We start from the raw sequence: 72,089 nt of genomic DNA on the forward strand, positions 1-72,089 counted from the left end.
TCGTCCAAATGCTTAACACTGAGTAAGTATGTATTTAACACTTTTCCAATGCGTAAAATTTCAATCACTCTCTTCCTTATTACACACTGGTGAAAATCGTACAAGTTTGTGACAGTCTTATGAAGTTCACAATTTTTATCTGACGGTGTGTACGAACTGGCTTTTCCTTTCTCACTGGCGGATAGTTCTTATTTTATCACACGCACGGTTCTCTTTGATATACTATTCAACGGCAGAGATAAAATCCGGGATCTGTACTATCAGACAAATTAAATAGTGACTCTATTCTCTTTTTCAAAAAATAATGTTAAACTGACAAAACACATGTTTTTCTGGGCAAACTTTGACAGATTTAGGAAAACTTTATTCGACTTTTTTCTTCAGTTTTTTATGCGCTATCACCGATATTTTTCGGATAGTTTATATCGTTTACACCCGGAATACACAGCGGCGAAATTCTGCCTAGGCAAACTAGGCAGTTGCCTAAACAAAGTATGCAGCTGCCTAGAGTCCCAACTTTGGAGGGGGCCCTGGCCAGAGAAAATAATTATATACTGTTGTATACACACACACACACACACACACACACACACACACACACGAGGAAGCAGCACACGGAAAATAATGTCAATTTTTCCGTACAAAATAGACAATAATTAAACACAGTTAATGTTTTGAAAAATTCAAGTGGCAACACTGTGCTTAGCCTATATTGTTTTACATCGCACCTGAATATGTAAAAGAGTATAGTTGCTACTTGTCTATGCCATATCTAAGTCTGCTAGTCTATTTTCTAAAGTCAAAGTACGTTAAATAAATAAGAAATAAAAGTAAAGTTTCTTTTTTGCTAAGTTACACAAAAAGTGGGTCCGACGCTGTTAATTGCCTACGGGCGCTGGATACCTATGTCAGGGTCTGTATTTAAATTAATTACTAAAAGAATATGCTATATTTTATAAATATGATATGCAAAAAAGTAATGAAATATAAATTATTTGAATGACTCTATTGTTACGTCATTAATGATGGCTGGGAACTGAAAAAAAAAGGGCATGCGATTATGTCGCTGACTTGCCAAGCAACATTTTAGGCCAGACGAGAATATATGATGATGATGATGATGATGATGATGATGATGATGATGATGATGATGATGATGATGATGATGATATAACAGAGTATGAGACAAGGGAAGCGGACAGACACAGCTGAGAGAAAATATTGTCCAAACAGGGAGGACAGAGATTCAGCAACATTATACCATTATTTCTCAATTAATTACTGTATTCAATATTCTGCAGCAGAATATTCCTATAACTACTGTAAACAGTTCGTGTCATTCTCAACGTGCATCAGTGGCATTGCACACGAGTTGCTTATCAACTTATTTGCTGTCTTAACTCCTGATGGCGCAACTGTTTAAACTGCGATTCAGCGTCTCATGAATCTGAGTTCCTAACGTTTTATTTTAAGCTTTCTCATATTTATGTCTAATTTTGTGACAACATCTGATATCTAATTTTGAACCTGAGACCAGTGTTGCCAACACGGTCGTTTTCCGACTGATTCTGGTAGGTTCATTCATTTATTCATAGTTTTCTGCTAAATAACGGTTCCTTCACTACAAGTCCAGCATTCTCCATTCTTCCCTATTTTCCACATTCCTCTTCCTCTCCGCTCCGCTTATGATCCCTGGACCGTAATATTGCGTATTATCTGATATTTTCTTCTGATCCGAAGTTTTCCCCGTTCACCATTGTTTCCAGTGCATTCCATTCTGTAGCAGGCAGATTCTTCTTGACCAGTGACACAACCAATTTCTTTTATTTTATCATTACCAGTCTCAACATTATTCTCTCTAGGAGAGCTTAATTTCTTATTTTAAATATCCATCTTACACGCTCCATTCTTCTCCATAGCCATATTTCAAATGCTTCTAATTGTTCCTTATCGCTTCGTCGTAATGTCCATGTCTCTGCCCGATACAAGGTCACACTCCATACAAAGCACTTCACTAGCCTCTCCCTTAGTTCTTTTTCTACAAGTACGCAGAAAATGCTCCTCGTCGTATTGAAACTTCCCTTTATCATTGCTATCCTCCTTTTGATTCTTGGCAGCAGCTCATGTTACTACTTATAGTTCACTCCAAGTAGCCTATTTCAAGTTTTCCACTTGTTGCACTGCCTGGTGTCAAATTCTCATGTTTATCTTTAGATTTATTTCAATTCCTTAAAGTCGAACAAAATCTTGTGAGCCGAGAGCCGAAATTGCTGCAGATTTTGATACTCTGTATCTGTCTCCATAAGCAGCGGAATAATTAACTGGCTACGTTATTGAACTAGTAAAATGACACACTGTTTAAAAAGGAAAGTATCGAATTTTAAATCTGCGAAGAATAAGACATTATTCATTCTTGAAAAATCAAAGTTGCATGAAACTGTTATTTGTGACGAAATAACAGGCTACATAAATGTTTCGTCATAGGCGCTCTGCATCAGCAATATTAAATTGTTAAAATAAACGTTTGTCTCACAAGTACTATTAAAGCCTACAATAATAGTAGTAGCAATAATAGTGAAAAGCATGGTTCATCAAACTTTGTATCGACGTCTTAAAACTGCACAGGATTTCTAGATTAAGACGTGAATGATCCTAAAATACCAGTTTCTCGAAATGTAGTGAATTTTATTGGGAATATACGTTAATTCAAGCTTAAAATAGGTTTCTGCACCATTATTATATTATACAATATGGCTTTACGTAAAGAGTGGTATTGAAGAAAATAAATGTTTGCTTTATATGCTTAAAGTGATGTGTGAATATTAAAAAAAAACTGCTACTGTATAGTTTTTCTATAGTGGATATTAATAATAATTTAATGAATCTTTTACACAAAATTTGAAGTTACATAATTTACAATTAGCTCACTTCCGAGAAAGCCATAACTTGTGCTCGGGATTATTGCCATTTTTGGAAACATAAAAGTAAAATTATATATATATATATACATAAATCATATAAAAATAATATACAAATATTAAACAGCGTGCATCAAAAATTAATATGATTAATTATAATATAAACATGCAGGAAATATTCTTAAGGATCCATGTTTTCTTACATAAATGTTTGCAAATTTAATTCGTACACTTCTCTTTAATAATAATAATAATAATAATAATAATAATAATAATAATAATAATAATAATAATAATAATAATAATAATAATAATATATTCGTAATTCTTATTCATGTCCAAACCTTTGAAATCTGTATAATTATATTAACTTTAGGCATATGGGCATAACATTAAAAAAATTAATTTGTCACAAAAATCAGCGTTATGTAATTAAATAGAAACTATTTCTGCTTGCAAATTTTCCACCAATTAACGGATTATAAGTCCTAATTTGCCAGAACCTATCTGACAGAGTTGGCAACACTGTCTCAAGATAAATTGTCAAGTCATAATGGAACTATCATCTCTTCATTTGTAGAATCACATCTTGACGTAGGATCAACAAGGATGAGGCCCTGCATTATGTTAGAATGACAGATCACATTATCCGTCGACGACAAAACATGAGGTGACAAAACATTTCGCTGATCCCACTTATCAAAATCGGAATGATTGTAACACACCTGTTTAATGAACTGGCCGCTGCCTACCACAAAGCAACAGAATATAGCTTTGAATCCAGAAAGGAACTTTGTTTTCATCTTTTCTTCTTTTCGTCTTTCTTAATTTGTACCATGCTTTTAAATATTAATTACTGTTAACCGTAAATGTTACCATATCATCAATATCAGCCCACTATGATTCAGCAAGTGTGTACTGGTATAGAGGTGCTGTACACTGATAGATGAAGCAGTAAGAAGAGGCCAAATAATGCAGTAGTTTTATAAATTTAGCAAAATGTTTCTTATGCAGCCTACAAAACATATCAAGAAATAAATAAATCATATCGATACAAAAGTTTTACTCCTAATTCTTTTCCTCATAAATTTTAATTGCTAGTTTTGTGATATTTAAGTGAAATATTTCTAAATGTTTAATAAAGATCCTGTTATATTTTTATGAAGTCGCCGTCACTTTATGCGCACCTGCGAAATCTGTGAACATGACCGAACTCCTTGTTATGATTCCGGTGATCAGCACGAACATTTTATTTCAGCTCATAATGGTGAACCCAGGTTTCGTCTCCTGTAACGATGCTTGACAGAAAAAATATACCACTTGTTTGCATAACGCTCCAGAAGCACCGAACTATTGTCCTTCCGAGCCACTTTCTGCTCGTCTTTCTGCGTTAATTTCGCTAGATAAACTCAGGAAGCTATTTCCTGTAACCAAACTCCTTTATGGTAACAGTCAAAGTTGGTTTTCCGATGCTTACTGCATTACACAGTTCACGTGTTATAATATGGCGGTCTTCTTTGATGAGTGCGTCGATCCTACCCTTGTTGCATTCTGTCACTGCCGTTGCTGACTAGTCACTTGTCAACGATGTTCGTGTCTCTGCTCTTGAAGTCTCTCACCCAGCGTCTAATTTATTTATTTATTTATTTATTTATTTATTTATTTATTTATTTATTTATTTATTATTTTGCTAATAATTGTAACATAAAATATAAAATATACAGAGAAACTTTAGCTCGCCCCTGAAAGAGTAGTACTCGTGCTCAGGGGCGGATTCCTGAATTGAAATTAATAATTATACAATACAATTATTATAATTAATAATTATACAATACAATTTTCAACTATAGTATATAAATTTAAATTGACAATTTTTCAATTTTTATAAAATCCATACATAACTTTTTAAATTTAATACTAGAACTATTCGAATTGACAAGATTAGGATATTTAAATATAAATTTGTTATATATTCTTGGGCCCAAATTACTACTATGATTAAATACTGTAACAATGTTGCATTTTGGTTCAAACAATCTTAAAGAATTCATACCTTTTGTTTCATAACCATGAGAATACAATTCAAAATTATTTCGATTTTTATGTATGAATTTTATTAATACAATGTAATAAATTTGTCTTACGTTATGTACATTAAAGTCTAGAAACAAATTTTGAGATGGAAAATCAATACGTTTAATTGTACTGATATATGAGGAGTTCACAACCAGAGTGGACCAAGTCCATCTGGAATAGTTCTGAGATATTGAGTCTTAAAGTTCCTGGCTCACTCTTAGCAACGTTCACCTTCCATAGGAAATGCTGCCCTCTATGGAGTAACAAATGAGTTATGGACTTTGTTTGCTATGGCTATGAATAGATCTAAGTTTTCTTCATCCGAGATTGTATTAATCTATAAATTGATCACTGGTGGACTTGGTCCACTCTGGTTGTGAGCCCCTCATATACAGTACCGTCACGATACACAGACAACTATGGATATCAATTTACTAATTTTCACAGTGAGAAATTCTATCACAGTACTTTGTTTTACATGGATATCGTAAATATCCGCTATTTAGAAAAGCTACTGTTTCGTTTTTAGGTGACGTATCACATTGTCGCTCCGTATAGTCCGTATAGTGTAACTAGAGACATCTTGTGAACACTAAGTGGAATTAGCAACATTGTGGGTCGCAAGAAAAGAAAGAGGCAAACCAAACCACAAATATGCTGAATTAACAATTGAAATTACTCAACTCTGGAAGATAATTAAATTGCAGATCTTACGAACAGCGACAGTAGCAACAGCTGTAATTTCAAGCATTCTTCATGATACTTCCAAACGTTTTGAAATAAGAAAGAATAAAATATTATAATAATGTACAAAGCTACTATGCTATTAACTATTTATTTATTTACTTAAATTCAAATATACAGAATAAAGAAATATAATTACAAAAACAAACAAAGAGAAATACATATAAAATAATACAAGCAATATAAAAAGAAGATACAGTAGTATTAACAAAATTTGAGACCGAATGAGCAGCGCTCGTGCTCGGTCGCAGTTCAGATGTATGCATGTAAGATCAAATTTATATGGATCTTTGAATCATGTAATGTGTGTTACTCTATCTACAACATGGGAAATTTAATGGCAATTGTAGCTGTGTCTTAGTTCGCTCTGTCAATGAAGCTCTGCATAATTCAGAGTAAATCTGACTTCTTCTGAACACTGCTAGCTGAATGTCTCGGTGGTGCTCCGATAACAAAGATAGCGGTACACACGATACGTCCGCATCCTACCCTGTTGTATCGCAGCCTGCTGACTTGAGGAACGAGGCATAATGAGGAGCGCGACCATTAATTGCTTCCTCTAATCTGTTTGTGTAGAGTAACAGGTTGCAGATCGATGCTTAGAAATCCAGACTCTATCTCTTAGCCTCCATCCCTTTCTCTCCATTCCTCTCGGACAGACACAGAAAGACAAAGACAAAAAATGTGAAATTGCTACACTGAGGATTTGCACGAAAACCTAATGTATTTACTGATACGTCACATTTTATAAGTAAGCTTATTGATATGTGAAGGGTTCAGAGCCATAGCGGGCCAAGCGCCATTTATTAAAAACGGAGAAAGCAATATCATAATTTAATGAAGATTATGTATCATTTAATTTTAATGTGTGTACTTTATCTTACTTGTTATATGTTTCGTTAAATTATAGTAATCACTTAATTTTAACTCTTCTTTTTTCCGTTTTTAATAAATGGCTCTTGGCCCACTATGGCTCTGAACCCTTAATATATTTGTGTTTCGAATGAAGAATAATCGAATGACACCAATTTTATTTGACATATTGTGCATATTTCAACAGTTTTGGTTTACATATGATAAAATATGAAATAACGAGTAAAATTAGACGAGGAACACTAAAACCGTACGCGGTAATGCGACCTTTCAAAGGAGTATGGGGCTGAGGAAAATTAATTATGTGAAATCCAAGCCTGGTGGCCACTCGTCTCATTCCGAGTTTCGCCGTTCTAGTGAAGGAAGTTCGAGAATTATGAATGGGAAAGCTGAAAAAGACCTAGCGTAATAGCTACCACATAAGGGGGAAGAGAAGCATGACAGAACAGTAGAAGAACAGGGGCGCCGATACATGTAAAAAGCCTGCACATTCAAAGGGACTGCCAGAGTCCTCGCAAGAGGAAAGTACCAAACCCTTTCACTGTGCGAGTAACACGAGAAAACTTGCCCATGTACCGAGAATCAAGACTGTTTATTCGAAGGCTTCATTTTGGAAAAATGTCAAAAGTCTTGTAGGGAGGAGATATAGTTTCGTGCCCATTTCATTTAGGGTTCATCCAGATATTTGTCTTAGCATCTTAAGAAACTCACGGAAAATCCACAGGCAGAATGAATAGTATCAATTTAGAAGATTAGCCAATTAGTTATTTGGTGAGTCTATTGACATACGGCCTGATGGACCCTGAAGACATTATTTGGGAAGGGTGAGTGTTATAGTTAGTATAACAGACGGAGTTGAATTTCACCATGAGGCAGAACGTTTGAGTGTGTCTGACATAAGAAGAGCTTTGGATGGGTCTTGATCCTTGGTCAGGAAATTGGTGCTTTCCGCTTCAAGGTCGCTCCCAACGTTTATTCCGGGCCGCTAGAACAATTTTGGTGAAAAATCCTTATTTTAATTCAATACTGTACCGATAATGCATAGAATTGCCTATTTTGCTACTTTTTTATGTTTTCCACACATTTTTACAATGAAACTTTAAGACCTTCCTTGAAGTGAGAGCGATGATTGTCACAATTACGTTCAAGGAATTCGGGATGACAAAACACTCCAATACGTTTGGTTGTTTATGGGCTTGGTTTGAGCCAGGCCCCAATAAGATGAAAAGAAATACCTCAATAAACTTCTGAAATAAACGACTACTGGTAACCGGTTCTTGAGTTCCAGAGAATACCCATAGAGAGCAGAGCGCTGGCTCGCCTGGTCTGCAGGAGAGCCTGGAATTCCTAGTACAGTAGTACATTATCTAGCTCCTGCCTAAGATCATTGAAAAACTAGGCTCCAGGGATCTACCTTTCCTTCCTTTTCGGTAGTTGCAAATATAGAGAAAAGAGTGAAAGTAGGATGGAGAAAGTATACCAGGAGTCATTACAGTGTTCCGGAAGAAAAATTAGTTGTCGAAGTCATTTGCAGAAAACGACATCTGTGTTCAAAGAACTCGGGGCTAATTATTGGTAATCTTACAAGGGTCTTTCTTTAAGATTGTGTCAGTTATATCCTGTGATTTGAACGTTCATATTCAGCATACAGGCTTATATTAACTGAAAAAGGGCATTTCATCACAAATGAATACCTTGTGGTTTATTTTCGTTTAAAACTGTGGCAAATGGAAAAATCAGTTGCATTGCAATTACCAAGAAAATTACTTGCATATGTAAGCAATAATAGTCATTTAAGTTTTAGGAATGACACCATATTTTATTACCAACTTTTACATACGTATATAAGTGTATTCAGTGAATCTTCAATTGTTTGTTTTAAAAATAATTTGTGTATAATTGCACTTTATATTTTGGGATAGTCATTCATACCCATTTGTTGCAATCACTTCTCGTTCCTTTTAATAATCTTACAGCTACATAAAATGCAGTAACTTTAATTCTCAACCATTCTTCTTATCTCAAATTATTCTTGCTTATAATGATATCACTTTATATTCACTACTATTGATTTCTTGTATGGTGTTTTATGTTTCCTTTTTGTCAATTATAACATTTTGAGTGGAAGAGGTGGTCTGATGGCCATAACTCAGCCAAGATAAAATATAATAAATAGATAAATAGACAAACAATCAATAAATAAATCATACATGAAATAAAATAAATAAATAACTGAGTAAATATATAAATAGAAATATTATCGAAGTCTCGCAGTCGTACAGAGATAACTACAGTCAGGAAAGGAAACTTGCGTAGCAAACAAACTTTAATTTTAGTGACAGCTGTGTCATCCAGATTATACTTATTTATAAGTGTGTCAGACTTTAACTTCCATTCAAGACAAATCTTAATTGAGGAATCTTGGAACAGCTTGAACTTTAAGTGCTGTAAATTTAGGATAACCTCGCAGTTTAAAAACTAATTTTTATTTGGACGCATTTTAAATTCGCTGGCATTAAAAAGTCTTTGAAAATGAGGAGCACTCCTAATGCACGCATTGATAAGGTTGTATGATATAACTGTTTAATTTGTGTTTATGTGAAGTAGTAGCTTTAGTTTTCGGCGCAATATCCGAACTGATACGATCTTAAATGACTTCCAAACAAAAACTAATACCTTTATAGATGTAGGAGTGACGTCGGAGGTGACACTGTAGTAACTACTCATGCTGACATTCTCAATATTGCAGATGTGTTAAATACCATTCACAGTCTGTGAGCCAACTGATAGCGTCAAGTCACGTTAACAACAATTTGTAAAATTCAGGTATTTTATCTGCTCAGTTTTCAAATTACCGTACTTAAAACTTGCTATTTGCTTCTCTATAATTATTAACACAATTTAAATTTTATTCAATGCAATGAATTAAAATCTAAAGTCCTATTTCCGATATATTCATTTCACTAAGAGATTTGATTGCATTTTAGTGAAATCCTGGAGAAATAATTAAATTTTCTTTGAGTTAAACATAATTTTATTCATTCATTCATTCATTCATTCATATTTGTGTGCTGAACAACAGCCAGAGGCCAATTATAGTTCAACACAATACACAAACAGAAGATACGAAGGTGCAAGATAAAATAAAATAATATCTTAAATCAAGAAAAACATACATAAATAAAATTGAGAACAAGGACTGTAAATACTAATAAACGAAACTATACTGTAAAGGGATCTAAATTGTTCCCATGCAAATTGGCATATTTTATGCATATACAGACTGGAGAAAGAGATTTTGAATTTCTGTTGTAATTTTTTTTTTCTTTTTTTTTTTTTGAAATCTTAAACTTTTTGTAGGAATAGGAAGACTGATATTGTTTATGATAAGACTCACAATCAATATCACTCTTTATAAATTTGCAAAAAAAATAGTAATCAAGATTTTGACATCTAAAATAAAGGCTACAACAGTTAAAATATTTACAGGTAATCTCATAATTGAAGTCAGAGGAACTGGGTACAAATCGAAAAGCACATAAGGAAATACATTTTCTTTGAATGTTTTCCAATTTCATCGAATCAGTTGAAGTAATGGAATTCCAGGCTACAGATGCACATTGAAGTTTAGAGCGAACCAAATTAAAGTATAGAATTAATAGAGATGCAGGAGTAAAAAAAGAATAAGTTATAGACCTGATTAAACCAAGCATTCTTATTGAATGATTATAAATATACTGAACATGATCATGAAAATATAATTTAGAGTTAAGGTTTACACCAAGATCTTTAATAGAATTTTTCCTAATAATACAGATGTTATTAGGAGAATAATTAAATTTTTTGGATGTAGTTTTTCGTGAGTACGAAATGACAAAAGTTTTTGTTTCATTAATTTTAATTCCATTATCGTCAGACCAAAGTTCAATAGAATTAATATAATTTTGAAGAGTTTGGCAATTGGCCGGACTATTTATTGTGCGAAAGATTTTGAGATCGTCAGCAAATAACAGGTAGTTTGAACTTATTCTTTTACATACTTCAACTATAAATAATAATAATAATAATAATAATAATAATAATAATAATAATAATAATAATAATAATAATTTAATATAATGCAGGAAAAATTCGTGTTCTCTTTCGTTTTAAATTCTTTAAATATACCTTGGACATAGTTAACTAAAATTTAACTAAATTCATCACAGCTCAATTTCACCATGAATTAATATTATGTATCTGCCGTCTTAGACGGCTTATCAAATACTAAGTGTAAATTTATTCAAGAAATTAGCATAACTTGCAGGATGATATTAAACGGATAAACGTTTTCGGCAGTGATTTACCATCTTCAGATCATTGAGATGTGAATGTTACAATGTATGAACACTTTACAAGATTAGTGTACGAACAATGTCAAAGTTAAAATCAGTTAAGATACAGAATAGTCAAAATATATAACATAATTTGTGCTAATTACTAAATTATTTAAAATCTATACTAATAATAAATCTGTAGCCAAACTTTTCTGGTAATTTTCGATTTTCCAAAATTAATTGGTCCTAACATATATAATTAACCACCCTGAAACCGAAAATCGCATTTTTTAAATTTTTGTTTGTATGTCTGTCTGTATGTTTGTTACCTTTACACGCGATAATGGCTGAACCGATTTATATGAAAATTGGAATATAAATTAAGTTCGTTGTAACTTAGATTTTAGGCTATATGGCATTCAAAATACTTTATTTAAAAGTGGGGTCATAAGGGGGCCTGACTTAAATCGAAATATCTCGCTTATTATTGATTTTTGTGAAAAATGTTACATAACAAACGTTTCTTTAAAAATGATTTCCGATAAGTTTTATTCTTTACAAAATTTCGATAGGACTGATATTTAATGAGATAAATGAGTTTTAAAATTAAAATAATGCCATCTAAGACGGTGCAATGAAATAACAAATGACTTCGTTTATAAGGGGCCTTGGACAACAACAATCGAAAAAGGGGCCTTGGACAGCAAAAATCGAAAGCTATTAAACTTAGCCTACAGACAATGTTTCTGTGTTTGTATGAAGTAATATCGGAAGCTAAATTAACCGATTTGTACAATTAATTATTATTTCGCCATTGGAAAGTGTAGTTTCTCTAGATGGACATACTGCTATAATGTTATTACAGTAACTTCTTAGTAAATCGAGGACAGGTAAGATTAAAATAGCTTCCTGTGCACAGAAAATTTGATAGGCTTTTTTGTACATTCGTTTTCTGTATTTCTTAAAATAATATTTATGTACACACTCATTTTAATCTCAGAGAATTAACGAACAACGAGAGTGTATTGATTTAGTATGCAGTAATAGTACGTTAGCTTAGCAATCCATTATTTTATAATTCAAATTTTAACTATGCTCAATCGAATCGTGTTAAAATACATAAAATATACTATATATGCAATAAATGCAATGCAAAAAAAATTAGGTAATGAGCCAAGCAGATTATGTTGCGCTGTTGTAAAAGTTGTTGCTTCTGAGATTCAAGAGCCCCCACAACAAATTAAAAACTTTCTTATCGGAGTAAATCCGTTATCAACGCACTTTTTATATAATATAATATAATATAATATAATATAATATAATATAATATAATATAATATAATATAATATAATATAATAATAAATATATAGCCGAAAATTTTCTGGTAATTTTCGTTTTTTTTTTTTTTTAAATAATTGGTGTTAACATGTACAATTATTCATCCTGAGACCGAAAATCGCTTTTTTGACATTGTTGTTTGTATGTCTGTCTGTCTGGATGTTTGTTACCTTTTCACGCGATAATGGCTGTACGAATTTCGATGAAAATTGAAATATAAATTAAGTTCCTTGTAATTTAGATTTTAGGCTATATGGCATTCAAAATACTTCATTTAACGGGGCCTGAATTAAATCGAAATATCTCGCTTATTATTGCTTTCTTGTGAAAAATGTTACATAACAAAAGTTTCTTTAAAAATTATTTCCGATAAGTTTTATTCTATGCAAAATTTGGTAGGTCTGACAGACTTTTAAAATAACAATACAATACGTTTTCACCGCCGCCTCAGATTGTAGCGTTGTTGTTCCTGCAGTAATTCCCATGTGCAAAATATAAACTTTTTGAGTAGGAAGAAAAAACACATTTATTCATTCCATGGCAATGGTACATAGGAGATCGTGAATTCTTACATTTTCGAAAGAAAGAAATATAATTACATATCACTGTTTATGCTGTATCACTATTTAAGTTATTTGAAGGTTTCAGAACCATAGTGGGCCAAGCGCCATTTACTGAAGACCTAGAAAACAAGGATTAAAATTATTACCATAATTCAATGGAACCATATAGCAAGTAATATAAAATTTACACATTAAAACTAAATGATATGTCAATCTTCATTAAACTATAGTTGCGTGTAATAACAAATAAGAAACATGTTAAAGGAATTGTTATTGCACCAAATGAGTGCTCTCTGGACCAAAATGATCGCAATTTAATTATTTAAATACAATTTCAATTAAGTAACATATTAAACGATTTATCCTTCTAACAAACATGAATGTTCCCTGGATCAAACCTATTTTAATTATGTAATTACTTTATATTTATTTAACAGGTGCAGCGGAGCGCACGGGTACGGCTAGTATAACAATAAAACTTCGAAGAAAATTAACGTGTGGTATCACAATTCGTATTGTTTTAGCTGCTTTCGTGGTACTATTTTTTTTATTCTTGTGATTAAAGTTAGTGACAAATTCTTCCATAAGGAAGATCGTTGCATGTTATGTGTTTCAACCAGGTCTTATGTAAATATTATGTTGGAAGCTGCGTGGTTATGTTGTGAAGTGTAGAGTCCGGCCGCTGCACTTCTGAAGTACAGCAGTTAACTGTGGTTTTAATTTTGAAATGAAACCAATTCTCTGTACTGACAAATTATTTATCATTATAATTTCAACCAATTCATTGACATCACATAGATATGTGAATCGTTTCCACTATCAATTATACTGTGTCTGGACATTACACCTCACAAAATGAAGAAATAATTATGACGTAATTAGGGAGAATTCTCCACGTTGTTGAATTTATTACGGGGAATATTTTAAATCCGAAAAATCCATATTTCTTCAGTCATACTGACAGGAACAATCACGGATAGCATAAACATTTTCACGTAACCACAGTGTTTTGACGAATCACCCGTTATGTTTTATAATTGCTAGACAAATTTCAGAGTACCCCTTTTAAAAGAAGTTATAATGTATGAATTAAAAATAAGTAAATAAGTTAACGAATTAAATGAATGAATGAATGAATGAATGAATGAATGAATGAATGAATGAACGAATGAATGAATGAATAACTGAGTGAATCAATGCATTAATAAATAAAGGAAATAAGCAAAGGAAATAAGTAATTAAATAAATAACAAATAAATAAACAAGTAAACTAACAAACGAACAAATAACATAATATATGAGTGGAAAGTAAGTAAATGATAAGAAATAAGTAAGTAATTGATAGGAAAAAAAATGTATAATAAATAAATAAGTACAGTAAATATATGAATAAATGCTCCCACGGTGGTCTCGCGGCCAGAACGCTGGACTTATAATCCTGTGGACCCGGGTTTGATGTCAGGTGTACTCGCGATTTATAACTTGTGTTTTGCAATCCCGTGGTTCAGGCAACACAGTGTTTTTCTCCGGGAATCCCTGGTTCCTCAGTAGCATCCCAACAAATCTCCATAATCATCACATCGCGGGTGTAGTGTAGACCAGCCTCCTATAGCGCACCCCTGGCAACAACGATATCGGTAAATTAGCCTATACACCTGGCATCATATGGGTGAATGACGCAATTCAAATACCAGTCATCAATACACACACACACACACACACACACACACACACACACACACACACACACACACACACAGAGTGATTCAAGAGGATTTACTGTCCTTTACGGAGCTTATTTCCGAAGACATTTTGAGCAAAACTGTCGTATAAACATGGGCCCTATTCTCAATATTTACAGAGTTACGTTTCGTTATTGGAACGGATTGTTGTGAACGCGTGATCTTGGTCAGCGTGCAGTCGGCAGCCAGCGCGAGCGCTACGGAAATCAAAGATAGCCGTATGCAGTTACGTAGAGCGACAAGTGCCGTTCACAAGCGTGTACTCAAGTGTACTGAAGCGGACGGCGACATTTTTTAAAATGTGTTGTAAACTCTCCAAGACTGTAAATTAGGATGCAAAATTGAACTGCAAATAATTAAGTCGGTGGAAGTGGTGTGATTTGTAATAATTGTTGTGATAAGTGCGTAAGAATAATGTAATTTACCAGTTAAAAATAGAAAAAGATGTCTGTACGAAGCAACTAAGGAATTCACAGCATATTTTTAGCTTCATAATACTTGCCAATTAAAGGAATGATACTACTGAATGGTTCATTCTCTATTTGTACTATTATTTTACCTTGAAACTAAAGAAAAAACGTATTTTACAAACAACTTTAAATTAGTGTAATTCTGAAAATATTGAGAATAGGAACTCTGTTTATATGACTTTTTTGCTCAAAAAAAAAAAAATATTATATATGAAGAAATAAGTAACTAGGCCTAAGTAATTAAACAAAGACATAATTAAATAAATAAAAGTAAATAAAGAAGTACATGCAATATACTCTATATTTCAGGAACGCAATGAACTCCACGGGTCAACCAATGGAAGGGGCCATCGAGCTCTTCTTCAGCTGGGTCGACTACAGCTTGTTCATTCTCATGCTTGTCCTGTCCACCATGATCGGTATCTACTTCGGATTTTGGGGCAAAAAGTCGGACACTCCGGAGGAGTATCTACTGGGAGGGAAGTCCATGGCCACATTACCTGTAGCTGTCTCACTTGTAGCCAGGTATGTTTTCGTCCACAGTTGCTATAAATTTATTCGCCAGTTTCTACGCAAAACTAATCGCATAGGAATAAACTCACAAGATAAATGCGTGGAACACTAGGTACAGATGAAATAACATTTTCAAATAAATACATATAATTTCCTAAATGTTAAATTGTATACACAATTAAAAGAAACAGTTTAAATAAAGGAGTTTAAATTAAATTCAAGTGTTGACTACAATCATGTTCAAGAAAAACAAAATCCTTCGTCTACACAGTAGACATAATTATACGGTAAATACGGTAGATTTTCTGCGATTTATCACAACACTAAATGGTCCCCAGAAAGCTGTAGATTGACTTCAGAAATTATTAGTCCTAAAACAACATTTCGACGTAGATAGTGGAAATGTATTCTTCTGATACGATTGACAAACCTCCTGACATTTGTTTCAGATAAACGTAAATATGGAAAAATGGACGATCTTGAGGGAAGACAATTTGTAGTAGATAAGACATATACAATTTTTAAATTAATGTCGTAACATTACAAATATTGACAAGTATTCGGAAAATTTAATAAGTAGTAGTTTATACAAAGTTTCGTAATATCTATCTACTATAAGAACTTATTAACATATTTACTCTCACGTTTTATACAGTTATTGAATTAATACAGACGAAATGAGGCCCATTACTTCACGGAGATGCTAATTACATTGAGTATGCTAATTACATACTTACGGTGACAGTTACTAATTTTAAGACGTGATCACTGTCTACTGAAATATGAACTAGTCATTAAGAGGTTTATATTTTAAACTGTTAAATTCTATTTTAAATACACCGTATCCCGCTTAGAGGGATCGAGAAATAAATGCTCACCACTTAAAATGAGATAAAAATATCGTTGTGATTTACATCTGACAAGACAGAGAAACTGTCCAAGTTTATGTAACAGAGTTTGAAAACAGCTGCATGCGTAATTTTCGTTTGTTTATGCGTAACATTCGTTCGTTCGTTGCTAGGGCACTAAAACAAGCCTGGAGTCATTTTGTAGGAGAACACGCAATGGTAAACATGTGGACACCACAACAGAAAGTTCAGTGCGTGCTATGGCTAGCAGAAAAAATCTGTTACGTGAATACAACGTCGTGTTCGTCATACATGGAATGTAGATCCACCTAGGCATAAAGCAATAATTCTCAAGTGGGATACAACACTCCGAGAAACAGGATCTTTTCTATCGCAAACTGGGAAACAAGCGAAACTGTGTGTAACTGAGGAGACAAACGAACGTGTGCGAACGGCATTCGCTAGGAGTACACAGATTGGATTGACGAGGAACTCAGTCATTGGACTGTTCTTCTTCGTAGAGTCTACAGTCACAGGAAATGTATATCTGGACATGCTGCAGAACTTCGTTGTTGACGAACTTTCCCCAGGATCGGTTTTTCAGTAGGATGGGACACCACCCAATTATCATCAATGTGTGCGTGAGTTCTTGGATGAAAAATTCCCCGATAGGTGAATCGGAAGACGAGGACCCTTTGTCTTGCCACCCAAATCACCCGATCTGACTCCCTTGGACTTTTTTTCTGGGGCTTTGTGAATGATACTGTGCAACAAAGAAGTAGAACTAACAACACTTTGGATGAACTGAGGCAACGCATCACAAATGCAGCTGCGCACACATCCAGTTACATTGAGCATTTTCTGAAACTCGGAGAGTTTTTATATCAAGTTATGTAAAAAGATATGTTGATAAACAATTATTTACGCTTGAAATTATCACTTATTTCTCGACCCCTCTAAGCGGGACACGGTGTATATAAGAGTAATTAACTTCAGAGTCGAACATGTCATAATTTACCACAATAATATTAATATCATCATCATCATCATCATCATCATCGTCATTGCCTTGATTATAAATAACTGAAGATTTATTCCTTTCGCCTGTTTTGTCAGTACCTATGGGTAGATTTTCAACCGAAATAAGTAGATATTCAAAAAGAGCAGAACAGCTTGATAACAGTGAGAAAGTAGTTATAACAATAAGAGCAATAAAATTGTAATCCGCAAATAGAAACAGCGAAATTTTTAGGTTATTCTTTATTTTACGGACTTTCAATATTTAGAATTTCTTCAGTCATACCTATGTCATAATGACAATAGAACATTTACAAAATAAAATTTTACTATGTTACGTAAAGTCTATGTATTCATAGAAAAGAAGGTCCTTACTCATTTCTTTCAATTATTTCTCGAGGAATTTTTTTTTCAACGCATCATCGAATATTGCTACTGAAATATCCCTAGGGAAGGAAATTTAGAAATTCGGAATGGTATTAAAAATCGTTCACTTTTATTTAAATTTCTTAATTTCCATAAATATATCATCATCATCATCATCATCAACAACATCAACGTCGTTTCTTCATGAAGCAGCCGACGAATTTATTACAATTTTATGTTCTGAAACAATACCATCTTTCTCAATATGGGCCGTCTTACGTTCTTTTTGTTTTCTGAATTAATTTAAACGGTTAGATTGGAAATGTTGACGCGTTCAATCTCGAGGAGTACTATAAGACTACTTTATCTTTTCTGTAATTATTAATAGTTAGAATTATGAAGTAAATATGCATTTAGATATTTCGATAAGTCTATATAAAATAAATCAATCACATATACTAATTATACTAACCAGAATTTACAGATTTTATCACCAGCAAAATTTTACTATCAAAAGAAGAAAATAATTATTGAAGGAAAATTAAGTTTGCAACTGTGGTAGCCTATAATTTTCTCCGCTTCCTTAATTTTTATTGTAAATTAATTACTTCGTTGGAACTGTTTTAAAATTCCATATTTTTGCGAAAAAAATAGCACAAAACCAGATTTTAAAATTCCTATGACTTCATTAAACAGGATTACAATACTACAGAAAACGCATTTCAACATAATTCTTATACCGGTGTGATCTCTGTGTATTCCAGCCTCATTTCCGGCATTACAGTGATGGGAGACCCAGCCGAAACCTATACATACGGAACTCTGTACTGGTTTGGTTCTGTTGTCATGCCAATCGGTGCAATATTGAATAACTACCTCTATCTGCCAATCTTCTACGAACTGCAGCTCACATCTGTCTATGAGGTATTGTAAAAATCATAATTTTTATTAATTAGTAGAGTTCTGCGTCTGGTTACCTAAAGTCTCCATGCAACTCGCAACAGTGCAGGTATGTACAGAGTATAACTCGGCGGCATCCAACGCTAGTTAGTTCAGGTCTGCTGTTCAATGAACATAAGAAAACAAAACAAAGCTAGGCGATTGTAAATAAGTGACAGTATCACAGTGACAGGTATGCTGTTGGGTTTGTTCCCGAGGAATAGTCCGTAATTTTTTTGTGACGTGGAAATGGAAATATAAATTAGGCAAAGATAATCAGGATGAAATTGTCCAAAACATAATTAAATACTCAGTTGCCATCTTAAAAAATCATCTATATGGTAAACATTCCACATAATTGTTAAAATTATATATTTATGGTTGAAAATCTCTATTTTTATCTTAAATTTTCATCTGTATATTTTTTTCACGTGCTCATTCACATACAAGCATTATTGTAAATTGTGTTATTCAGTGTCTATAGGCAAGTCTTGGAAGATCAGATAATAAAATAATAAAATAATAAGAATTTGGTAGAGAGTATCTCATTAAGAAAGAAGAAAATTTATTTTATCAGAAAGAAGGAAACATATGCTTTCATTTGAAACAATTAAAATATTTACAGTCATTGGATGTAATTTGTAGAGGTTCGTGGAACACGAACTCTTTGCTTTAAATTCGTTCTGAAATGTATATTTTTTATATTTGTTAATTCCAAACTTTAATTAGATCTAAAATATCTAGATGCGTTTTACTTAATGTAAAATTCATGAATAGGCAAATTCCGGGCGCCAGGTAGCCATGGCGACAGAAAACTGTAGGCTATATGTCGCCTGAAGTTTTTGAGTTTAAAATTTTTTAAGATTTCGATTTCTTCTATGTTACTACGACTAATGCATCATGTTTAACGAAAGCGGTTGTAGGAAGAAATTCGAATGTGATTTTTAAATTCATATTGTTACATTTGTTATGCGTCTCAAGATATTGTTCTAGATAGCTTCAGAGTGTTTCTGAGAGCGTGTGTTTGCATTCTATAGGTATTTAATAGTGCTTAATATATTTTAGTGTCCCGCGCCGTGGCGTCGTGGTCTAAGGCATCCTGCCTGGGACTCGCGTTACGGAATGCGCGCTGGTTCGAGTCCTCATGGGAGAAGAAATCCGGTTACTCAAACCAGCTATAACGGCTGGGGGCTCATCGTGCTAACCACACGATACCTCCATTCTGGTTGGATGATCGTCCACCTATGCTTCGGCATGTGGCCATGAGGCCAGGAGCCAGCTGGTCGGTCTTGTCCCTTGTAAAAATCTCCTTTTATTGTTATAAGCTGCCTTTAAATATATACAGTACTTCGTTATTGTTGTTATTAAATCACAGTGATATCCCTGTTATTCACCGACTTACACACACAGGTAAATACACAATACCGGTGCATGCTGTAAGATTACTTGATTCACTAAAGCGTGAACTGTTGATTTTCAATTTGCTCTGTGTATTACTCGACCAAGGAATTAGTAAATAACTTACAAATATAAACAGCGACTTACATTTTCTATCGAGGCGACAGAAGCTATAGCTAGATGGCTGTATTCTCTTTCGATGGGACGTTTCCATAATGGCTGACTACTCTTGGTGTTTCAGTAGGTTATTTTATGACGCTTTATCAACATCTTAGGTTATTTATCGTCTGAATGAGATGAACGTGATAATGCCAGTGAAATGAGTCCGGGGTCCAGCACCGAAAGTTACCCAGCATTTGCTCATACTTGGTTGAGGGAAAACCCCGGAAAAAACTCCAACCTAGTAACTTGCCTCGACCGGGAATCGAACCCGGACCACCTAGTGTCGTAGTCATACGCGCTAACCGTTACTCTACAGGTGAGGACTCTCTTCGTGTTAAATAAGAAATAAACTTTGTCAGGATCACAAACGCTGAACAAATGAGCGTTCATTTTCAACGAAGCGAAGGGGAAAATAAGTTTTCTAAGCTATATTCGAAATTTCGTGATACATTTTAAATTGTTTTATCATGTTTTGCAGTGTTTCTCGCATATTAAGGCATAAGTAAAAGTTATAATTTCCTAAAAAATAAAATCTTTAATTTTCGCATGTTAAACAAACTGTATGTGATACGAGAAAATATTAAAGCAGATTTCAATTCAACATATTAATGCAGACCTGTTCAACCCTGTGCCGCAAAACAAAATTTTAATTTCGCAGGTCCTGTTATTATTATTATTATTATTATTATTATTATTATTATTATTATTATTATTATTATTTATTCTGCAATGCCCATTTAAAATATTTCCTTACAATTTTTATTCTAATTCCAATGACAAGCCATAATTTTCAATTCTAGTCCTGATTAGTTATCGACGGCACTAATTCTGTAATATCCTACGTTTTATTTCAGTATTTACAACTACGATTCAACCGGAGTGTCAGGGTAATGGCATCGATGCTGTGTACGGTGGGGTTGTTGCTTTACATGCCTATCGTTATGTATGTTCCCGCCCTCGCTCTCAGTCAAGGTAAGTACAGTATCAACTTTACGCAATAGATGCTACCTGATTCAGAACATAACTAATATAATCACCATTAAGTTTTTTTACAGTGAAGAAATTAATGAGAAGTAATTTTATTTACATCGACTCTCTTTTCCACCCCAACTGACTTACATACTGCTACCTTTGTACATGAATAGATTTCATTTTTTTTTTCCTTCACCAAGTCTAAATCTCCTTTTCCGTCTTGACCTGAAACCTGAGCTGGAATAATATACACGTCCGGTCGCAAAGACATGCGTCAAGAGATGAAACAAATAAGACAAGGTGTCTGAGACGTGCAGCAAAATAAGGAAAATCACACAAACTATTTCTATTTCTAACAACCATCCATGCTGACCACAGACATGTCGATGTCGACAGAGTTAGAACTAAGACATTCAAGAGAATATTCCTTTTTCTCAAACAAGGTTTCAGACTTTAGTTATTAGTATTTCGCAGATGATCAGATAACAACAATAAGAGCGAAGAAGCAGTGATTATATTTTACCACGGCACTGGAATAAGGAACATGTAGATAAGTCTTAGCACAAGGTGTCTAAGGATACAAATTTGAAGTTTTTTTCTGTAATGTAGTAAAGTAAAATCGTGCGATCAGTACCCTATTAGCAGGCTTCGTGTTAGATAGACCCATATCTTTTTTTGCATGTATCACTACTTGCAATGTCAAGCGGTGTTGTCATATTTTCATTGTAAAGAAAAAAAAATGTTATGTTTTATTTAACGACGCTCGCAACTGCAGAGGTTATATCAGCGTCGCCGGATGTGCCGGAATTTTGTCCCGCAGGAGTTCTTTTACATGCCAGTAAATCTACTAACATGAGCCTGTCGCATTTAAGCACACTTAAATGCCATCGACCTGGCCCGGGATCGAACCCGCAACCTTGGGCATAGAAGGCCAGCGCCATACCAACTCGCCAACCAGGTCGACCGTTGCAAAGATAATCCCTAGTTACAACTATTATTTTAGACCGCTTCAGTAGATTGATTGCTACCACAACCATCCTCTGAAATTAATTTTAAGGTAGAAGATGACTTTTAATTAAAATTATTAACCTATTTTGTCGTCATCAACCGGCTCAAGATACGACAATGCTATGGGCTGCAATATATTCCACGTGAACATTGATATCGGCAAGTCAATTACAAATTCTAACGCATAATTGGTAGATATAGGTTACCGCTGCTTGTGATTGGATCGGTATCTGAGAAGGCTTCATTAGTAACAAGCTCTTATCTCATCTCTTCAAAGGAAAGCGTCGTCTCTGAGTATTAACTGAACGATCCGACTACAACCACTCGCCTTAACGTAATTAATAGTCGATCATAAACATTTATAGCATGTCGATAGCATCTTTCTCAATTGTAACGATATCAATCGAAGAAGGTCTTGTTAGACAACTGGATACATTCCATAATATGACCTAAATTTCGCCGGATGACATACTGAAAACGTGAATCCACTTGTTTTTGTCTTTTGAGTCACATGCAAAAGATTTTATCTTCACTCGAGGATGATATAGCCTCATCTAACAAACAAAGAGGGGAAGATTATTCTTCTTGTTTGAACTAATGTTGCAAACACAGTGTACCTTCAATGTGCGGATATCTATCCGAGACAAGAAAGATATCTTTCTCTCGTGTCATAACCCAGCCTTCCGAACACTTTTGTATGCCTTACGCTGAATAGATACCAATACTCATTTTAAACATGACAATTTATTTGTTTCCAGTAACTGGTCTCAGTATACACATCATCACTCCTATCATCTCCGTCGTCTGTATATTCTACACAATGATGGTGAGTACCTTACACACAGTAATCTCTTTCAAGTCTATTTACAAATCCAACTCTTTCAAGTCTATTTACAAATCCAATTAATAATAATATTATTGCTATTATATTAGTGTTATTATTATTATTATTATTATTATTATTATTATTATTATTATATAATTTAATGTTACTAAATTATTTTACTGTCCATCCCAATGGACAAGAGCCAGAAATTGCAGATCAAGAGGCATATCTTCAAGAGTTGTATTGCACCTGTACTTCTGTATGGGACGCAATCCTGGTCGCTCACCAAGAAACAAACATTAAAATTAGGAAGATGTCAAAGAAGAATGGAAAGGAAAATACTCAGAATAAGCCTGAAGGACAAAGTCAGAAACGAAGAAATACGGCGAAGAAGCGGCATAGAGGACGTGGTCACAGTAGCTAATAGGATGAAATGGCATTGGGGAAACACGTGGTAAGAATGCAACCTACCAGATGGGCACACACTGCGACACTGTGGCATCCAAGAATTGGCTGGAGAAACCGTGGACGACCGAGAACCAGATGGGGGGATGAGTTCAAGTTGCAGCTAGAAGGACTGTGGACCAGAATAGGACGCCAAAGAACACGGCGGAAGGACGCAGTCAATCAATTTTGAGCGGCAGCAACAACCAGTGCTAATTTAATTGTGGACAATAAAACTAGTAATGTAAATATAGACCAACAGGTTGGCTCTTCTGATGGTCAAGATTCGAGCCACCCCTGCTTAAGCAGGAGACTTTGCCCCACTGGGGATTTACGGCTTTTATTATTATTATTATTATTATTATTATTATTATTATTATTATTGCTATTATTATTAATATTATTGCTATTGTTATTATTATTATTATTATTATTATTATTATTATTATTATTATTATTAACATACATTCGTTACAATTAGTAAAAAAAAATAAATTTCAATAGTGGCTTAGCGACTACATAATCAGAATATGAGAAGTAATTAGTACACTTACATTTTTCCAAAATACAGTTTACACAGTAGGCATAACAATTTCTACGATATTATCATAGCAACCATTAACATTTACTTGGAAGAACTAGATATTTTTGCCCGTTTCGAACTGTGTTAAGGATTTTAATTAAACGTAATAAAAATGTGTGTTCTGATTAAAAGTAAAGCTTAATTAATATTCATGTAGACTACACCATTTCCTCATGAAGTGGCTGGCAGATATTGAATAAACAAAATGCCAACCATTAGGAGAAATCATTGTAAGTCTACTTATAAACAGAGAGATGCCATGCCCGGTATCACTTCCTAAGTGTGAAGAGTACAGATATTTCGATAAGAACCAACAAAATTTTGTGTCTATCGTAATACTGTATTTACTCGAAACTGATGCGTCGTCGAATCTAATGCGCATCTCAACTTTTAAGGACTACAAATACAAAAGAATATTTAAAAATAAATAAATAAATGTTTATTGGCGGATGTAATGCGCAGAAGCAAAGCAGGTTCAACTTTTAATTTTACTGCATACAACAATGGGTCACTAGAGACAGGGCACCAATCTTTCTTCCCTTTCTGTATGAGTTTAAAAACCTCTTCGTCTACCTCAGAATGTTTTCTTTTTCGCGAGCCGTTGAACTCCTTCCTAGTCGCTTTAGAAGCAAATATCGTCATTCTATGTTGACGCCATAAGCGAATACTACGCCGAATTCTCTTGCGGCCTACCTGTTTTTATAGTTTTCAGTAAAAAGTATAATGTGGTAAATAGTATGGTACACTTACTTACAAATGGCTTTTAAGGAACTCGGAGTTTCATTGCCGCCCACACATAAGCCCGCCATCGGTCCATATCCTGAGCAAGATTAATCCAGTCTCTACCATCGTATCCCACCTCCCTCAAATCCATTTTTATATTATCCTGCCATCTACCTCTCGGCATCTCCAAAGGTCTTTTTTCCTCCGGGCTCCCAATTAAGACTACTACAAAACAAACATTATTTCATCAAACATGTAGCTTCAACCGCTACGTTACCATGTTAATGACAGTGGAAAATCAGAACGACAACTTGGTATTCATACGAAATGGTATTTAAACGGATAATGATACATAGCACTTCACACTATACTTCGTTCCATAATGCCTGACAGGTGACGTAAATATTGCCGGCAGAGAGAGAGAGAGAGAAGGATAATATTGGTATTGAACCAATGGCAGAGGTCTCATTCCACGCTTATCTTGAAGATGGGTGGTCTAAAGCAGGGGTCGTCAGCACAGAGCACGCTAGGACTAGCCTCTCTTACCCGCGGAAAACGCAGTGCACTATAGTGCTCTCGTAGCTGCTAGCGGGTTTGCTCTCTATCTCTCCCTGTTGCACGACGGTGCGCAAGGGACGGCACCGCGTACCCATTGCACATTTCAGCGAGTGCTGACGACCACTGGCCTAAAGCATTCTACCCTCGCCCAAATTCAAGCAATGCGTGGAATGAGACCTCTGCAATTGGTTGAATAGAAATTATTATACGTCTCTCCTCCTCTGCCAGCAATGTTTACGTCGTCTTTCAGATTTTATGGAACGTAGTACAGATGCTGAAATAAAATTATACACGAGCTTATTCATAGCACAATCTTTTGCATCATGAAGATGTGTGCATTTTCTCATCCACAAATGTATTCAAAAGGAGTTCCTAGATTTTGTGACTTGAGAGTGACAGTACCCTTCATGTGAGCGCACAACCAAATGTCAACTGGTGTCAGTCGGGCGAACGCGACGGTCGTGAAACAGGTCCGTTATGTCCAATCCATCAGCAGAGATACGCTTCCCCTATTGTTCCAGATTACTGTCTCTCATAGTTGCATTAGAAGCGTGTAATGCGTCTCCTATGGGTCTAATGATGTTTGACAACAATTTCAGTTCTCACTACGACCGTCAAGCTATGTTGTCATATCTCGATGACGAAAGTGGTTCGACTATAGACTTGTTTTGCAGTGTAGAATACCCTTGATCTTTAATGTACATAATTACAGATCACACAGTATAACTATCACTGAACCAGACATTTCATATACACAAGTTATTATAAGGAAACAACAGATAAGTTTTCCAGAAAAAAAAAAAACTCACGAAATTCCAGCATTCTGGGATTGCCAATGGCAGCGAAATCCCAAAATTCCCCCATATGTTAGGATCACTAAATTCGCAATGTCAATGAATTTGAGAAACGAGGGGGGGAGGGAAGTTTCTTATTCCATTTTCGCTCGTTCTTTCGAATCCAGTGAAAGTTTTCCACTTTTGCTAATGTCTACGTATAGACCTATACGTATATATTTATATCTTAAATGGATTTTTAATGTTTGAAACGATAATAACTATCATTAATGTTGCATACTTAATTTCCCCTACGTTTGAAAATTCACGAGTTGACAATACTGAGTACTTTCCCTCCCTCTGTCTCTTCATGTGGTTAAGCCATCACTATTACCAGAGTGGAGCGTGAAGTGTGATCTTTTGCCAGAAAATTTATAAGAGAAATTTGGTGTTGTATTGTAATCAGTGTAAATTCGAGCCAATGTAAGAGCTTTTGTTATCTTCACGTAAAAAATTGGTTCGGTAAGGTTTTCATGATGCTGTGAAAATGATAAATTATGCAGATTCATTTATTTTCTTTGGCAGTATAATATTAGTATTCTTACTAATGTTTAAGACTTATTTTCTAAATGATGAAGTAAACCTGTTTCAAACGATTTAGAAACGAAGACATTGTAACAATTAAATATTTATTTCATATTTCCATATTGTACCAAAATAAATATCATATTATGGCAAATTTCCGGCAAATTTCTCTTCATATTGTGCCGGTCTCTAATGATGATAATTACAAATTAACTTTCCAAAAATAGGTCATATTCACAAATGCCATTTAACACAAATTCATGAGGTATTATCTATCTTTGTATAGCCTAGGTCTATGTGTGGTTCTACATTGAAAGTATACAAATCTTTCGTTTTCAATTTCCAGGGCGGTATCAAGGCTGTGGTGTGGACGGACTTCCTGCAAGGGGTGATCATGGTGGTGGCCAGCATAGTCGTCATCACCCTGGGGCTCATTCACGTCGGTGGATTCGGAATAGTCTGGCAGAGGAGTCTCGAGGGAGAACGAATAAAAGTCTTCGAGTATGTATTTTGATGATCGTTACTGACTGAAAACATTAAGTTTTTGGCGATATATCAAGGAATTCAATGTCCGGACTACGGGAATATTATTCTCAAATTTTAATTAACTTAAGAATTATTTTGCCTTTCTTCGACTTTCACGTTAATGTTTTATAGCTATCTCTTGTACAATATTATTTATCTAAGAAAGAAGCAGGTTCTCAAAAAAAAATACATTTATACTATTTTATTCATATAGGAAAACACACAGGTTCAGGAAAAATATATAGGCCTACATAATTACAGTATTAATAACAACGCCTTATATATATATATATATATATATATATATATATATATATTCTTTTTTTGACAACAGCAGGTTAAACTAAACATGTCCATGACACTCTTTCTATTGTTTAATTTGACAAAACTCTTTGATTTTTCAGGATGAACCCATCGCCATACGAGAGAATGAATTTCTGGAGCATTGTAATTGGGGGTATAAGTGGCGCACTTTCGGCCCTCTCTGTGAACCAGGCTATGGTGCAGAGATTCCTCTCTCTTCCATCATTTAGTAAAGCGCAAAAGTACGTTTAGCTACTACGATGAATTTCAGTTATTCACAGAAAACAATAATAATAGGGTTAATCGCCTGAAAACAAATATTCTACGATAACTTCTCCTTGAATACTGCGGACCAGTGGTTGCGTGCAAAAATAACTGTCAAAATAAACCATAAAATACTTAGTAAGGAATTAATAGGCCTTATATGTTCCTAGCATAAGCAGTCCTGATACGTTATACCTTACACTAAATTGAGGTGTGCTGGTGTAGTATAAGCCAAAATATGACTACAGATTACCCATAAAAAGGACTACCAAGGACCATAAATGCTCAATTTAATTATGACTGGTTGCTGTCCGCAGTTCCATCCTTACTCATGTGTAAGGAAACATTTTAACTGAAGTTAAATTCAACTCCTCGAATTTTAAATCAATTACTCTATATGCTGTGTTCTAAGTTATCAGTCATGACAGTAAATTGTCTCTGTTAGGTCTAAGTGAACTCAGTACGATACCCCACATGCGTAAAAAAACACTGCGTATGACACAAGCATAGGCCTACCAAAATAGCCACAGGCTTTGTGGAAACAAGTATAGAGAGAGTTCAATTAAGAAGTGTTCCAACCTCGAAGTAGATGATTAAAATCAATATTGATATGACAGGTGATCATGGACTTTAATCATATACACGTAGGTACGTGAATTTTGTCAGATGACACGAAGAATTCATAGCCGTCTGATGAAAAATTTGAAACCATCAGATTATTTTTCTGAAAGATAGGTATTTATGGAGATTAATTATTGTATATAATTTGTGTTTTTAATACTGGTGTCATCGGAGAATGTTGGAGATTAATTGTACTCTTGGCGGAGATTAATGGAAATTTTGAAAAAGTATTATTTCAGTATGAATATTACTTTCCAAATAATTAACATTAAGGGGAGAGGATGGCATTTTTAAAACTTTGTACCTATTTGATGTAAAATATTAATTTTTTGTATGTAGAGAGCTCATAGCTGTGAAAACACAACCAAATAAAAATATTTTGGAAAAAAAATATTTGGGGGCCCAAATTTGAAAAAAAATACCCAATGCAGGATTGTACTAAAACCGATATATGTTATGTTTTATTTAACGACGCTCGCAACTGCAAAACCGATATATCTAAACCGTTTTTAAAGATAGATTCAAATTGTTTTTTGCATTGTATTTGAAAAAGTATGTTATACAAACTGTCTGTAACAGAATTTTGATATTAGTCCCTACGTTTGTAAAGTAAACAATTAAAATTAATTTAATAACAATTTTCTGATTTCCTTACTTGCAAACAAACAGACGTATTTTTTAAATGAAATCAATTAACAACATTCTGTTACAGAGAAAAGTTTCCTAATAGTCTAAAGAATGTGTGTTCTAAATTTCATGCATGTATCTGTAACAATTCAGAAACTATATCCATTTTTGTCTGGCAATGTAGCAAAACAAATGAAGTTACTAGAAACCGAAAAAAGCTGGCGTGTGATTAAAAATTCATAGCGCAAGAAGTTTAAAAATGATGTCTCAACATCCGATAAGGGCACAAATACCCACAAAATGTTATGCAATGCATTCCACACATATCAAAGGGTATTTTACAGAAAAAAAAAATGTTTTTGACAATTTAATTAACCGAAACAACAATACAAGTGGGCGAGTGATTTAAAAATCCATAACGCAGGAAGTTTAAAAATGGCGACTCATCCGATAAGGGCACAAATGCCCACAAAATGTTATGCTATGCATTTCACACATATCACACAGTATTTTAAAGATTTTTTTTTTAAATTTACTAATTTTTCACCAAAAATACCATCCTCTCCCTTTAAGGTTCGTTGGATTCTGGTAAAGGTGCGGTATGGCCAATAGACAATATTTGTTGGATTGAGACTGTATTTAACACACATTCATCAAAAACGAAAAAAACTTGCAGCCCTCAAATGAACACTTTCAAATTACTAGTAAAATGTAGAATTCTCCGTCTTTTGAGTTCACTAAAGTTATCAAAACACCTGGAATACCATGTAATATAGCCTACTTGGATATATAACAAATGCAAGTGAAAAAGGCCCAAAAAAGAAACTCAGAATATGAAATTCGTTATAAAACGACGCAATAGTATTAATAATTCGCGAATGTGTTCATATTTCGCTAATAGAACTCTATTTCGCGATTTGTCACGATTGTTTTATCCGAATATTTTATTAATCAGATTCACTTGATTCGTAAAGATTAGTAAAAATCTATTGTATATCTATTATGTCGTGATTTTCGCGATCTCCATAAATACCCAGCCCTGGATATATGGATGATTTTTAGATAAACTAATGTCTGGTACTTCAAAGTGGTCAGTCATAGGACTACTGTTTCATAGTTAGGATAATATATCAAAATTGACATGGAATATATTAAAAACTTTTGGTAATCGCCACCATACTGAGGAAATAATTATCACAGATATCAATAATGGTTTTTTGAGTATTTAGAATAATCATATTTATTTTAAATCTTAATATTTTTATTATTTCAATTTATTATATACATTTTATTTGTTATATTTATATGAAATTTAATAACATGTAGTTTGATTAGATTTTTATGGGCGTTATTCAAAATGTTTTCCTTCAAAAGAAGTTTGCTAACAATTTCAGAAATTCGTACATCACTTTAAAATTTTCAAAACCGAAAAATTTCAGTTTTCTGATCTCATTTTTTTTTTCACAAAAAAATACACTTATCAAAAATAACTCAACCACCCATGAGGAAATAACTCAGAAGTATATTTAATAATTTTGTAATTATAATTCACACCACGTTTCAGAATTTCACTTCTTTATTTCAGATCACTTGTGTTCCTGGGGGTTGGCATCATTGTCATAAAATGCATCACCTGCTTCATGGGACTCACAATTTTTGCCACTTACTACGGCTGTGACCCCCTCAAGGCAAAGGTAATAACAACAATAAAAGCAATTATAATAGTAAAATAATAATAATAATAATAATAATAATAATAATAATAATAATAGCACAATGTGGGACTTACTTCACCGGCCCTGGCCGAGGGGAACATCGAGAGGGGAGCTGGGAGTGGGGATGTAGTAGAACTGATAAGAGGTGTTGACAGGCTAAAGGTCTGACCATTCAGCTACCGCAGGGGTTAATACATGTATAGTGATTCTTTAACGTTTTATGAAGCTTGTACATTGGACAATATCAGTTCGGAAGCTGGTGAATAAGCGCGAGGTTTCAAGTACCTTTGGAGTGAGTAAGATTGATACCTTCCTTTTGCATTCTTCACAGGGCAGGTGAGGTGAGTCCCGTATAATACAATTATAGGTATCGCAATATCTTGGATACATCTTAGGTCATTAAATAAACAGAGTGAAATCAGAAGAATTTATAAGTAGGCTTACTTATTATTACAATCCTGTACCTTTTGCCACTGCAACATAACACAAATCTTCCTTATTCACAGAGTGTCCCATCTCATTTATTAAATTAAAAATTGAAGATCTGGTTACTTCTACGTAGAATTCACATTGGACTGTGACAAAAGTGCGGTTAAGAGAAAGTAAAGCTTTGCTCAAGTGCACCAGTGAATGACATGCAAAGTGTACTTTCCAAGTTCTGTTAAATAACCCGTAACGCGAAAACTCATGAAGAGCCAAGACCGAACAGTCGGATGCTGACCTAATGTTTGCATGCTTCAACAGATGTGAACGATCATCGAAGTAGAAAGGAGCTACCTTGTGCTTAGCACAATGACCCCCCCTCCAGCCGTTGTGGATTGTTTTCGTAACCGGATTTCACTACCTAACATAGCTCTCCCAAATTCATCACGGTACTGAGTGGGCACCACTGGTCCCATACACTGGCCAATATTTCATAAGAAAATTCCTTCTCCAGAACTTAAAGCAGTGAGCATTCCGTAACGCAAGCCATAGGCATGATATCTTAAACCGGGTATGCCAACCGGGACAACTCTAGCCTTCAAACGAGGTGCGACAGTGAAGTAGAATATCTTTTATGCGTTTGCCTGCATTATATTCTGAGATTCAACGTTACTGTTGCAACTATTTTGAAGGCTAGATTTGCTCCGCTGGGAATGCCAGCCTTGGACTATGACGCTACAGCGCGGGACCAAAGCTTTATTAGCATGCAATTTATGTCTGGTCATTGCAAATTTTGAGATTATTTTGAGGGTTTAAAAATTATGACTGGAGAAGAATCCAGATGTGTGGGGCTATGCAGTCTGTTGAACATAGGCCTACTGTTTGATTACCCTGTGTATTTCATATAAAAACAAGATCTTAGTGTATAATAAATGCTGTAAATGCCATCATCATCTTTGAACTATCTAGAGAAGCCTTTTCAATCTGTGTTCCGCGAGGAAATGAAAATAACATAGGTTTCCATAGCAAAAACTGGAAAAGCAAAAGCAAAAAGAGTAGTAAAAAAGAGAGTCCATAAGAGTCAACATTCAGTAAATAGGATTCCTCCTAAAACCTTCAAAATTCTCCCTGGTTGGGAACCACTGATGTAGAGTATGTGAGTTTACCGCAGGATTTTAAATTACACCTTTATTGTGCCACATGTTTAAAAAAGGTTTTAAAATGCTGATGTAGAGTTTTGCCGAAAATCATTATTGCAAATTATCAACAAAGTGGTGTAAAAATTTTCACCTCTTTTATTTTAAAATTAACTTTTGAATTTATATGCATTATTTGTTTTGGCTTTGTGAAATAATGACTAATGTTGCTAATATATGTTGCAAAATATGTTACATAACCCATTATATTATTTTATGTAACAGGCTTTTTTTTCTTTAGTTCATAGAATCTTAATATATAAAAGTGAATGTGGGTATGTATGTATGTTCTCTATACAAATCTACACGCTTTGACCGATATGTGCCAAAGTTTGCACATTTAACCTTTATAACCAGGAGAAAAGCATAAGCTGTATTAAAATTGTGCAAATGGACGTTAAGTTAATTAAAAAATAAAAATAAATACGCTCAAACATTCATGTATAATACTAAAGTGCAATCTTCCGTAGTGTTTTTTATTATTGTCTGTTGTATTCAACATCGACTTTCACGAGGCCATGGAAATTATAACACGAAATTAAATAACATTGTTGATACACACCATGAAGGCTAAAACTAGATAATTCGTGCAATAAGTATCTTTTCGCAGTCCAGGATCGTAGTATGAATTTCTCTATGCAGTTGTAGATAGTGAGCAGAATGTGTTTTATCCAGCTGAATTCTAGAATTCTTTCAAACTACAAGGATTGCTACCACATAATTTACTTAATATTGAATAACCAGAAGCACTATTGCGAAATATTGACCCATCAAAACTATGCACCAACATGAATTGATGTGAAGAACTCATGCGAAACGTAATAGAAGTCGCAATATTAACTGGAAACACGAAAGGAGAAGATGTTTTTATCTCACGTATTGCTATGATATCCTTTCGATTTTAAGCAACTGCAATTTCAGTGCGACTAGCATTTGTAATGACCACATTAAAATGAAGCTCAAGGACAGTAGCTCAAAGTTGCAGACATTGACTTAAAAACTGCGTGTATTTCACATCCTCGACTATATTTTATACAAAGGAGTGGAAAAAAAAAAAAAAGATTTTACACATATCAAAAAGCAATTCAATGATATTTCTGTCATGTTGCTAATGTAGTAGATAGATAGATGGATTTATTGAGTAATATTATACATAGGTACAGATTTTATATTATCATAATTTTCTCTAAAATCCAATTCACGTGTCTTCTGACCGTACGTGCTTTGTACGTAAAACAAGTGCTGCGTTGTAGGTTTCACCCCTCTCACTTATGATTATATCCAACTACTCTCTAAAAGAACACACACATTAAAATGAAAATGGCACAACAAAACAAATTATATAACATATCCTAACCTAAAACCGACATAAAAGTGTAAAATTGGGTAGATACCATTAGGCCTATACCTTCGTCAGTTCGTGTCGCAAACTTCAACACCTGAAGTTCTAATCTGTCTCGCCTTAAGAGGAACAATCAAATCTTTTGTCCGTATTCTCTATTCCCCATGAGGTCAAGACATACAAGCGAACTCCTATGCTTACTTAGCATCGAGGATGGTAGATATTTTCTCCGTACATGTTCCAGTTCGACACACTGCACAGTGGACAACAAAGGCGCTCTCCTTCTTCGTTGACAGTTTGTAGTATGTGAATGTACGTAAGCCGACTGAAAATAACACTGTATTAATTCTAAAATATAAGTCTCTCAAAATATTGTTTTCAGACGCTAAATAACCTAAGATGTTGATAAAGCGTCGTAAAATAACCTACTAAAAATATTCACGTTCACGTCCGAAAATATGTTATTGCGAGTTTCTATCTGTATAATCATTTTGCAATTGTAATATGTTATGCGTTGTGGAAATAACAATCTCTTAATTTCTAAAATACCGTTAAGCCTATACATCTCTCAGAATATTAGACTTTATGCAAAAAAATGACTTATTGTAAGTTTATATTGTATCTGTATTCTGTGTATAAAATAAGAATTAATATAATATGTTCTGAAGTTGTGAGGTATAGTTTTCCAAGTCATATTAAAAAAAAAACTGGGTGTGATATAAGTGGGTGCACAGCGGTCAAGGGGTAAAAAAATCTTCCAAAATAAATAAATAAAATTATATATGTAGGCCTACATATTGATTGATTTGATGCTGAAACTGATCAGAAAAAGAAAAGGAATCATATTTTCTCTGGGTTTTACTTTGTTCCTTGTTTGATTTTTCTATTATTTTACTTGTATTTCTGGCGGTGTGGAAGAGAAGGCCTAATGGCCGTAACTACACAGGAATAAGTAAATAAATAAAAGCAATAAATATATAAATTTAAAAAAACCACTGAACGATAGGCACATGATGACATGTTTTCTTTTCGGTACCTCACTGAGTTAACGCTGGCAGGCATTTCGCTAAGGAGTTCATCAATTCATGTAAGTAACGTTAAGTAAAGATTAATCTTACCCTAATAAAGACAATTCGTTTTGGTTGTCTATAGTTAGGTTTCCGAGATTTCCGAAAATGTAATAACCAGTTCCGCCCCTGAGCACGAGTTTTTCCGCCCCTGAGCACGAGTTCTGCTCTTTCAGGGGCGAGCTAAAGTTTTTCTGTATATATTATATTTTATGTTACAATTATCAGCAAAATAATGAATAAATAAATAAATAATAAATTAATTAATTAATTAAAAATAGAAGGAGAAAGGAAAACCCGTGCAGCGCTGGGTGTTTTCAACTAGTAGATAATAATATGAAGTTAATGAAATAGTACCGGTAGCTATAATTTAAAGATATTTTACAAGAGTTCTATTCTGTAATACTCTAATATAACAGGGTTTATATTGGTTATAAAACATATAATACTCATTTCTTTCTAAAAAGTAGTTTGAAAGTGATTTTTGTAAATAATTTTGTCTCTTTGATTTTTGCCGTTTTTACGGATCAATATACATCGTTTGGAGTCTTTCTTCATAAATATTCTTTATACTGTGAAAAAGCAACGAAAAAATATCATTCAGAGTTGGCTATCAAGGCCGAGTCTCACAGTGACAGAACCGTCTCGGGTGAGGAACTAGGATTATTACGCCAATGTGATTGCTGAAGGGGGGGGGGGGGAGTCGCGGACGTAGGGGGGGGAGTCGCGGACGAAGGGGGGGAGTCGCGGACGAAGGGGGGGAGTCGCGGACGTAGGGGGGGGAGTCGCGGACGAAGGGGGGGAGTCGCGGACGTAGGGGGGGAGTCGCGGAGGTAGGGGGGAGTCGCGAAGTGGGGGGGAGTTGTGGGCAAGGAGAGGGAGTTGGGGTCAGGGAGGGGGGAATTGCGGGTAGGGATTTATTTTGGAATTTTGAAGGGAAGAGTCGCAATGGGGAGTAGGGGGCAGTCGTGGAGGGAGTGTTTACGTAAGGGAAGAGTCGAAATGGGGAGTAGGGGGGGGAGTCGTGGAGGGAGTGTTTACGTAAGGGAAGAGTCGCAATGGGGAGTGGAGGGGAGTCGTGGGGGCAGTGTTTACGTTTTGACACACTAGGCTCACATGCGATACTCCTCTGACAATTTTTACACATTATAATTCTTGTTTATATAGTAATGTTAGGCAACGCGTAGCATATGCAAGAGATAAAAATTATACAAGTGTTGAAAATTTTTGTTTTATGTACAATATACTTTTTTCATAGGGTTACGTAGCTTATATATTTCTCTACCAAATGATACCAACTTCAGTAATCTAACCATATAATCAAATATGGGGAACGATAACGGTCATACCATGTTGACAATACCAGTTCTCGTCCAATCATCGAAGTCACGCAACATTCGGCGTGGTCAGTACTTGAATGGGTGACCGCTTGGGAACACAATGTGCCGTTGGCGTACTTTTTAACCCGAATCACGTAAGTGAAGTGGATAGGCATTGCGCGCGCGCCCACACACACACATACTTCCACAATAGCCGAACAAATGGCGCCAATTCTGTTGTGTTTACGGTTCATCTATGGAATCGCCCGCTTAGGCCAGGAATACACGGACGCGCTGCGGCAGTAACGTGGCATTACATGTAACGCTCGGAGTAAATTGTGCAATCTCGACCAAGCGGTGCGCACGATACGAACCATCTGCTCCGCGCAAGCCTCGAACATCTTTCTAGTTCCATTCCATCTCGCACGATGCACGACCATGGAAAATGAGGAAGCTTTGCTAACTGCTATTTGCGCTTTGGTAGTATTATTATAGATACATTTTCAACAGAAAGAAACATAGGACTACTCGGATGATATCCACCAATTCTGGAGAATTATTGATGAAAATCGGACCAAACTTTAAAAAATCAGCCACCAACATGCGAGATCCAATCTCAAGTAAAACAGGACAATATTTATTGTACTAAACTCAATTTATCCTTGAAGAATGTTATTGTGTAATTAACAAAGTATGTAAAGTACTATTTTCGGTTGGTTGTATATGTCAATATTCCAGTGTAGCAGTGACTTTACTATTCTTGGTGACAAGGGATTCGTTTACAAGCCTTTAGTACCTTTTGCAATTTTCAAAATAGGCTATCGGAGAAATAATCTCAGAAGTTTGTCCAGCAATTGTCAGCACATTAAAGGAAAATATCAAGGTGAATTAAATCATAGTACCAATATAATGTGCTTCTTTAATGGGGATATTTTAATTACAATACAAATAATGAAATTTTGAGAGAATTGCAATTAAAACATTCGAAATATCACACCAAGAAAAATCAATAATATTTCGAAGTCGCATGTTAATAAAGAAACACGCACAATAAAACTACAAACATTTTCTTTTTTTCGAGTAATCAAAATTTGATTTGCCAAATTATATTTTTAATTTAAGTGTACAGTCAAAAGAAGTATTTTAAATCAGCGAAAGAAAATTATTTTAAAATAAAACATAGACATGCAAAATATATACAACAAATATTACAAAAATTGTTATTCAATTCATTAAAAATAATAATAGGGAAAAAAGCAGACGATATTAAACGTGCTGGTTTTGACTATCGTAGTAGCTTATGTGATGAACATTCTGAGGACTGAGTTTTGGTTGGATGATGTTGAAGAGAGCCAAGAGAGTTTGATTCAAATTCGGAAGTGACAGAGTGTAGTGTAGTAAGAATGGAATTGGAGGTTTTGTCATTCAAAGGTCGACTTAAGAAGACTCTTGAGGCGGAGGACGTTGTGGTGGTTCGGGAGCTGAACCATAGGACGTTGAGGGAGTAATTGGTTGAGTAGGTTGTCTAGAATAACCCATTTGGGAAGAAGACATCAAATGAAGGTGCAGATGAATGAAAACGTTGTTGTCCATAGTAAGTTGGCATTTCAAAGAAGTTTCGTTTTGCTTTCTTCTGAATGTCATAAATAGCTTGGTAAATCCCTTTCCTAGTAGTCGCACGATATGCTATCATTTTCGATGAAAGGAAAGCACAAAATGATGTGACTTCACATTGTTCAATAGTGATCTTTAACCTCCCAGAAGCCATCGGCGTGGTTCAGGCGGTAGCGCGTTTGCTTGTTGATCCGGATTCTCGCTTGGGCTGATTACCTGATTGTTTCTCCGAGGTTTTCCTCAATCGTAATACGAATGTCAGGTAATCTGTGGCGAATCCTCGGCCTCATTTCGTCAATTGCCAAGTCGCAATCACAAATTCCATCGACGCTAATTAACCTAGTAGTTGATAGAGCGACGTAAAACAACCAATTAAAACAATTAACGTCCCAACAGTGGCTTGCATAATTCCAACGGCGGTTGCCAGTAATTCTATACCTATCATCCTACATTTTCTCTCGTCTTAAAAGTGAATGTGGGTATGTATGTATGTATGTATGTGTGTATGTTCTCTATACAAATATACACGCTTTGACCGATATGTCCCAAAGTTTGCACATTTAACCTTCACAACCAGGAGAAAAGCACAGGCCACAATAAAATTGTGCAAATGGACGTTAAATTAATTAAAGTATAAAAATATAAATAAACTAGTGGCTTATGCAGCAAATGTTGCAAACTAAGTTCATTAGACGTTCAAATAAAAATTTTGCACACTTATTTTCAGTGAAGAATACCAGATATTTTGAAAGTTATTTGCTTCCATAATAATGAAACATCCCTTTGAATGTTTTTTTATGCCAAATACTTTTTCTTGGACCTATCCATCTTCAGTTTTTGAGTTTCAACGCGAAAACGCAAGTAACAATGTCAAGAAGATCAGTAGGGGCCGTATTCATAGACATTTTTAACGCGGGCTTCCGGTGCATGATCAGCGTTTTTGGTATTCATAAACCAGTGTTAGCGATAGGATATGATTTGAATTCTGTACTAGTAACCAGTGGATAGCCGGGGCTAACTTACTACGCTCGTAGCGCGTGCTGCGAAATGTCTATGAATATCACCCTAGGTTTTTAATGTGGGAGGAAAGCAATAACTATTTCAGATATTGTGGATTGTAGGTGGAAGTTAAAAAAAGTCAGGTTTCCTATACTTTAGAACAATAGTCATAGCATCTTGGTATAGCTGCTGCATGTAGAGCTTGAAATGTAGAGGATAAAATCATTTTATCGTGCTAAGAGATCTTGATGAAATGACCGGGAGACTACAAAATTTTGTAGGCCTCTTATTTTATCAGTAAGTAATACCTTTTGGTTTTTCCTTAGGAACTGTAATTTTTGCGCCCTCTCGAGCCAAAACTGAAGAGAATGACGTATATAAATATCTACACCACATTTCCATTAAGTATATGAAAAAGACCCAACCCCACTTGATTAATAACTATAAAAATATTTCATTTTAATAACAATATTAGGCCTATTATCTTACGTAAGTTTTATATGTATATATATATATATAATATAGCCGCCACTCAGTAAATTATAGAAATGAAGATCTAATTTACGAAATACTCTACATCTACTTACATAACCCCAAACGTTTCACTTTCATATCAATATAGCATTAATATGTATATTAATGAAAAATAGTCACATCATGGCATTAAGTATAATAATATTTCATTTCTAATGATAATAATGTCATCAAACCACTTCAAGTTTTGTAGATTTTAATATGCAATACACAGCTGTACTCAGAAAATTACACACCACAGAATCAAATCTATAAATTATTTTTAGTAAGTTAATTTTTAATAACCAAGTGAATTTGAGCTCTATGTCAGCAATCCTGCAGGCCATGGCCTTCGTGAAATAGCCTATTGTTTATTGTAGTGTGTATTTTGTTTTATTCTGAAATGCATTTAATTGTCAAAACTCACGAAAGATGGATTTTGGAAAATAGGAATATTATGTAGGAAAACTAACGCTTCACTGAAAGTTACTAATTTTCTGAAAATCCATGGATCTCAAGCTTCAAAATGACGGGTCATCCATTAAAATCCGTTCAGCCGTTTTCCCGTAATTTCCATTACCAGATCAAATTACATACAGTATATTAATAGATAGATTAAATTTTCATGTGTCATATTAAAATGAAAAATCTTCTACAGTCAATTATTGTTCTTTATTATTGTCTGTTGTATTCAACATCGACTTTCACGAGGTCATGGAAATTATAGCACGAAATTAAATTACATTGTTGATACATCATGAAGGCTAAAATCTAGAAGACAATTAATACAATAGGTATATTTACACAGTCCAGGACCGTATTTTGAATTTCTCGATGCAGTTGTACATAGTGAGCAGGTTGTGTTTATCCAACTGAATTTTTTGAAACCATAAGGATTGGTATCACATAACTGAATACTTAATTTTGAATCACCAATAGTATTATTGCGAAAAAAATTGACCCACCAAAATTATGCAATGGATTGAGAATTAATGAGAAAAAAACTCATGAAAAACGTAATAGAAGTGACAATATTAACTCTCAAAACGAAAGAAGATGTTTTTATCCCATGTATTCCTATGATATCCACTAAAATGCCTTTCGATTTTAAGCAACTGCAATTTCAGTGCGACTAGCATTTGTAATGTTCATCTATTAGAATGGAGCTCAAGGATATTCGCTCAAAGTTGCAAACATTAACTAAAAAACTGCGTGTTTTTCACATTCTCAACTATATTTTATACAAAGGTGTGAAAAAAAAATTACACAAAAAAAGCACTTCAATGATACTTTTGTCATGTTGCTATTGTAATATGTGACTGTACGTAAGCCCACTGAAAATAACACTGTATTAATTCTAAAATATACGTAGGCTATTGTTATTCATGTCCAAAAATTTATTACTGCGAATTTCTATCAGTATAATCACTTTGCCAATGTAGTATGTTATGCGTTGTGGAAAGAACAATCTCTTAATTTCTAAAATACTGGCATACCTCACAGCATATTAGTCTTTACGTATGTTAAAAAATGACTTATTGTGAGTTTATATTGTATATGTATTATGTGTATAAAATAATATAATTAATATGTTCTGAATTTGTGACATACAATTTCTCGAGTCATAATTAAAAAAAAAACTGGGTATTATATAAGCGGGCGTACAGCGATCAAGGGGTAAAAAAATCTTCCAATATAAATTAAACTATATATGTATATATTCATTATTCGGTACGACCGATACAGAAAGAAATTTTGGCTCACGATGGCACCCACGGGTTCAGACTGGTAACAAGGGAATTCCCTGTTCATTGAAGTTAGCCTACGTGAAATGCATGTCAGCACAGCATAGATCAATGTACAGATCTTATAATTACTTATCTCTGCTTCTGTGCAACGTCACATTTGCGGTGAGGAGGAAAGGAGACGGCAGAAAGGTTGTAATGATTTTTAACACGCTGACTCTCACGACTAAGATAAGCCATTTCAAATTTGACAGTCACTGACCGGCAGAGATAAAATATAAGATATGTAGAACATTGAGTTAACGTTAAGTGGGCGTATAGGGACCGAGGAGTGTGTTTTTGTTGTGCTGAACTTCAAGGCAATGCTGCAGATGTGCAGCAGACAAGAAAGATTGGGCGAGAGCTGTAAGAGAGGCCAAGATCCTTCATGGACTGTAGCACCAGAAGAATGGAGAATGAAAATCAAAGCAATGCTAACTCATTTGAAGTTTGTGTGGCTGTAACCTGTATATATTTTCTTTTGGTTTTATTTTATTTATAGTTCGATTTTTCTATTTTATTTGTATTTCTGGTGATGTAGAAGAGAAGGTCTGACGGCCTTAACTACGCCACAATAAATAAATAAACACACACATATATACATACAAATTAAAAAAAAACATTTGAACGTATGGCACGTGATAAAATGTTTTCTTTCGCTGCCTGACCTACAGTTGTTTTAAATTGAGTTAATCATTTCCGGCATTTGGCTAAGAAGTTAATTAATTCATGTAAATGATACTATGTAAAGATTTCAACTTTATGGACGTGGAAATCTTAGTAAAGACAATTCGTTTTGGTTGTCTATAGTTTAGTTTCTGATATTTCCGAAAAGTTTAAAAAAAAAAAAGACAACCCGGGCCACGCCGGGTGCTTTCAGCTAGTATAATAATATAAAAGCGGATAAAGTGGAATGTTTGTTGCAGGTGATATCTCGCTCTGATCAGTTAATTGTATATTACGTCATGGACATCGCTTCTTCAATTCCTGGTCTTCCAGGACTCTTCGTGGCTGGCATCTTCAGCGCTGCACTCAGGTAGAGACGCTAAAGTCAAGACCCAGTTCTTGTCTTGTGGCTTTTGAAAATTATAAGAAAAGAACATACTTCTTCTCTTTCTCCTTTCTTTCGTACCACCATAACGACCAGCACTTAATCAGTCAATCATCATTGTCATGATAAATTTACATATGAACTGTTCAGAGCAGAAGTGGTGTAAGTCAAGAATGGATAATGAGGGTTAAAGTAAACATTCTGTAAAATACATTGCAACGTAACAATTAATATTCAATTTATTTCAACTATTCGTAGTCAGTGAATGGCAAGAATGGCATATTAATTGCTACTTTGCGCTATATTTTAGAGAAATTTTACTTTAAACCTCATCACCCAATTTTGACTTACACACTTTTGCTCTGAACGGCTCATATATTTCAGCTCCTTCAGTTCAATATGAGGTCATTAACGGATATAGGGTAAGTTTGCCTAATTCCGTGATATCCCTAATCCCGTGATACTTTTTTAAAATTGAATGTCAGTCAAAGCTTTGCCAGACATCTTTCTCGAAACAGTGCAATTTTTCACTTATTTTTTAGACATCTGTTAATTTCCTAGCAAGATATCCAATCCCGTGACATTCGGTGGAAAAAACGTATCACGGAATTGGAAGTATCACGGAATTAGGCAACTTTGCCCTACATACTGTACGTACATTCGTGTGAGAAAATTTGTGAACTGTGATAAATACAGAGTGAACCGTAAGTAACGTCATTAATTTCAGAGGGTTAATCTTTGAGAAATTTCAAACAAAAAAGCGAGCAGCATGAAAAATGTGAGAACAGCTGTTCAGTAGTCTTTATTTTTCTAGTTGCACTGTTGTCCACGAGTCCCAGTGCGGGATTTGGCAATATTTAGTACAGCAACACTGCAAAATCAGCGACGTGTGACAGTACCTACATTTTGTTTGCAGCACCATGTCTACGGGTTTGAATTCTTTGGGAGCGACCCTGTTTGAGGACTTCGTTCGACCTTGCTTAAATGTCAAAATTTCCGACAAAACTGCCAGTAATATAATTAAACTATTGGTTGTGATAATAGGCGCCATCTGTGTCGGTACAGTCTTCCTTGTGGACCAGGTCGGAGGAGTCCTTCAGGTATGTATATTATTATTATTATTATTATTATTATTATTATTATTACAATAAGTAATAATAGTAATAGTACAATAATATTAACAAGAAGAATCCTAAATTAAATGAAGCACGATCACTTAAAATAACATTTAAACGTATTCACAAACGTAATTTTTTAACGTATTCAAAATTTACATTTTAAATGAATACATATGAATAGTTACCCGAAATGAGCATATGCTCGTGCTCGGGTACAGTCCAGTAATCTACATAATTTAATTTTACCTTAACCCTAAGCTCGAACTTAAACACACAAGTATATATATATGTTATGTTTATACATGCACAAGTGTCTTTCAGCACTATACTCATTACGTTCTCAACTCACGCACTGCACTAGAACTAAGACACATTTCACTGACACTATTCTGATTTTGCTGACACTAACCTGATTTCACTAATACTTCAGAAAACATTTCACTGTTCAATTACTTTGCATTATCATTATAAACTATAAAACTTCACTGATACTAACACACTTCACTGACACAACACACTTCTTCACTGATACAACACTTCAAATAACGAAACATCAATTACATCCCTATGATTTCATAGAATTGTACTTACTATATTAAATTTTAATTTTAAATTCATTTTTGTGTGTGTTCCAATGAGTCATGTAATGATGTAATTATGTCTTTGACTTATTTATTAAAATGTCAACAAAATACATCCTTATGATTTCATAGAATTGTACTTACTATATTAAATTTTAATTTTAAATTCATTTTTGTTTGTGTTCCAATGAGTCATGTAATGATGTAATTATGTCTTTGACTTATTTATTAAAATGTCAACAAAATTATTTTTTCTTAACACATTTCAATTATACGTGAACGTTTTCGCCCCTAATTGTGGGCATCTTCAGACAATTGTGTAGATATCTATATATGGTAAATAAAATCAATATTACATAATACAAGAGTTTAACCAATTTTACAAATTTAAAATTTAAAACCTTTAAATAACTTTTTAAGAAAGCTGTCTAATTAGAAGGTGAATGTAATTAATTAACAAAATTACATATAAAATTGTTTTAAATATGCATATTTAATACCATTCTACAATTGTCTATGGCAGATAATACATTTTACGAACATTCTATCATTGTCAGCGCGTCTGCCTGCGAAACCAGGTGGCCCGGGTTCGAATCCCGGTCGGGGAAAGTTACCTGGTTGAGGTTTTTTCCGGGGTTTTCCCTCAACCCAATACGAGAAAATGCTGGGTAACTTTCGGTGCTGGACCCCGGACTCATTTCACCGGCATTATCACCTTCATATCATTCAGACGCTAAATAACCTAGATGTTCATAAAGCGTCGTAAAATAACCCAATAAATAATAACAATAATAATAATAATAATAATAATAATAATAATAATAATAATTCTATCACTATGTTATGGGTGGAGTTATTAAAAGTATTTTACGCAGTAATGAATGTGGAACACCTGAAGGTGGTCACTTGTTTGGGAATATGGAGCACAATTAAATATGCATATTTGTACGAAGTGTATAGGAAAGTTTGCGAAAGAATTCACTAATTACATATTTAGAGAAAAGTGATGGAGAATATGACTAAACTCCTAGACTGGTATATTAAACGTGAATGGAAAAACACATTATAAAGTAACAAGAAAACAAGAAATAAGTGTTGTTTGAGCAAAAAAAAAAAAAAATTGTAGTATAGTATTGAATACTGTATACCACTCCTTAGGACCAGCTCACCTAACGAGTGAAGTCTACTGAGCCAAGTCCTGACAATCAGAAGGTCCTTGCCCTTACAGGATCTAGCAGGCTAAATTTATTATTATTATTATTATTATTATTATTATTATTATTTATTAAATATACATATTTAAAACAATGTTATATGTAATTTTGTTTAATTAATTAATTTGTCTGATTAGTGTTGTAACTAGTACTGGTGAGTAGGCGATATGCAATGGAGAGGAAAAGAACTGGCCATTCTACTTCATTATTTTCTGGCTTAGTTGCCTTATGAATAGTATTCTTGTCGGTATCACTTGGGAGATTCAGACTTGTCTTAGGCCTATTGACTAAACAACAAACAACTCTCACTTATGGATGCATCCAACTTAAAAATAGAGTCAAATATGTAGGCCTAATATCCAATATTATTGTTTTTCAGCTGTCTATGAGCATGCACGGAGTTGCATCTGGCTCCGTATTTGGTTTATTCACTTTCGGAATGTTTTACCCAAGAGGAAACGCTAAAGTAAGTGCCGTTCCGTAGATTATGTGGCGGTATAATACAATTTTCGCTAGTATAAATCTGTAGATGCAAGGTAATTATGACAATTTTTTATCAAAAATGAGATTTTGGGACATGTTGTAGATGTTGATGAGGGAAAGATAGCATGCATATCTCTACAATTTTCCTCTCTAGCTAATTGTAATGAATCATGATTATTGTGCTTTATACAGTCTTCGAAATTTTAATGGTCACTCCTGAAAAAACGAAAGAAATTACGTTTCACATTTTACACTGAAGCTACAAAAATATAGCAGAATTCAAAATTTAACTTCTACATATCATAAAAATAATTTCCTACTGGAATTTTGAAGAGAAATTAGATAACAATTCTAGAGTAGTAAATAATTTGTATAATAAAAAAATATGTATTTTATTGTTAAGAATAATTATATTTTTAATTATGGGTTCAATTTGTGCAAGGAAAATTGGTTTTTCCTGATATCTTGTACACATGTGAATTAGTTTAAAGCTTTCTTCCCTATTATATTCATGATATGTGTGTTATAAATTCCTGTCTTCATCACTGTTTTATCATTTCAAGCATTTTAATTAATAGTTCTTTATATAAAGAATTCAATTTTAAATTCATGAAAAAAATTAAAAAATGATCTTATTTCTATGATCACGTGATAAGAGCAGGATTCTCTAACACTCTCACTATGAATGAAATAGTGAGGAAAGAATTAAAAATATTAAAAACTGTACAACACATAAGGGAAACCAAATCCTCCTACATAAATAGAACCCCACTATTCCAAAAAATAATCATCCTTAACAATACTATTCTTAAATTCTGGAAGTTTTTTATTAATCTAGAAGTACTGAGTAATTACAATACCAAATTACAGCATGAAATTAATTCAGGAAATGTAGATAATTATATTTTTAAATTTACTAAGTTTTACTAGCGAAAGTAGTGCATACCACCTTAATTTTGAGACATATTTGTATTATTTGATATGGCTATTTACTAGAATATTCAAGCATAGGTCCCACTACAATCTATTTTGATGGTTGTTTACTTCCAAGAATGTTCATAGTAGGAAAGACATTAAGAAGGTTTCCTGAGTAGGAACTAATTGAAAGAGTCGCTGTCAGTAGTCGATAACTGGTGAAGTAATGTCTAGACCTGAGAAATGTATGTCCTTAAAAACCAACCCACCTAAAATAGGCTCTAAATTTTTAAACATGGGTACTATAAATTCCGTTTTAAGCACATAAAAATACAATTTTAAATATAATTTCAAGCCACTAAAAATGCGATTTTATGTACCTATATGTGTTTCAACTTTCTCAAACTACAATAATTATTTGACATAAATTTTCCGTTGCCAAACTTTGCTTCTTCCAAACAGAAGTGGAAAATCTTTCCAAGGAACACTCCTCTTTTATGAACAAGAAACCAGTCACGTTCCAAAATTTTCTTAATATCCACCACCAAAATATCACAAGTTCTTTCAACCAAACACAATTTATTATATTCGCAACTTTATTTTTCATTACTGCACAAAAATTAATAACATAATATTATATTAACAAAATAGAGATACACATTTTAAGCTATAAAACCTTAAAATATGTCATAATGGGCAAAATACATATTTTAAGCACCAAGAAACCCGTTCAAAACGCTCTTATTTTATATGGAACTTGAAAATACATAACTCACTTCAGTTTATCCCTGTAGAAAATTAGGCATTTAGCGTACAATCAGAGGTACAGTAATATCATAGTAAACGGCAGCACTCCGAGAAAATCTAGCCAAAACAAAATAGCCTCTATGTACCACAAATTCTACGTGATCTCTCCTGATTCATTAAGCTTTCAACATTTCAATACACGCATTATATGAAGGAAGCTTTTTTTTAAGCGAGTTACAATGAGATATATTGATACAGTCTAGAATTCGTTTGCTACGAACTTACATAAATCTGTCTTTATTGCTGCTTAAATTGTTTTTTAGCAAAGGTGTGACATATCACAGTTAAATGTTTATTCAAAATGTCAAATTAAATTAATTATTTTCTTACAGGGAGCTCTGATAGGAAGCATCGTGGCACTTGTTACAATGGGATGGATTGTGTTCGGAACCCAGAAGGCACTCGCCGAACGCACTTTAGTCTACCCGCAATTGCCTACATCAGCAGCAGCTTGCGGATTTAACGACACAATACCGGAAATTCTAACGTGAGTACAGAAACTCGAGTCATTCTTATTGAGTTCGTTCAGGCTTGCAGAACAGGGGAAGAGAGGGATGAAAGCATGGGGAAAGAGTTTGTTCCCCCGTCCACAAGGCCGGACCCTTTAATGATGTTTCTCTGGCGTTTGGCAAGCACACTGAATACATATTTCTTCTCCCCTACCCTACAATGACGCGAGGGTAGAAGGGAAGGAATGAGTTACGTTTCCGACTTACGACGTGTGCTACAATTGTAGCACAGGTTTGCATCCCTGTTTTAGCCATTTGGATAGGGTGAACATATAAAGGTTAGATCCAGTGAACGATATCGGCACATGTTATTTATAATTTGTTTTTCATATAGAGAGACTCTTCCCGCTGAAATTTCAAACAGTCTGACCACCACCACTTCGAGGCGGGGCTACTGTATAGGACGTCTCAGAACTAAGTTAACAAAATCAAATTCAACTGAAGAACGCAAAATACAGAACTACACTAAAACAGATTGCATATAAGAATATTATAGATCTTCCTATTTACATCATTTTTCCTCATTGTTCTTAAAAATTTGTTGCGAAGGGCAAAAATGTCGCCACATACCATTAAATAATGTCTTATTGTCCTCGGTTCTGTTGTACTGGGACCCAGTAGCTTTTAGTACTTTCCACAATGAAGAACGTGAAATTTTGATTTGTAATGGTTCGTATTTTTCGAGCTGCCAGCAAAATAACGTCTAACTTACGTGTAAAGCTTTCTGTATAATAAAGCCAGTACTATACGCCTTGAAGCTTTCTGATTAAAATAAGGTATCCAATGTTGTATGTAACAGGAGAGTCGCGAATACGTTTTTGGAATGGCTTTTAAGCTGTTTGCCCAATTCGTTTTCTTTCGTGTAACTCCATTCCGCAATTTTAGACACACCCGTCACTTTAAAGGTTCTCTCCAAAACATGACTAACGGAAATTCTCTTCCATTTCTTGCATAGTCATATTCGGTCTGTGAAATTTATATATCAGGGTGAAAATGAAATAATCCTGCATATTTTCAGAGCGAATAGCTCATATTGTATGCAACAAAAATGTGTACTCACGTGAGCCCGCCATTTGTTCCTATAGTGAGCAAGATTGATCCAGTCATTAGCATCACATAACAACTCCCTCAAATTCATTTTCATATTATCCTCCCATCTCCTTCTCGGCCACCCAAAAGTCAAGATCTTTTTCTCACAGTTCTCCAAAATAACACTCTATACACATTTTTGAATTCACCCATACGTGCTACATGCCCTGCCCATCTCAAACGTCTGGATTTAATATTCCTAATTATGTCAGGTGAAGAATACAATTCGTGCAGCTCTGAGTTGTGTAACTTTCTTCATTCTACTGCAACTTCCTCCACCTTAGCCTCAAATATTTTCACAAGCACTTTATTCTCAAACACCCCTAGCTTCTGTTCCTCTGTCAAAGTGAGAGTTTAAGTTTTGCAACCATATAGAAGAACCAGTAATACAGGTGTTTTATAAACTCTAACTTTGAGTTTTTTTAACCCCTTCAGGCCTGATGTACATTATACTGTACATTGTTTTTTTTTTTCTTTTTTGGAATGTCTTCGATACTTTTAAATATTTTGAAAAATTCAATGTGATAGAAATTGAAAATATTATTTTCGAAACATTTCTATACCTGAATTAAAAATTAAATTTTAAATTTTGGGGCCCCAGGGGTCAAAATTGCTCCCAAATTTTGATTTCCTCTGAAGACTTGATTTGGGATTTTTGGATCCCCAGAATGATTATGTGATCAGTTTTTTTTTTTCAATTTTTAAAACATAAATTCGGGACTAAAGGGGTTAAAGGAGACTAGATGACAAAAGTTTCTCAACTGAATATTAGCAGGCATTTCACATATTTACTCGTATTCTGCATTTAATTTCCTTTAGAGTGTCATTTATATTTGTCACTATAGCTCCAAGATATTTGAATTTTTCCACCTCTTCAAAGAATAAATTTCAAAATTTTATATTTTCATTTCTTACTATATTCTAGTCACGAGACATATTAAGATGCTTTGTCTTTCCGGGAGTCACTTCCAGACCTATCTCATTACTTGCTTCAAGTAAAATGTTCGTGTTTTCCCTATTAGCTTATGGATTTTCTCCTAAGATATTCACGACATCCGCATAAACAAGCGGCTGATGTAACCAGTTCAATTCCAAATCCTCCCTGTTTTCCTGGAATTTCCTAATAACATATTCTTGAGTAAAGTTAAAAAGTAAAGGTGATAATTCATTTCCTTATTTAGCCCGCAGGAATTGGAAACGCGTCAGACATACTCAGAAATATGGACAAATATGGGAAATAAAATACGTTTTAATCACTGAAAATATCCTAATTCGTAAATATATACCAAAATTTCAACTGTAGGTAATGAAAAAATAAAAAATCATTTACGTAGAAATCCTGGACCTGGATATTAGTATATCTTTATTTACTTTATTTTGCGGTCCTCCTCTTCCTCTTCCTCTTCCTCTTCCTCTTCCTCTTCCTCTTCCTCTTCCTCTTCCTCTATTTTGTCTTCATCATCATCGCCATTAAATCATCAACATTATCATAATCATCATCTCATCGGTATCACTGTAGTTAGTCACAATCGAGTTGTAAGTTTTCGTGAATAATTATGTTACTCATACATTTATCATTTGTACACATATTTTAATTTTTTTCAGGACTCAAGCGCCCAAAGAGGAGGCTTTCTTCCTGTATCGCATCTCCTTTCTGTACTACACGATTATCGGCTTCATCGTCATGATCGTCGTTGGCATGGTCGTCAGCCATTTCACAGAGCCGCCCAACATTGAAGAAATGAATGTCAACCTTTTCTCTCCGATCGTAAGGAAACGAATCTTATCGAAAAGAAGAAAATTCGAATTGAAATTCGTTGAAGAAAAGAATGCACTCTTTGCTCCTCCAGCAAAATAAACAGCAATGAACAGCCCTTACGAGAGACTTAAGTGAAAACTGATAAAAAAAAACACAGCACTAATAATGTTGGTGATGCACAACAAGAGTGAGTAGGCTACAAATTATAGGATGTACAGAAGCCGTGGTCTTGGGCTTCTATCCACATGAGGTCATGATGAAGAACCATTGTAATGTACTGAATATCCAAGAACAATAATTTATTTAAATCTATGAATTCCTTACCTGTTTCTTAAGTAAGACTAACCAATGAAGCGCAGAATAGGCTACATCAGTAATGTGCGAAAAAAAATAAATAAACAGTGTTCAGTTCCCAGTTTTTTTCTTTGTTTTCAGTTTTAGAGTTGACCTACTGTCGAATATCAAACATCTGAAACGCTATCAGTAACAAATATCACTAAATTGTTGTCTCGCACGATCTATAATAATAATAATAATAATAATAATAATAATAATAATAATAATAATAATAAATCACTAGCTGAGAAGAATCTGCCTACTGAAGGATGCACTGGAAGGAATGTTGAACGGGAGAAGAGTTCGGTGTAGAAGATATGAGCTGAGAGACGATATTATGATACATAGATCATATGCGGAGACAAAGAGGAAGGCAGAAAATAGAAAAGATTAGAGGAAGCTGGGTTTGCAGTGAAAGCCCTGCCCTTTGGCAGAATACTGAATGAATGAATGAATGAATGAATGAATGAATGAATGAATGAATGAATGAATGAATGAATGAATGAATGAATGAATGAATGAATGACAATAAAAATAATAATAATAAGAAGAAGAAGAAGAAGAAGAAGAAGAAGAAGAAGAAGAAGAAGTAGAAGAAGAAAAGGCTGCGCATTGAAAGCACACACACCCGGTAGATTTTTATGCAGCAATGAAAGCGCAACAAAACTTACCACTATTGGGTAGTGCACAAAACTTTGTGCTTTTGTGGACCTGATCAGCGTTTTACCGCAAATGGACAGCAGAGTTAGCAATTTTTTCGACTACTGCATATTCTTCAAACCAACACGTCGCGGATTGTAACCCACGTGTCGGAAAGTAGTCCATTTCCTCCTGTACCTACTTTAGGCTTATACGGGTTTACACACTGCGAGCCGAATGGTTCCACAAGCATCTCAAGAAGAAAGTTTATACTTCTAACCATCAATCCACATAGTCACTGATGTAATACTCGATCGAGGCGAGTGGAGCCGCGGGCGTAATGTGAACTATCGCGATGCGGTATTACGAACGCAGCAGCAGTAGCGCCACGGCTCCGGGCTGCATGACTCCACTGGCCTTGTTGGAGTAATACTAATAAAATTTCAGGCTGCAAATTTTTAAAATCTCTATGTGACAGCAGTAAGCAGTTCAGAAGTAGGCAGCAAATGAAATTCGTATTATATTCGTAAATGGCAGGAGGAGTACGACAGAAAAAAATATCAGCCTATTACAATTTCTAAAGAAGGTCAGTCGAATAAACTTGCTGTAAACTGAAACCGCAGACGTGTGTGACCACATGACTTGTAAGATTTTAAAGCACACAGTGTTTAACTGTGCCTACTGGGTAACCCTATACTCTAACGAGTCTAATGTTATCGGGAACTAAAATTTTATATTATTTTATCTGTGGTTATTAGTAGACAGTCCTAAGTCTGTAAGATTGGAAAAGAAAATTCTGTGGGCTTTTCATGCTTTCCACGGTGCGTTTACGAAGTATTTCCAGCGTTATTTTGTTGCGCTGTTGATAAAAAAGAAAACAATTGATGGTGCGCTTTCAATATAATATTTTGTTCGAATTCGTATATCGTAAGTGCATTTGTCTGGTCTTTGTCTTAGATACAAAGCTTTGCTTATTTGTTTTATCTAACAAACTGGGATATTACTCTTTCTCATGCTTCAACTGGAGTGATGCCTCTGGCCTCTGCTTTATCTGCTAGTCTTCGAGTTTGTGTCAGGCTCGGGTTGATAATTATAATTAAGTTTACTACGGGTTTCGGGTCGGGCTCTGATCAGGGCCGGCTTGGGCCGGATTTAAGAATTTCGACCCGTGGAAACCTCTACAGGAGAGATTGTTCGCTGAACCAGAACCATTCAAATCAACTCCAATATCCCACTCAGTTCGGTACCTATTATTGCGTATATTCAGGGTGAGTTTACTTAATACCATAAGGGTGAAACGTAACCATTTTGTCCCTAAAATTTATGACATTATGAGTAAAATTGAATATTTAACGAACTCTTGTATAATTATGTACCAAATTTGTTCAATATGTAATATAATTATAATAACCATAGTTTTAATTCTCATAGGTGATTTGTTTTTCCATATTCTAGTCATTCAATGCTTTCAAATCATTACGTATTTTAATTATTGGTGATTCGATGAGATAAAGATTTCATTAGACTAGAGGATTATAGTGATTTTCTAGTTGTTAGGTTGAATATTCTTTTACCAAATTTGTTTCGAATTTCGGTACTGGCAAGTACCAAAACTGGCACTAATTTTCTTACTGTTATATTGGCAGCAATAATTTCCATTGCGATATAAAACCACTAATAGAGTGAAACTAACTAGACTTACGAAATTTGAACGTAATTAATACTTAATTAGCAATATCGGTATTAATTTAATATTAATACATAATTCAGTTGTATTGCATTGTGATTCTAATTTAACATTATATTCAGATATGTGTAATTAAATAAGATATAACCTGTATACATATATACTTGATACGAAGCCTGCACGTGGCTAATTTGTTAGAAGTATATTTCACATTTTAATTAATAAAATTGATTTCGTGTTTAGATTGTTACTAAAATGACCAAGAGAGAAAATAGTTTGGTACCGACTTCTCCAGAAAAGAAAGTGCTTCAGGAGGCTATTGTTAATGTCTAGGACTATAATCTATTGAAAAAAAAGACACTGAAGTAGGGATTATGCGCACAAAACGGAAATATTATAACATTTATTCGTACGGAGTATTTTTAAGTAGGCTATACATTTCAAATTAATATTCAGTTTTTCGACTTAGTAATAATCATTTCAATTGGTCAAACAAAATGCATTTTTATGTTGGAATGGAATGGAATTTTACAATCTATTGCGCTAAACCTGGAGCTAGACGCATTTCGAAATCCACATCGGGTGACTTCACTAAAGTTTGCTGCCTACTCAGTTTTCGAGCAGGCAACCCCTTCGTCCCTAAGCTAGCCCATTCCTTGCGTCGCCAGCCGGCGATCGGGGAATTCTATGGAATGATGACAAAATGGAAAAATGTTGAGGGAATGATGTATATGCCTAATATGAGGAAAAACGGGAGAACCCCGAGAAAACCCCCACTTTGTCATAAGTGTCATTACTCGAACCCGGGCCGCTTGCGTGATAGGCCGGAGGTCTGACCACTCAGCCACCCCTGTGGTACATTTTTATGTTAGGTCTCATGAATCGTAAACTGTTAGTCAAAGCAATTAATTTCATGTTGACAGACAAAATACATTTTAATATAGATCATACTAATCTACTAATGACCAACATACTATGCAATAGGTTCAGAATGAAAATATACTATTTCTAAATTTATTGAAGTATTTAGAAAACACTCGGGAGGATATTAAACACAGAATAAATATGGGAAACGCCTGTTATTACTCGGTTAAGAAGCTTTTGTCATCTAGTCTGCTGTCGGAAAATCTGAAAGGTAGAATTTATAAAACAGTTATATTACCGCTTGTTCTGTATGACTGTTAAACTTGCACTCTCACTTTGAGAGAGGAACAGAGATTAAGGGTGTTTGAGAATAAGGTTCTTAGGAAAATATTTGGGGCTGAGGGATAAAGTTACAGGAGAATGGAGAACGTTACATAATGCAGAGCTGCACGCATTGTATTCTTCACCTGACATAATTAGGAACATAAAATCCAGACGTTTGAGATGGGCAGGACATGTAGCACGTATGGGCGAATCCAGAAATGCATATAGAGTGTTAGTTGTGAGGCCGGAGGGAAAAAGACCTCTCGGGAGGCCGAGACGTAGATGGGAATATAATATTAAAATGGATTTGAGGGAGGTGGGATATGATGGTAGAGACTGGATTAATCTTGCTCAGGATAGGGATCAATGGCGGGCTTATGTGAGGGCGGCAATGAACCTCCGGGTTCCTTAAAAGTCAGTAAGTAAGTAAGAAAACACCTCTCAATGTCATGATGAGATGTGGTAAATAATTAAAAATAAGCAAGATATTGTTGTGGAAACTAGTTCGATTAATTAAAATGTGTCTCAGTGAAACGTACAGCAGAGTCCTATAGGCCAGTTTCTGTCGATTTCTTTTCCAATTCACTGCGGGCTAAAGCAAAGAGATGCACTATCTCCTTCACTTTTTAACTTCGTCTAGAATATGCCATTAGGAAAGTTCGGGATAATAGAGAGGGTTTGAAATTGAACGTGTTACATCAGCTTCTTGTGTATGCGGATGACATGAATATGTTAGGAGAATATCCACAAACGATTAGAGAAAACACGGAAATTTTACTTCAAGCAAGCAAAGCGATAGGTTTGGAAGTAAATTTCGAAAAGACAAATTATATGATTGTGTCTCGTGAACAGAATATTCTACGGAATGGAAACATAAAAATTTGAAATTTATCCTTTTAAGAGTGGAAGAATTCAAATATGTTGGAACAACAGTAACAAATGGAAAAGACACTACAGAGGAAATTAAACGCAGAATAAATATGTCAAATGCCTGTTATTATTCGGTTGAGAAGCTTTTGTCATCTAGTCTGCTGTCAAAAAATCTGAAAGTTAGAATTTATAAAACAGTTATATTACCGGTTGCTCTGTATGGATGTGAAACCTGGACTCTCACTTTGAGAGAGTAAAAGAAGTTAAGGATATTTGAGAATAAGATTGTTAGGAAAATATTTGGGGCTAAGTGGGATAAAGTTACAGGAGACTGGAGAAAGTTACACAACGCATAACTGCACGCATTGTATTCTTCACCTGACATAATTAGGAACATTAAATCCAGACGTTTAAGAGGGACAGGGCTTGTAGCACGTACAGGCGAATCCTGAAATGTATTTAGAATGTTAGTTGGGGGTCGGAGGGAAAAATACTTTCGTGGACGCCAAGACGTAGATGGAAGGATAATATTGAAATGGATTTGAGGGAGGTGGCATATGATGATAGAGACTGGATTAATCTTGCACAGGATAGGGACCGATGGCGGGCTTATGTGAGGGCGGGAATAAACCTCCGGGTTTCTTAAAAGCCGTAAGTAAGTAAGACATTATTATTGTTAATAATTTATTAGTATTATGCCTATTATTATTATTATTATTATTATTATTATTATTATTATTATTATTATTATTATTATTCAATACATAATATTGTAATTTTACCTTTAGTAATGTCTGGGGTATCAGTTGGCAACACTGAAAAGCCGGCTATATTAGCCTTTTTGGAACCACACTTACGTGATCCACGCTGTATTATGCGACAGCGATAGTAATATTTAGAGAGCGGATTTTTATGTGCTAAAAATTTTAAATATATTTATTTTTATGTGCTGAAAAGTACGAAAATATTTGCTAAAAATAAAAAAATATATATTTTTTAAATATGACAAAAATACCTTACTTAGCTTGAAAAAAAAAAGTTATAGGTACTCACCAACCACACTTGAGTGCTAGTAGTTGGCCGAGAATTGCAGTGAACAACAAAGGTCATTTCCAAATTCTCCATCACAAATGCATGCCGATTATCTCTGAACAACGACTTATACTGTGAAAACGATCTTTCCACATCACAGGACGTCAGACATGCATATTTAAAGAGAAGAATGTCACAAACACATACACCATCAATTTCACCTACAGGCGCATCCTCCAATACTTGAGCAACTTTACACATTTTTTTATATCCACTGTTTTTCCCAAGTACATTCTTGAATTTGTCCCTTAGTAATTGTGCTTCTGAACCTGGTAGCGATTCTAATTTAATTTCCACGGCACGCACCTCCCTGTTTCAGACAACAGGTTTTTGGATGTTTCGAGTTTTTTAGGTGTCACACAAAAAGCTTAAATTTGCTAATAGGAAAGCCAAATCGTTTTTTAAATAACCATCTTTCAGTATACCTATCTTGAAGGATATCGATTGACGAAGCCCAATAACAGGAAATCACAACAAGATTGCCTTACGTGACATGAGCGAGAGGCGAGAGATTTGTTTAAATTAAATAATGTTCCTACCCGAGCTCTTATCTGTTGTGTTTCACAAACAAAGCGTGGAATGAAATCATCTTCAGCAACAATAAACACTCCTAATTATGTGTTGCAAGATCTCTCCTCCTTGTCCATGTTAATTTATTCTCTAATAATAAATAACATTGATATGCTGCCTAGCAGTTCTCAGAACTTGAGGCGATACTATTACAAAAATGGATCACGGATACACCACACAGCGCTTAGAAACACGAAGCAACCAAAAATTCTTAAAAAGAAGCTAACATACATCCGAGTGATATAACTGATTTAGTTTTAAAATATTTAAAAGTTCTTGTAAAAAAATTATTTACGAAAAAAACTCCAAGATTTATGTCTTTATGATAGATTTCCTGAAAATATGTATTTACATAACTTTTTTGTGAAAATATGTGTTTTACGTGAAATAAAATTCGGGTTTTAAACTTGAAACTTCATGTTCGGAATTTTTAACTTTGTTAATTGTGTTTTATCACACGCAAAAAGAATATTTAATTACATAGGAATCCGCTCCTTAGTAATATGTAAAATTCTCTGTGAAACAATCAAACTCATGCACTGCCAGAGAAACCGAAGGATTTTGGACAATCCTATTCTTCACGCCGTCATTATCGCAATTATGTGGGTCATACTGACTCCCTTGACATCGTTTGTGATCTGTGATCTCGTGATTGTGGAAAAAAAAGCACCTGCATTGTAAACAAAATATTACTCTATGGCGGATTGGCAACATTGTAGAGCTGTTATATCTAGTACACACTGCTATGTGCAATTGAATAAAGCAAACTGTCTTAGTACGTTCAAAATTTGGAATGTATTTATTCTGTATCAATGAAAAACAAGCATGGATTTTTCTTTCCGTCGAAAGCACATTCTCTCAGTGCCTGATGTTACATAAGTAATTTAATATATGTTCGGAAACTTAAACTTGTATCTTTCCTGATAAAAATGCAAATAAAGTTAGATAAGAATTTAAAAGTGTTACATGAACCGAAAACGTAATTTCATTACTGTGACGTCACGTGATTTTACAACAGCTGTCAGCTGTCTACGAGTCACATGCAATAAATCTTATCTTTACAGCATTTCGTATTTACGTTCCGAGCAGCTGCTTCCTAATCACCAGTTGTACAAGCTTATGTTATATGACGTTTGTTGTTCTTGAAAAATAGCACGCGAAAGAGATATTAAGTGCGGTGTACAGTGACAATAATTATTAGTAGAAATTTAAGCCTTCCTTACCTTTTTCAGGATACATTTTGCAGCGTACAACACACTTGCCAATTTTAACCTCAACTTGGGCAAATCTAATAGATTTGCCTTTATAATAACTCTTTTTTCGTTTTATTTATCTCTCTTCTTATGTATAACTGCCACCGGTCGGAAACCCATTCGTAATTAATAAATATTCATTCATATTCATATTCATAATTTTCTGTATCAGGACTATTTATTTTCACAGGTAAATAAAGATTTAAGTTATATGATATTTACTGTATTATAGTTCACAGACAAAGTAGGTACATAGGCCCTACATATAATCATTTAAAACCTTACATTACCCACTTTATAATTTTACACATAGACATACCATTTTTAAATATAATTTGTACAATTTAAATATTTAATATAAGATGTTTTTTTGTTTCATCTTGCACTTGCGTTTAATAGGTTTAAGTTAATCTCATATAATACCAATAAATGTTTGCTGAAGGGGAACAGATAATAATACTAATTGTGTACACCTTGTGGTCGTGATGTCTCTAATTTCGGATAATATGAAGCAGTAATTCACTTTTTTATTAAAGTAATTACCATAAAGCATCATCATCGTCGTTGTCGTCAAGGATTGGTTCTTCTGCAAGCGTTCCGACTACTAACTTTTACCAGTGAATTAGTCTGCCCATGTTTTCAACGGTCTTCCCAATGTCTCCTCCCAGCTGACGTGTTGGGTAAAGTTTCCTAATGCTGTGATACCCATAATTCCGTGATACGTTTCTTCCACTGCCTATCATGGGATTGGGTATGTTGCTTGACAGTTCACCGATGTCTCAAAAGTAGTTGAAAGATGCATTCTTTCGAGAAGGATGTCTGGCGCTATGATCGAACGACAAAGCTTTGACTGGCATTCAGTTTAAGAAAAGTATCACGGGATTAGGGTTATCACGGCAATAGGGAATTTTAATCTACTGTAGAATTTCCACAAAATAAAATTGTGAGACTACCGTATTACCTCCCTCAATCTTAAATCATCCTTCGCTTTAATTTCAGTCATATATCAATCGCTGTGCAGAGTAGAATTGAATCAGGAAGCAAGTCTAGTGTGTAGCCCAGCCGTGGCGAAAAGGCCATGGTGCGCCGAGCCACTGTGTAAGCTGCAACGTGCATCGCACCTATGGAGGGAGGCGGACAACCGAAGGGGAAGTTAATGTTTAGGACGTGTAACGAAGACCTAAAATTAACTGTCTTCAGAATGTCTCTGCGACAAAGTTTCAAAATCAGGAATTATGTCACTTACTGCCAATCGTAGTTGATCACGAAGGTATTTGAATAATTTGAATAATTTCAAGGGAAAAATTCTTATTCAAATCTGCTTTACAGGGAGCTTCACCTGAAAGATTAGATTTGCACGAAGGTATTTGTCTGTCAGTCGTGATCTGAATTTGATTTTTACTATTTTCTTTGTTGAAAATAATTTTTCACAAACGTAAGTAACAGCGAACATGGCTTCAACAGGGCAAGCGAAAGAACGAAGCTTCAAATATTTATTTTTTTCCAAAGATTTGAAACGTTCAATATCTGTCAAGTCCTTACATCTAGCTTTCATTTAACGTCACATTGTAAATCTGTGAGTTTAAATTGAAAATCTAACCGCATTATTCGTACATCTGCTGTAAAAGAATCGACGTACAGAGAAGATAATAATAATAATAATAATAATAATAATAATAATAATAATAATAATAATAACACTTCACCTTTTAATGTTTCATCAGTAACATGTAGTAACTTATAATGCCGTTTTATGTTATACAACCGTTTTCCTAGTAATATTTGTGAACAAATCATACATTTAATATTTTCATCATATTGTAAGCAAAAGAATGCATCCTCCCATCCTACTTTAAACTTTCGTTTTTTATAGAGGTACATGGTTTCCAGAGAGATATTTCGACGATACGCCACTCGCAGGTCCGAGACAAATACAAATAGAACGGAGTTTGACTCCAGTCAGTAAGAGGGTGGGGGTTGTGGGTAGGAAGCGAGAGAAAAGCACTGCGAGCCACAATGTGCTCGTGAGTCGCATTTTCGCCGCGGCTGCACTGTAGCCTATGTTTGTATCTGAACAGACATTGACTTTAACTGACCGCTCTCAAATTTCGCCTAGAAAAAATTAAATTACAATACACTATTATTTCATACAGTGAGATATTTATAGTAAATTATTATGTATTTATTTATTTAATTTCTTTATTTACTTTATTGATTCATTCATTCACTCATTTTGTATTCGCACGCACACACACACACACACACACACACACACACATATATATATATATATATATATATATATATATATATATATATATATATATTTGCTTACTCGTTTGTATGTTTGTTTGTTCTGCGTCCATCCACGCATGCAACCATCAATCTATTTAAATACCTATTCATTTATTTCTTAATTTATTCATTTATTCATTCACTTATTCATTCATGTATTAATTAATTAATCAATTAAATCATTCATTCATTTACTTAGTTATGACATATAGCAAATACACAGGCTAGATATCAATCATACCACCTTCTTCACATAAATATAAATGAATAGCATCTTGGGAAATAATCTTTCGTGAACACACTACAGAGAATTTATCTCCTGTTTCAATTATAAATTGAGGGGCTTAGAACAAAAAGCAGGTAAGTGACGGAAACCTGGTTTTGAGGAAATTGCAGTTAAAGTTCTACATGCAATGGAATATTTTACACTAGTCTGGTGAAATGATGCCCATATAGCAGCACTGCACAGTGTGATCACTTACCTGATTTTATCCCAAAGAAACATCCTTTTGGGCTATCACAACACGCACTTACCTCATTTTTTTAATAATGTCACTTACCTGCTTTTTGTTCTAAGCCCCTCAATTTATATGAAATACTGTACATTTTTTATATGTCTTGACATATTGATATTATGCTATTCGGCCTTCTAAATTGTATAAATTTGGGTGTATTGCAGTATATTACGAGGTTTCGTGTCTCTTTTAGGCAGAATACATTACCGCATATTATGTATTTTAATGTAGCTATGTATCTGTTATGAAAAAAGATTGGAGATTTTCGAAAGAAAGATTCTGCGAAGGATCTATGGCCAACATTTGAGGAAGGTCTCTGGAGGAGGAGATGCAACTATGAATTATATAGACGTCTAGGAGAGCCAAATATAATCAATACAGTTAAAACTAGCAGGTTGAGGTAGGCAGGACATGTAATACTCATGGACCCAAGTGAACCTTGCAAAAAAAATTGTAATAACAAATCCGGGAGGTCAGAGAAGACGAGGTCGACCGCAGTTGCGGTGGATTGATGGAGTGGAAGAGGATGCCAGAAAGTTGGGGTGCAAGAATTGGAAGGCTGCTACACAAAATAGAGACGGATGGCGACAATTACTAAGGGGGGCTGTAGCGCCAATGATGATGATGATATGTATCTGTTATAGTGACATAAGAACTTCCACAAAGTTAAATATATATATATATATATATATATATATATATATATATATATATATATGAATAGTGATGATAGCAAAAGTTAGAGCCAAGAGACGAATGAAAAGATTCACAGACAGTAGTAGGTATAATGAAAAATTACCGCATAGAAGCTTACAAGAGCCCACTGACATCTTCGATATTCTCCTTCAAGTTTTGAAATCTAGTACTGAATTCATTTAATTCTCATAAAATTCATATTGTGCAGTTTTCAGAATTTTTAAACCTACAATTTGCAAAAGTGTAAAATGCACCAAATTGAGGTGCTGAAATAAAAAACGGAAGTTGACATCAATTCTGAGGTATCTGAGTTAAGAGTGCTACCATTGGATGTTATGAGCAACCCTTCATCGTTTAATTTAAAATTGAAAGTTATCACTTGCGTGGAACTTTGTGGAATTCTAGTATTAAGTTCAAAAATAGGACTTGTAAAATGGCTAGTTCCGTTATTGTAACAAAGTGTTTCACGAGCTTCGAGATTCAGTGTTAAACAAAATGACGCAGCATCTCTAGAGAGTGAGTTGTGAGACAGTGAAGATGGCCCAATTGTATACTGTGTTACTGAGGTATAAACCTGTTCATAAATACTGTATAATTTTGAACTTTACCGTTTATATAACAATAGTAAAGTAATAGCAAAAAAAATTGTTACTATTTTTAATTTAACTATTTTCATGAAAGTCTATTTCTTTAGATCAAAAGGGGACATGTTAGCAGTTTTCGAAACTATTTTTCTTTACGTCCCGTTTTCTAAAAAAATAAACAATTTAATTCCTTGTGGGACAAGTAGATGTGGCCCAGTGCAAGGTAACAATAGGCCTACCAAAAGGAAGGGGTTAAGCCAGTACAATGCTGTTTCTGACGTTTTTCATGATTCTCTCAAAATCACCTCCGCATGAAATGTCGCGTTTTTTAAATATATTATACTTGGTTATATAACGACGCTACATCAACTACGAGGTTATTTAGCGTCGATGGAATTGGTGATAGCGAGATGGTATTCGGCGAAATGAGGCCGAGAATTCGCCATAGATTACCTGACGTTCGCCTTACAGTTGGGGAAAACCTCGATAAAACCCAACCAGGTAGGTATAATCAGCTCAAGCGAGGAACGAACCCGCACCCAAGCGCAACTCCGGATAGGCAGGCAACTGCCTTAGCCGACAGAGCTACGCCGGTGGCTCGCGTTTTTTTATCTCTGTGCCTCAATTATATAATAATTACACTGAACAACAAATTTTTACTTTTTGTCTTGCTCCGAAATAAAAATAGGTGAATGTTACTAATATGTGTGCCCTAAATCTGAATTTAAAATCAAAATTTCCCCATCACGTACCATTTTCCGGGGAAAATGAATTGAATTTTTTATGACAAAATTTATTTGTTTTTAATTTTTCACTGCTACTGATAAAATTACAACATACTATGGATTCAATATTCCTCGTAATACTAGAAAAATGTGTACTAGATACAAAAATGATGTTACATAGTTTAAAACACAACAACAATAAAAATATTTCATGATTATAATGAGAAAATTCTCGGAATTTGAACTTACACTTAAAATAATTTTCTGGTTAGCTTCTGTTTATAACTAGACCTGGGATTGTCTTTTACAAGGGACCAAAAATAGTCTGCAAGCATGCTGGATGATGATCTTCCTTTATATCGCCTTTCCATTTCAGATATTTCTTGATGAAATCTTTGCCCATACTTGTCGCTTACCACTCCAAAGTTAGGAGGAAAGAAATCTAAATTAGAATGTAAAAAGTGTATTTTGAGAGACATATTACACTCCATTTTGTCATATGCACTTGACGTGGTTTCCACAACAAGTTCTGTATAGTTGTCTGCCCTAGAATTTCCAAGGAAATTTGAGCAAACATCTTTGAAAGTGCGCCTTGCCTTTCTTTCTGTAACGGAAAGTTTTTCCTCAAACAAATTTGTGAATTTTTGGACCTATGAAAATGCCCTCTTTTAATTTTCTTTACTTAAGCTGGTACAATTTTCCTTTATATAATGAAAAACCACACCCTTATTTGTTCATTGCATAGACCTCACTTTGAACTGTTATGAAATTTACTTAATAGAAGGGACCAATATCTGTTTATTTATTAGAAGTACAAAATAACATGCCAACAACCTTAAGAAACCGGAAATAAGTCATAAACTCATAAAATGCATTCGCTTTTGTTTCGGTTTATACCCCCAACCCGCGCCAGTTGCTTCATGGGGGAGCGCTTATCCAAAAGTGAAATCATAGTATAGCTTAAAACCCTTACGTGATACGAAGAAAAGAGATGCATTTTCGGATTCAGGGCACATCAAACCATAAGGTACACATTGTTTAAGTCGGAGCAAAATTCTTGTTATTCAGTGTTATTGATGATTTACATGGACAGCAGTTAAAAAAGGAATATGTTATTCATTAACAATAGGAATGAAAGAAATAAAACACAAAAGAGAGATGTGCTTATAACGAATCAGTATTGAAGGAAAAAAAAAACAAGAAAATTAGTAAATCGACAATAAATTGTAGGACGAAAAAAATGAAAGTACTATTCCGAACATCACCTGTCAGAATTTAGAGGAACCCCGACCTTTGGTAGCAATTTACACATTGAACGAGGATTACCCCTGACCGTATAAGAACGTACGCTTGTTTCAATCTCTCTTTCGCTTCCTTCATGAGCGTAGGCGAAGTCTCCAAGGATTCGCAAATGAACTGTGGTGATGTAATCTGCATCAGACTTGAAGGTCAATTTAATAATGTGCCTTTATTACAACTTTATCATAAGTAAATGGCCAGGGAAAAAATATCCCTCCATTAATAGACACGCGATTTATTTCGATCACTTCTTGGTAGCAAACAGATATGAGTAAATGCTCTCTGGAATGAAAGAGATGATATGCGTAACGAGATTGTTAATGACCAACAGTCATCTGGAGAGCTAGCTTCGAGTTGTTACATCTATCACGCCGGATTTTGTAAGCATCATTCGTGAGAAGCAGCGCATAGGCTTGCATTGTCAGGTACAATTACATTTATTTTAATCCAATAATTTAATTACATTTTTTATCCAATGCAGGTTATATTTGGGTACCATACGGTATATAAAATGCACACAACTTACTAAATATTATAATCCTATGGTCCGCAAAAACAATCAACCTACTGTATTAATGCTCTTCTGTAACCATAGCTTGGGTACGCCTAACCTACCGTAACAAACATGGCTTCAGAAGCGGATTACTCTTTTATTTATTTGGGATGTAATACGTGGCATTTTAAAAACAAGATAGGGGTATTAAAATAATTATATTTCAAGAAATTGTGTGCGAATTCTGAAAAATAAAACTCAATAATTAACTCAAAATTCGGTTGGAGGTTAAAATGTCCATTTCAATACGTCCGCAAACAGAAATGTCCACTACCAAATGTCCACTTACATAAATGTCCATAAAAATTAAATGTCCACAAATACAATGTCCACTTATATAAATATCCATAGAATTAAGTGTCCTCTTGTTTTAATGTCCTATACATAAATCCATAATTTTTAATGTATAAACACACACAGAAATCTCCAATTTACAATGAATTTTTTATATAAAATTTCCTATATCAGATCATAATTTTTATGTACGTATAAAGACACAGAAATCTCCAATTTACAACGAATTTTTTTATTCCATCTCTTGATCTTGACCTTCTTCTTCTGGCTTTCCATGAATTTTTAAGTGATAAGGTATTGCACGAAGGTAGCGTTTTATATTATCATTCCTGGTTTTGTATTTATGATATCTCCTGGCGATTGCCTCTATCCATTGTGGTTTCTTTGGTAGCCTATGTTTATTAACTGTAAGCCTAATATTTCGATGACCTACTCGAATTTGATGTTTGAGAGTTTCGTTCTCATGTTGTTAATCTTTGAAGTTTCTAAATTAACCTCCAAACACTCGCATGATGAGTAGCGACCACCTTCTGAAATTTACTACGAAATGCTTCCACTGCATTGTTTGTTCATTGGTGTCCTTGAAGAGTCAGCATAAGTTACACATGTTTCAAATTGAATGCGTACTTTTTTATACTGGACATTTTGTTGTGGACATTTTTGTATGTGGACTTTTTTACTAGACCTTTTCCCTTTTACATTTTGATCTGGACATTTTTGTTTGTGGCATTTTTTCTCTGGTCGTTCTGGTCGTTTTGAAGTGGACAATTTAAACTTGAAACCAAAATTCTCTAAAACATTATCTTGTTCCATTACTGGCATATTATCTATAAAACTGGACTTGAGTCGAACATTCAAAAGGAAAATAGAATCAGAAGGATACACTGGTACATAGAACACTTCACTGAGTTTCGGAAATGAAACTACAGATGTGATGGTTTCAACGTCTTATTTCTCTTTGAGTTTACAAATGGAGAGTATCGCTCTGAAGTTCACTATACTGCATATTTTCTATATTGAGTTGCGTGTTGAGAATTTCATTTGGATATGTTTTTGTGGGTCTATATATTTCAGAACTCACACACTCTTTGACTCCACATTACACTACACAAACACACTCCCACAGGAAACACAAACAAAAGGCGCCAAGACTAGCAACAATCAGTTCTGAAGATGACCGATAACAGGCTGAAACATGTTAACGAGTTAATGTAAAATTTAACACGAAAAAGACACATTATACGTTTTCCGAAGAGATATAGTGTTAAAAGTTGTGTAATCAAGATGTATAAAGACTTTTTGTTTTATTTCTTCTTTGGTTATCTTATATAGTGATGACTATATGGATGGATATATAAATATTAATCGTTTTATTTTACTGGTTTTCAGGTTTGTAATATCAATCATATTTTTAATTGTTTGTTCTAATTTAATTAGAATCTTATAACTTTGGGATGGATTTGCCTTAGTTCCTTATTCTTTGGTAATTTATTATCAGAATATTAAATCGCCTATTGTGCACCAAAAATGAAGCAATATCTACATATAGCTAATACATTAATGAAATGCTCAATTATACACTAATAAAACTATAAACTTTGAATAAGGGACAGGACACTAGATCTAATCCTTAGAGTTGAAGGAGTAGAAGATGATTTTTTTTCAATATTTCGAGAAAAACTTTCTCCTACCAACATATTTTGTGTCATCCCATTAAATTTTTTGCCAAGGGAAAGGTAAAATCAATTCCATTCAAAACATATATATCAAAAAGTGACAAATTTATAATCACGACTTAAACACAGAGCACTGAATGAATTATGGAGCTTGTACTTAAGCTGTGGTATTAACTTTACTTACGTTACAGTGACAGGAAGAGTAAGGGTTGAGAGCAAATAAGTGAAGAATTTTATCTCTGACAGCTTGCGCTTCTTTTGAGGCTGCAGTGCCTATAGAATCTGTGGCAAGTAGACATAGTATCATTTCTCGCTTGTTTATATAGACAGCGCCTAGGACACACTTAAGGATCCAGTCAGGTACTTATGAGGGATAAAAATAGGGTATTGATGCTTCTAGAGTTGTTAGCTTAAGTCCATATTTTGAGTAATTTTTCAGAAATATTCACCTAGCGTGAAAACATAGGTTTGAAATCTGCTTAAGACTGTGAACGTTCATTATGAATTTTAATTTATGCGAATTTTATATCACAGGAGTCTCTCAACACATGTACTTTACTACTGGTGTAAGGTTGATAACAACGAAGGAAGGAGACCAAACTCTAATAATAATAATAATAATAATAATAATAATAATAATAATAATAATAATAATAATAATAATAATAATAATAATGCATAGGACATTCTAAAATTAGCGGCAACATTATTAGTATTCAGCACCCCTAGCGGTGAATAATGTAAGTTATTAATATGGTATGGAGTGATGCCTGATCGGTTATGTATAAATCATAAGTAAAGTCCTGCGTTTGGTTATATTGAGTACAAGTTCGGTGCATATGGATTATATTAGCTTTGCTTTTCGAGTCAGTCCTACAATGAGACTTGTTTCTCCAGCTCTGTTTCATGTGTTTACATCTGCTTATTCGTGTGTCTGTGAGAAGAGTCCTCACGTACAAAATATACGTATTTTCACGCGGATTTAATAACAAAGAATATACTTATTTAAAGCCACCTTATGAGAAACAGAAGATTATTGTCACAATAAGGAAAACGAATTTAGATTCTAGATAGGCCTACTTTCTGTTACATAATGTATTTTTCAGCCAAAAAGTAAAAACCAATGTTCAATATTTTTCCCCTATATACAGAGTTTTGAATATGTAAATTCCACTTTTCAAAGAAACATATATATTCTATAAATTTGAATATGAGTTTAGAGGTAAGTATATGACTAGTTACTGAAAGGATTAAAATTTGAATATTCATAATTGAAAATGACTTAATGTTGAAATACATAAAATATATTTCGGCCCTGATGTTCCAACTTTCGTTCATTTAGAACAGTGAAGACATTATTACAAAAACAGCCCTTGTCAATTTTTAACGAAAATGAGTTAAGAGCACCATCACGTGAAGGCGCATTTTTGCCACAATCTGAAATGTGTTTAAAAGCCAAAAATGATCTGTGTCAGGTGCAGTAGCCATAAGAAAAAACACCGATTCTACAAAAACAGCCCATGTCATTCTGCTTTCTTACAAAAATTGCCCTTGTGAGCTGACATGGATTGTTCTTTTGTTAAATGTTTTCAGCACTGAGTTGATTAGGTACATTATGCATTATATAATAGTTATTGGCAGCATTGTGTTAAATTGAATAAATATTGAAATGTTTCATATTGCAACAATGAAGTCATCGAGCATTCCATTTTAGTCTCTTGTACAGTATTGGCAAAAAAAAAAACCGGACCGACCCTTGTAGCTGATTTCATAGCCTTGTTCACTCCAGAAAACGGTAGATTGGTAACTAAGACTTTCGTGGTTCGAATTCTGCCTGGGAAGGAAACTTTTTTTTGTTTCTTATTCAAATTTATTCCCAATACTTTTCGATTGCTAATAAAATTCATGTTTTGGGAATAATAAGTTAATTAAGTAGTAAAATATCGCTGCAATCGAAATAAGGAACAAAAAAATTTCCTTCCCAGGCAGGATTCGAACCACGAAAGTCTTAGTTACCAGTCTATCGTGCTCTGGAGTGAACAAGGGTCTGAAATCAGCTACAAGGATCGGTCCGGGTTTTTTTGCCACTATTGTACATCATGGCTAGTAATGATGGAAGTGGATTAAATTTTCAGAAAAGAAAACGAAATGGCAGAAAGGAAGATTTTATTAAGAAAATTAATGTAGAGGGAAAATAAAATACTAATCACGTAGGGAAATATGTAGCAGCTTGCATTATAAGGTGACAATAAGTTCAGATGGTATATCCAAAGATGTGCCTGTTTGTCGCAATGCATTTATGAGTTTGCATGAGATAACAAGAGAGCGTCTTCCTACTGTACAGGCATAATTGTTGATCAGAAATCTCCTACTGACTTCAGAGATAAACACACTAATCGCCCCAAGGCGGTTCCAAAGAAAATTGAAATACTGATTATGCATCAATTATCATTCAAACCCCGGCAGTATCATTACTCTATACGGAGAAATCCTCATAATTGTACCTGCTAGAAACACTTTCAGTTAAAAAAATGCGTAATATGTTTATGGAGGTGCATCACATTCAAGTATCCTACCATATCTATTGGTATAGTTTTGCAGAAAAATTTAATATTTCCTTCGGACTACCTAGATCTGATACCTGAACCTTATGTGATACTTGACCCAACCGACAGAAGCTTGTGAAAGCAATGATGGAAAATGTCAAACTCATGACCAGAAACAAATATAGCTTTCAAACAGAGGCTTCCTATGACATAAAACGATCCTACAGACAAAGAGTTCGTAGAGGCATAGCTACAGTATCGACTTTCGATTACATGCAGAATTTGCCTGTCCCATAACTAAGATCCAATGTAATCTACTACTCTCGCCAGCTTTGGCATTATTGTTTTGGAGTACATGATTTGTCAAATGATGAGGCAACACTGTTTACCTATCATGAAACAGTTGGTAAGAAGGGAGAAAATGAAGTTATGTCTTTGCTCTTTGGTCACCTAGTATCAGACGGCTGTCCAGGCCAAAATAAAAATTTTGGTATGGTGTACTTCCTGTACATGCCAGTACACTGGTTTCGAATGTTCAAACGAGTTATGCACTTGTTCCTCATAAGGGGCCACTATTTTTGTCAAACAATCAGGACTTTTTGTTAATTGCAAAGAAAAAACGAACTGGTTTTGTTCAAACTCCAAATCAGTGAGATGATATAATAACTAGCTGCAGAGTTCATCCAAAACCTTTTGAAGTGAAGAGGGTTCATACACCAGATTTTCTCAACATCATCAAGGCTACAGTGGAGCCCTATTTTGCTCAGTCTTCTAGATGTTGACTGAAGCTAAAGCAACTGAGAATGTATAGGATTGACAGAGACTCCCCGTATGTAGGGGTAAGGGACAGTTATTCGGGGCCGTGGAGATCTGTGGATATCCATAAAAGGGTATCAATACTTCAAGAACTAACGTTTGCCACTCTTTATAATGAACCCTTGAAGATCAAGCAATAATAATTAGAGGACCTGAAAAAACTGTATGGACTATTGTATCCAGAAAGTTTCTGGATCTTTGAAAGTCTCCAACCTGTTTCAGAAACGGAAACTACCAATACACATGTTGTAGATATTGAAGGGTCCAATAACAGCAGTGGAGAAAAAAGTTATTAATAAGTGTTGTGATTTCCTGACAATTTACTGAAATTAGAATACAATATTAAATATTAAATTAATATTATCACGATCTTCATTTGTATTATTTTAATACAAAAATAGCCCATGTCACACGCTCCCACATTCAATAATTAATTATAGATCTCTAATATATAAAAACTTATATCTGTTTATCATATATCTCATTGTTATATCGTGAAGAAAGAGTCTACCTTTTTTTTATTTCGATGTTATAATTTACATGGGCTGGGGGTTGTTTTTTTGTACTCCTGAAAAATCGACATTTTTGACAAGGGCTGTTTTTGAAAAATGTCTTCGACTGTTTTTGTCTATATGTAAGCTTATTATCGTCTCTAATGCCAGATTTTAGAAATTAATTATTATGAATACTGGTTTTACACATCAACATTGTAACTGGACACAGCCTATAAAAAATGAAATAAATAACTAAACACGTTAATAAATAAATAATAAATAAATAAAAAGTAAACGAATGAACAAATCAATGAATAAATAAATGAAAAAAGTGAGTAAATTAATTAAAAAAGAAATAAATTAAATTCAATGAAAAATAAATAAATACATAAATTATTGGAGAAATTTATAATAATACAACAACTCACAGTAAAACAATATTAACTACTTGTTTTGTTTCGGCATGTCGATTGACTTACTCACTGAAGGCAAGCCTGAACTCTGTGAATGTGCGTGTATGTGTGGGTGTGTGTATGTGTGGGGGGGGGGGGTTGCAATGCCATTGATCTATACCCGATACGCATCTACATTGTTGAGAGCCGCTTGGTGACTCTAGGTAACCAAACGCAGAACTCTACTCAAAAAGTAACAATCTCATTTATACTCTACGAGCAGTGATTGTAATAATAAGACTGTTATCTGCAACTCCCTTATGTAGAAAATGTAGACAATAGTAACTATTAAAAATTAAAAGTGCTTGGTGGAAGAAAGACCTATTCCACTCTTTCGTCAGAATTAGTGTTTTATTTATTTATTTATTGTTTGCAAAATATGATAGCATGCACCATATAGTGTGAACTTTCACGAGTTCTTTCTTGTGACATACGCGTAACCTTGTTATATTTGTTATTTAAGAAGAGGAGCTACTAAACTTACTGCTTCACTTCTTGGTGGAAGAATAATTTTTTTATGTCGAAAGTTGGAAAACTTGGAATAGGGCCTTCTTTCACCATACAATTCAAATATGTTTATTGTTGTTTACGATTATGAAATTGTGTTAATAATCCATTCTTTTGTAATCGGAATGCTCGTGGATGCTGCACATTACAGTCCCTTTAGGAACACCATTTACGACCAGCAATGCGGCGGAAACGCCGAAATCTCTTAATACCCATCTCGTTTTGCTTTGCAATAGTACTCGTTGTTAATTGGCTGTAAAAGTGTTTAATTTACAAGTGGAACTGGGCAATTCTGGATCATCCTCCGTATTATCAAGACATGAGTCTCTGCAATTACGACTTTTTCCCTAAAATGAAAGAACGACTGAGAGAGGTTCTCTGTAGAAATAGACAGGCCATTTTAACAGC

At 34.4% G+C, this 72,089-nt stretch overlaps 2 protein-coding genes across 3 annotated transcripts in view; both read left to right on the top strand.

The window, feature by feature from the left end:
• The first annotated feature begins 9,281 nt into the window (after positions 1–9,281).
• On the top strand, positions 9,282–50,732 carry LOC138712073 (sodium-coupled monocarboxylate transporter 2-like). Its single transcript, XM_069843461.1, has 13 exons — positions 9,282–9,437; positions 15,351–15,566; positions 18,550–18,709; positions 21,139–21,256; positions 23,023–23,090; positions 27,103–27,257; positions 27,686–27,826; positions 30,682–30,790; positions 41,995–42,104; positions 43,036–43,219; positions 45,412–45,498; positions 47,570–47,724; positions 50,441–50,732. Exons 2-13 carry the CDS (start codon positions 15,358–15,360, stop codon positions 50,691–50,693), a joined length of 1,749 nt encoding a protein of 582 aa, XP_069699562.1. The 5' UTR covers positions 9,282–9,437; positions 15,351–15,357; the 3' UTR covers positions 50,694–50,732.
• A 13,946-nt stretch (positions 50,733–64,678) lies between these two features.
• The window catches only part of LOC138712074 (sodium-coupled monocarboxylate transporter 1-like), a 43,529-nt gene continuing 36,118 nt past the window's right edge, over positions 64,679–72,089 (top strand). The window contains exon 1 of one of the 2 annotated variants that reach the window (XM_069843462.1): positions 64,679–64,768. The gene's annotated coding sequence lies outside the window, so the exon portion shown is untranslated. Of the gene's footprint in view, positions 64,769–67,141; positions 67,227–72,089 lie in introns of those variants that run through there. The other variant, XM_069843463.1, reaches the window with a different exon arrangement.

The sequence above is a fragment of the Periplaneta americana genome, chromosome 13, assembly GCF_040183065.1.
Source record: "Periplaneta americana isolate PAMFEO1 chromosome 13, P.americana_PAMFEO1_priV1, whole genome shotgun sequence".
Classification (NCBI taxonomy): domain Eukaryota; kingdom Metazoa; phylum Arthropoda; class Insecta; order Blattodea; family Blattidae; genus Periplaneta; species Periplaneta americana.

What these genes read in the sequence shown, in the direction of transcription:
- LOC138712073 (XM_069843461.1), top strand. Translation starts at nt 15,358, where the DNA reads ATGAACTCCACGGGTCAACCAATGGAAGGGGCCATCGAGCTCTTCTTC. An exon ending in AGCTCACATCTGTCTATGAG is followed by an intron (nt 18,710 to 21,138) that starts GTATTGTAAAAA and finishes GTTTTATTTCAG; the next exon opens with TATTTACAACTACGATTCAA. An exon ending in GAACGAATAAAAGTCTTCGA is followed by an intron (nt 27,258 to 27,685) that starts GTATGTATTTTG and finishes TTGATTTTTCAG; the next exon opens with GATGAACCCATCGCCATACG.